Below are 72089 nucleotides of genomic sequence, written 5' to 3' on the forward strand. Positions count from 1 at the left end.
AGAGTTTATCATTTTCTCTTTTGCCTCCCAGCATACTATTGCTGCTGTCTTATTACAGAAAGATGACCAAGGAAATGAGAGACCTATCGCTTTCTTTAGTAGAGCTCTCAGAGATGCACCCCTGAAATATCAGATCATGGAAAAGCAAGCATATGCTTTGGTCAAAGCCATCAAAGACTTTAGGATTTATATCCTATACTCCCATGTTATAGCTTATGTACCAAGTCCCATTGTGAAAGACATACTTACTCAAGAGAACTTAGAGGGCAGAAGAGGAAAATGGATTGCCAACATTTTAGAATTTGACATTGAAATAAAACCTACAAAACTGATAAAAGGGCAAGGTTTGGCCAAATTAATCTCTGAAACAAATTTCCAAGCCTTGGACATCAATCAACTGGACAGTGAACTGGAGTTGGCGACTCCAAATATCAATGTAGCCTTTGAACAATCTCTGTGGTATTCTGATATCTGTTATATATTGCAAAACCTGTGTGCTCCCCCAGGATTGTCCAGAACTAAATGTAGGTTCCTAAAAATGAAAGCTTCAAGATTTTGTGTCATGGATGGCAATTTTCTTTGGAAAAACCATGAGGGTATATTGTTAAACTGCTTAATTGAGAATGAGACTAACAATGTCATGAAAGAATTTCATGTAGGTGATTGTGGTGGACACCTGTATTGGAAGTCCACTGTGGATAAAATACTGAGGGCTGTTTACTATTGGCCCACTTTGTTCTCTGATGTTAAAAATTTCACTACCTCATGCCATAAGTGTCAAATATTTGAGGGAAAGAGAAAGTTACTGCCACTCCCTTTGAGGCCTATTGCAACAGAGAGACCTTTTCAGCAATGGGGCTTGGATTTCATTGGGGAAATTCATCCCTCATCTTCAGGCCAACATAGATGGATCCTCACAGCCACAGACTACTTTACCAAATGGATTGAGGCCATCCCATGTAGACAGGAAAATGATTCAACAACCATTCAGTTTTTGGAGAATAACATATTGTCTAGATTTGGTTGTCCTAATAAGATCATAACAGACAATGCTGCTGCTTTTAGATCCAACAATATGGTGAACTTCTGACACAAATTTCATATTACCTTGGGCCATTCTACTGCATATTATCCCCAAGGAAATGGCCTAGCTTAATCATCAAATAAAAGCCTTGTAAACATCATAAAGAAGGTGTTGGAAGAAAATAAGAAGAATTGGCATAAGAAGCTTGTGAATGCCTTATGGGCAGATAGACTAACAACCAAGAGATCCATTGGGGTCAGCCCATATGAGTTAGTCTATGGATTAGAAGCCAAATTTTCTTCATCACTAGGGGTTCCTGTTATGAAACTACTTCAAGAAAGTCAAGCTGAACCCAATGACATGCAAAGAAGGATCAATCAGATAATATGTTTACAGCAAACTAGAGACCAAGTCTATAGCAGAGTTCAAGTTTTACAAGAAAAGTTAAAGAAAGCTTTTGATAGAAGGACTAAGACTGAAGATTTCAACATTGGTGACAAAGTCCTCAAGTGGGATTCAAGAAGGGAAGATAAAGGAAAACATGGAAAATTTGATTCCCTTTGGAGAGGACCATTTGTCATCCAAGCAGTGCAAGGAAACAACACTTACTTCCTAAAAAATCTGGATGAAACTGACTTAAATGAAGGTCCTGTGAATGGCAGGATGTTGAAGCACTATTTTGACTACTTTCCATGTATATAGCAGGGTCTCCCCTCCTGTACATAATCAATTGTATATATTTTCTTTCGGCATACAAATAGTTCAGTTTGAAAAGTTGCTGTAAATAAGCAGAAAAAAGGCTTTATATTCCAGAAGTTCCACAAGTATGACAGATTCCAATTTTGAAGTACAAAGAGAAACTTTTCAAGCTTTGAAGAGAAGTCACACAGTCAAGGCAGTCTGACCTGCTGTTCTTGGTCTTTCAAAAAGAAAAACCATCCCCATGTGGAGCCACTGTTAGGTACCTATACCAATAGGTTTCATATTTCATGATTGGCAAAAGAAATTCCAAATATGCTCTGCTTTGGTGATGCAAAGATCCCATATTTCCAAGAGAATGCAATATGTGTACATAGCTTGATGTTGACTGAATTTTGGATGGATGGTCCAACAGCCTAATCTGGATCATGCCATGTTTCAATTTCTTGTCATTAGAATAGAGAAAGAAGTCTGTCCAAACTGTTTAATCTTGGCAGGCTAGTAGTTAGGTAGAGAATTAAGGTTCCCAACTACTTAATCTGGGGCCTTGGAAGTAATAAGGCTAGTTGTAGATAGAAAATCAAAAGAAAAATCCAAAGGAAAAGAAAAGGCACATGAGGGTCTGCAAGTCTAAATGCACCCTCCTTGGAGTAACAAAAAATGCTAGGCAGTAGATGGGTAGGTAGATGGGGTTGCAGAAGCATGATTCCTTTATCACTGGCTCAAGCAAAGGAAAAACATGGTGCCAGTGCAGGTCTCCTATTCAGCAGTTTTGAAACTGTACAATGAAGCATGTCTAACTCCCTAATACCCCCCATTATACTCATTACTAACATCCCAATACTACTTATGTTCATGAAAGAAATTCAAAGTTTTTGTGGGTTCTTGTCTCTTTAAGAGCCACATTTCTTGTGTAAAATTCTTTTCATTTTGATCTACTTCCTAAACTAAGTTGATTTCATATAAAAACTTAGTGTTTTACCCCCTCGCCCCCTTCCTCCACTCTTATTAACTCCTAACTTCTTATTATCTAAATCCCTTATACTCCCCTTTTCCCCTACTATTATAAACACTACGGTGTATAAACCCCAAGCAATGTATAAATATTCCCTCCCCCCTGGAAATTATAGCCATATGCCCAACAACAGGGATTAAATTGACCTCTGGTCAGTTTGATAACCTAAGCCCCACCCCCTCTTTCCCTTCACAAACCTTTGAGGTCAGTTACCCACTTCATTTGCAAAAAAACCTTGTAATAAACCCACTATTACCCCTAACCCGCGCTATTCGCCAAATACACCAAAAAACCCACTTTTCTGCTTTCTTCAAATTTTGGTGTGATGCGCATTTTCCACAGAAAATACTTTGAAAAACCCAAATTTTTGTTATATACCAAAGTTCTGCCCAGGCATGCATGTCGAAAAATATATTAAAAAATTTTCTCCGCCTGCTGCCGTATTGTCCTGGCGCCTTAGCGATCTGTCGACCGTCGGATCTGGGTTCTTCCATCCGACGACCCATATTCATATCGGGTCGGCTCCGATGACCGCACTTTACCACCCGAGAAACTGTCAGAGGGTGACGTCAGGCCTCTGCCACGCGTCACCCCCATATTCTCTCGGGCCGCCCTCTGACAAAACCACGACCGTATCCAAAGCGGTCCGAGCAAACCATTTACCGCTTGTGGTTTACCGCCTGCCCACATCACCGCTACGTCACGCCCACGTCAGTTCAACTCGGCGCCCTGTCAGCACCCCCGCCCGCCAGCGCTCCGACATGGCCGCCACCTATGCAATCCCCGTGGACCACTCACAGGCCGCCACGTCACTCGATGACGTCATGGTGATGTCACCCGGCCCTGACCCCACCCGATGACGTCATGCTGACGTCATCCAAAAAAAGCGCCAATAACCCAAAAAGTCCATATTTTAGCCAAAATTAGTGTTTTCTGTCACTTTTGCCAAAAAGACTATTGCTCACCTCTGCATGCAATTTACGACTACCCGTCGCCAACCTGCAGAAATCGACCCGAAGACCGTTGGCGCCCTCAACCCACCTGCATTTGTAACCATTGCCGGCAATTAACCAGGTATTTATCCAAATCGCTCCCTCCGCGCTTGGTTATTTCCATAATTGTCCGAAACTAAGTTAAAAGAGTGAGGAAGCTTGTATTTACCAGCAAATCCCCGGTGGCTAGCCTTAATTTTCAATTGTTGAGTCAAAATTCACCTGCAGAGCCTCGTTTAGCCAAATTTTCACAAAACCCACAGTCAGTCCGCACATTCGTGGACTTAAGAGCTGAGCTGCACAAATTCACCAGGAGAACAGTGGTACTAGTCCCTGCATATGCTCAATTAACTCTCTTTGGAGCACTTTAAACTATTTTCACCACAGTTTACCCCATTTTTCCTTGCAATTTGCCTCACTGTTGCAAAAGTACCCCTCTGTGTTGTTCTGCCCTCTGAAACCAGTTCTAGTACAAGTCATAGTACTACTTAACCATGGAAACACCAGTAGCCCTGAATATTCAACCTCTGAATGCCCCATACAGAGAGCTAGAGTGGAAGGCCCTGGGTGATAGAGATTACCAGATGATAGACTCATTTTCCATGAGTTCCAAATTTAACATTCAACTGCAAAATGAGTTAAAGGCCCAATATCTCAGTGGGGCTGATATTTTAGGAATTTGGGACTCCAATTTGCCCATTTACAATCTCCCTCAAGTCAATGTCCTCCCAGACTTGATAAATCAATGCCGCTCCAGCTATGATCCATGTCAAAGAGTTGTCCTTAGCCCCTCAGGCTCAGTATTGTTCCATATCACCCCTGAGGCCATAAATGAGATGCTGCACTTTCACACTGCAAAGCCACTGACTCCTCTCTCCATCAATGACTTGCTAAAGAAAGGGGGCAAACTGTCCAGTGCTCAGATCATCAAAATTAATCAGCTGTTCGTTCAACCAAGCTCTGAAGTTGTGAGAACCCCTCCTATAGGATATCAATACCTCAATGAGCTGGGCAAGATGCTTGTGGATTTGATCAGTTACATCCTGGGTTATGGGTCATATGAGGATGTTGATGAAACTATTATGGACATGCTGTCCATATGCTCCCCTGGGATGCCTCCTGCTGTGCACTGTGATTTTGCTACATACATTGCCAATAAGATTCATGAACAATTGATGAATCTAGAAAGGGAAAAGGTGTTTAAATACACTAGGTACATCTATCAGTTGTTCTTATTTTATCAACCAGATTCTTTCCCTGTTCCTCTCAAGAAGCTAAATGCCCAGGGAAACCCAAGGTCTGTGGTGTTTTGGTCTTCAGTCTTTCATCATATAACTTATTCACCATACACCTACTGTGAATTCATAGACCTTTTTATCCATCCAGCTATGACCTTGTTATTGGGTGTCCCTCCTCCAAGATTGACAAATGAGATGCAAAGGATACTTCACCTCTCAAAGTCCTACAACATTGGTGATTGGTACTTTTACCAACACCATACAGTAATCAGAATATATGGTTGTGAGTTGAACCCTTATAGGCTGCCAAGATATGTCCCTATGAGACTGTTTGCCTTAGAATATTTTAGGCAGTTTGGAAATGTAGACTTTGTCCATTTCCATAGTAAAAATAAGAAGGTGCAACTAAAATTAAGGAACCATCTAGGCCCATTTCTATACAAAAAAATGGAGGAAGGATGGAAGGAAGCAGATTTGATCATAGAGACCCTCAAATTGCAAACCAGATTCCAATGGGTACCTTATGACCCTAATCATTTCATTTCCCTCAGGAGGGTAAAATACAAATTGGGTGGCTATGCTCACATAAGACTGCCTCATATTGAGAAACATGCCAATTCATTAAGCTGGAAAGAGGGCACTTTAGAAGAGCCAATGACTAGAGAGCAAATGCTACAAAGAGAGGCAAAGAATATTGAGAAAGAGGCTGACTTGGAAACTTGTGGGCAGGTTTCCTCTTCCTATCAAAGGCAACTTGGAGCAGCTGCCTCATCCTCTACAGCCCAGCAGCAAACAGCCGGAACTGCTCAACAGGAATCCAGCAAGGATAAAGGGAAGCAGATGGAGCAGGAACAGCCACCTCCTATAGCAGAACAACAAGCAGAACAGCAAGCAGAAAAGCAAGTAGAACAGCAACAAGAAGTGCAAAAAGAGGGGCAGCCAATACAGCAAGAACAAACAGCTGAAGCCCCAATATCCACTGAGCAACAAGCTCAAGAGAATGTGCCTCCTAGGCAAGAAAAGACAGTGGAGGCCTCAGTGCTACAAACTCCACAGAAAGAAGAAAAGGGAAAGAAGAGGGATAGAGAGCAGGAGACTCCCCTCACCACATCCACAAATCAAGGGGAGAAAAGGCAGAGAATGAATCCCTTTTCTGAAGAAGAGATGCCCATCGGGCAATCATTGGGCATGGGCCCACCAAGCATGGAGGCATCTGCCAGTTCCTTTCAGCAGGAACAAGAAAGAACCCTTGGAGGAGAGGTCAGCTCCTCAAGTCAGCAAAGGAGAGCCGAGACAGGCATCAAGCAACAATTCATTGACATAAAAAAGAGAAATGAGCCACTCAAGCTCCAGATCTACAACCAGTTGCTTAAGATGGCCCCTACAAATCAGCAGAGGCTTATGTCAGCTTATGACATAAATGAGGGAAAAATGACCATGAGTCATTTCATGCCAACCATGGTGCAGCCACAGTCAGCTGCAGACTATATAAGAACCAACCTTGAGATCCTTGCCAAGGACATCCACCATATGGACCAAATAGAACTTCACAAGCAAACAGGTGAGATGGTCTATTCAACACTGGCAGATAAAACCTTATTGGCAAATAGGTTGGAAAACAGCCTGAACAATACAGCTGCCCAACTTGAGTTGGAGAAGGCATCCTCTCAAGCCAAAGACAACAAGATTAGGTCTTTGGAGGATATAATCATAGAGCTTGGGCATGACCCAAAGGATCCAAAAGATATACAAACGCTGCTGAAAATAAGAGATGCAGACCTTGCAGCTCTCAGAAAGATGATTAAAATCCCAGCAACCCTTCACCCTCAAACAGAAGAGGTTGCCCAGCAAAGACAAGACCAAGATGTAGCAACATTGCTAGTAGGACTGCACAAGCAGCTAGTGCAAACACAAGGGAAGCTGGAAGAGACAAAGGCTGCACTGCAGGCAGCCCTACAGCAGAAAGAAGGAGGTCAAACTTCTCAGCCCCCTCCAGAGATCATAAACCTTGAGGAGCTCCCACATACTACTGCTCCTCCCACAGGGCAGACAGCTCAAACAGCTCCGTCAACATCAGCACCAGCACCAACCTCAGAGCAGGCTCCGAGCCTTGATATGCAGAAGTTGATGAGTGAAATGAAGATCCTAGAAGCCCAGATGACAGAGCTAAATGAAGCCAAGGAGAATTTAGCTAAGCTGAATGAAAAATATGACAAGTCTAAACAAAATGTGGCTGAAAAAGGAAGAGAAATAAAAGCTCTTAAGGAGAAGATAAAGGAGCTGGAGAAAGAGCTCACCCTTGACAAAGTGGTGGTTGAGGTTAAGAAAGTTTTATGGGCCAATATTAGCCAGTCAATCACAGATCAATGGCAGTATATAGAGACAATTCATGAGCAAATGGAGCTCATAGCCAAGGCACACAGGGAAGTCCAAAGGGCAAGGGCATCTCTAGGCAATATGCCCGAGATAGCCAATAGAATGATCAACGTGCTCAATAACCGCGCAGGTCCTCAGCTGGCAGCAATTGGGATCCCCAACAGAATTGAAACCATCCTGCTGATAAAGAGGGTCCTTACATTGAGAAGCCTGGTACAAACACTGGATAGAAGAAGCCAGGACATGCAAACAGAAGTAAACAGATTCATGGATAAGTTTGCAGCATTACAGAGCAGAGGCCTTCCTGGCTTGCTGAACAGTGCAGGGAGGCTACTATCACATGAAAATTATGCCAAAAGGGTGAATACATTTGCCACTAACGAGATCACCGCAGGAGCAAGTGCTTCAGAAGAAACAGGACCAGCATGCGGGCAAATTCTCTATGACAGAGTAGAGAACTTATTTTTTATTATGAATGAGATCAAACATTTGTTTGAAGTGCCTCCAAACTTCTACAAGTATACAGAGGCAGATGAAACCTTAGATGCAATTTTGAGGCATCAACTGCCTACACAGGAATGGTGGACCAAAATGATACAGTTGTTACTGTAAACAAAATGCTTTCACCAGGTTTTTTATCAAAAAAATAAGTCATCAGGATCAGGAAGTGTGATGCATACACTATGACTAGAGAAGAGTGGATTGAGCCAACTCAGCAGAAAGATTCGGCCACTAAAGCAATACCGAAAGCTGCAAATGACAGGGCCGAGAAAGCTACAACATGACAAAGCCATAAAGACACATCATTCAGCATTAATACAGAACGCTCAACTGACTCAATGGCCTCGAAAAGGTCAAAAAGACTTCTCACAGCATTGAAGATTATTCATTTTGTATTTAGAGCAGTAATAACTTCCTTATCTGCTATTTTGTAAAGTTGGTGAGTGTATTTAATTTATCAAGTGACTCAGCGGTTTAGATATTTTATGAAACCGATTGTATATATTCCCCCTCGCATAAGCTTGCAGGGGTTGTTGATTTTCTCTTCAAGAGATACTATGCTGTAAATATTCAGAGTTTTACAAAGCTGATGGAATTTCCAAAGTTTTGTGTTGTCTGATGCGTTTCTGGTGTGATTGCTGAATGCTACAGGATTCCTGCGTATTTCATGGAACAATAAGTTTCTTTAACCTATTTCGATATGTTTATCATTTTCTTCATAATCCAGTCATTTTCTATTTCACAAGTTTAATGCTAAAGAAAAAGAATAGTTTCAGGATTTATTCATAGAATACCCTGAGCTCAATCTAAGCCATTATGTATGTTTTACTCAGTTATAGTTATAAAAGTGTAATTCTTAATTGCTGCACTTCCAAACTATACCTTTCACAGTGATTATTGTTCAGGAATTCAAACCTGCTCCTAGTCAATATATCTCTCGCTCACATCATCAACTTAGTGGAAATTTCTTAATTGCCTTCCACTAGTTAAAGACACTTCATCATTGCAATTTCAAATTTGTCTCATGAAATATTTATATGGCCCTGTTGTTTTAATAATCACACTCAACGAATTCAAACAACCTACAACTACAGACTCCATTGCCCAATGGTCTAAAAGTGTCTGAAGATATCACCTTAAGTACTGAAAGACATCATTCAACCAAAATTACAAACCAAACCCTCACCTCATATCTAGCCTAAAATCTTCACAAAACAAAGCTAAAAAACTTAAAGAGAGAGCCCTCTCTGATTATAGGTAAGCTAGGACCTATAATCCAAAGCTTGGTTAGTGGTTACCCCGGCCGTATTCCCTTGGGAGTCATAGGGAACAACCTGGGTGTTAACACAACCGAGCTTTGTATTTCTCCACCTTTCCTTCTACATTTGTCTTCTTCTTGAACACCCATTTGCTCCCAATGGGTTTCCTTCCAGCCAACAACTCCACCAGATCCCAAACCTCATTTTTGTGTAAAGATGCCATTTCATCAACCATGGCCTCTTTACAAAGTTTTCCATCCTATGAGTCTACTACTTCCTTTAAAGTTTTGGGATCATCATCAGTAATAGATAAAGTAAAATTTGAACAGAAAGAAGATGGTCTATACCTTTCTGGCTGCCTTCTTTCTCGAATTGATATTCTCACACCTAGAGTTTGTGGCTCTTCATCTTCTGATTCCTCCTCTGTTGTTGAGTTTGATTCTTCATCCTTAAGCTCAAACTCTATCTTCGCAGGTTGCTTCATGTAGATCTCCTCTTCTAGATACCCATGAGGAAATGTTGTCTTGACATCCATTTGTTCTACCTCAAAATCAAAAGCAGCAACAACAGATAACAATAATCTAATAGAAGCTACCTTGGCAACAGGAGAAAAAATATCACCAAAATCAATTCCCAACACCTGGGAATAACCATTTTCTACCAAACAAGCTTTGTATTTCTCCACCTTTCCTTCTACATTTGTCTTCTTCTTGAACACCCATTTGCTCCCAATGGGTTTCCTTCCAGCCAACAACTCCACCAGATCCAAAACCTTTTTGTGTAAAGATTCCATTTCATCAACCATGGCCTCTTTCCAGAGTTTGCCATCCTATGAATCTACTACTTCCTTCAAAGTTCTAGGATCATCATCAATAATAGATAAAGTAAAATTTGAATAGAAAGCTAATGGTTTATACCTTTCTGGCTACCTTCTTTCTCGAATTGATCTTCTCACACCTAGAGTTTGTGGCTCTTCATCTTCTGATTCCTCCTCTATTGTTGAGTCTGATTATTCCTCCTTAAGCTCAAACTCTATCTTCTTAGGTTCCTTTGGTTGGAATTTATGTTTAATAACATCTGTTACCTCTCTAAACACCACATCTCGAATGTACACAACCTTCCTTGTTACTGGGTTCCAAAGCTTATAACCATTTAAGTCATCCTTATACCCAATAAAGATGCACTTTTCAGATTTACTATCTAACTTGGTTCATTTCTCTTTTGGAACATGTACATATGAATCACATCCAAATACCCTTAGATGTGAGAGAGGGGGTTTCTTACTAGTCCATACCTCTTATGTAGTATTATCCTGTGACACTGACGAAGGTGATCTGTTGACCAGGTAACATGCTGTCTCCGCCGCCTTTGCCCATAATTTCTGTCCTAACACGGCACCACTGAGCATGCCTCTTTCCCTTTCCATCAATGTCTTGTTCATTCTTTCTGCAACTCCATTTTTATCAAGTGTGTATGGAGTAGTATTCTGCCATGCTATATCACACTTCTTACAGAATTCTTCAAATAAACTCTCCACCATTATCTGTCCTCAACACCTTTCGCTTCTTCTCTATCTAGTTTTCCACCAGAGCCTTAAATTCTTTAAACTTGTCAAAGACTTCTGATTTATTCTTAAGGAAATATATCCATGTATTTCTTGAGAAGTCATGTATAAATGATACATAGTACACAGACTTACCCATTGATGCAACCTCCACAGGTCCAAACACATCACTGTGCATAAGTTCTAATATATGTTTCACCCCTTTACCACCAGAGAAGAAACTCACCCGATTCTGCTTCCCATATACACAATTTTCACAAAAATGAAAATCCAAAGATCTATTACTCATACCTTCTACCATACCTTTACCATGAAGTATTCAAAGGCCCTTCTCTCCAATATGTCCAAGCCTTTGATGCCACAACATGGTCTTCTCTCTAGAGACCACTAGATTTTCTGCTCCACTTTCAGGAACCTCATAACTATTGCACCCATCAACAACATTGCTACCTTGTAGCTTGTACAGAGTTCCAATTCGAACTCCCCGAATCAATACCAGTGCCCCCCAAACCATCTTGTAGGTATCCTTCTCAAACAGTATTTTTACACTTGCATCATCCATCTTGCTTACATAAATCAGATTTCTGGCTAGTGTAGGAATATGTAGAACACCCGAAAGTGTCCTAAGCCTTCCACCTTGCAACCTCAACCTTAATTTTCCACGACCAATGATTCTAGTCTTCCTGTCATCCCCCAAAAAGACATCACCACCAGCATATTTCTCATACTCATTGAACCACTCTCTATGGGGAGTGAAGTGAAAGGATGCACCTAAGTCAATCAACCATGCCTCATGATCTACATGTGTAATTGAAGAAGCCAAGTACACATCCCCACATTCATCTAAGGTGGTTTTCACCTCTACAGAAGGAGCATCATTAGATCCCTTTCCTTTGTCAGGAGCTTTAGATTTACAATCCCGTTTGTAGTGCCCTTCCTTTCAACATTTCTAGCACATCACCTTTACATGTTTTCCTAGAGATTTAGATCTCCCACTCGATGACTTATTTTTGTTTCTATTCTGGGACCGTCCTTGTACAAACAAGGCATCACCATTCTTTCTCTCAATATTTTTCCATCTCATCTCCTCTGTCAACAAGGATGAGACTATTTCATCAAATTGCAAGGCAGTTGCATTGCTACCTATTGCAATAACGATACTATCCCATGAATCTAGTAGATAACACAATAAAATGATGCACTTATCCTCATCTGAAATTTTAATATCAACAGACAATAATTGACTTACAACAATATTAAATGCATTCAGATGCTCTGTCACAAATCCCAAGTAAACTAGTTCTTCCTTCATGAAACTAAATTTCTTCAGATTTATCAGTAGTTTCTCTTTCTGCAGAATTCTTAGAACCAACTTAAGATGCACTAAATGTTCTTCTTTACTTTTACTAAAAGTTTGAATATCATCAATATAAACAATAAAAAACTTGCTTGCATACTCCTTCAAGACTTCATTCATTAATCTCGTGAATGTGCTCGGTGCATTACTGAGTCCAAAAGGCATCACTAACCACTCATACAACCCACTATTTGTTTTAAATGCAGTCTTCCACTCATCGCCTTCTCTGATTCTTATTTGATGATATCCACTCTTCAAATCTATTTTAGTAAAGTATTTTGATCCACTCAAACAATCCATTAAATCATCCATACGTGGTAAAGGAAATCTATACCTGATTGTAATCTTGTCGATGGCTCTAGAATATGTGCACATATGCGATTCACCTCCTTTCTTTGGACTAAGTATTGTTGGTACAACATATGGACTAAGACTTTCTCTAATTAGCCCCTTATCCATCATCTCCTGCACTTTTCTTCCAACTTCTGTGTTCTCTTGAGGAGTTAATCGGTATGCTTCTTTATTTGGCAAACTTTCTCCTGGTATTAGGTCAATATGATGACTAATACTCTTGATTGGTGGAAATTCATTTAGCAACTCATCCCCAATAATATCAGAAAAATAATCTAACAATATTTTAACTTCTTCAGGCAAATCATCCAAGTTTGTGGAAATCAAAATTACCTTTGGTCTTTCCACAATAGCAAAATGCAACTCCTAATTCTTCACTACTTCCTACAACAGTTGCTTTCCACTTATCAGCATAATACTATTTCCAGATGTTCCTTTGTCAGCATCATCCTTCAATGGTATAAATGTGTGTTTAGTTCCATCCTTCTCCAGAGTATAAGTATTTCTCCTCCCATCATGAATAGCTTTTCGATCAAATTGTCATAGTCTTACTAACAATACATGGCATACATCCATGGGCATTACATCACATAATATCACATCATTATATGTACCAATTTGTATCTCCACCTTGCATTGTTCAGTCACAATAATCTGATGTCCCTTTTGTAACCATGATATTTTGTAAAGAGTAGGGTGCATGGTCTTTGCTAGTCTGAGCTTGTCCACCATCTCTATAGAAACAAGATTGTTAGTGCTTCCAATGTCAATTATTACTTTGCAACACTTACCTTTGGATTTACAAGTAGTTCTAAACAAATTCTTCCTCTGTGCTGGTTCTCCAATCCTCGGCTCTGCCCTAAGCAAATTCATTCTCAATAACGGTGATTCAACTTCCTCAAGGGGTTCTTCCTTTTCCACAAGTCGAGGTGGTTCTAGCTTCGCCTCAGCCACATTCGCATTCCTCCAACTTGCTGGTTTATTATGAGGACAGTCCCATGACAAATGTCCCCATTCTCCACATGTATAACACCGAACATCTCTTCCTCGCTCTATTCCTCTGGGTAGAAATATTCGTCTGTTAACTTCACCCCTCTGTGGTGGTCTACTACTTGAGCTTCCTACTTCATGCTGATGTTTTTGCCCCCTTGGTCTGGTAGTTCCTCTACCTCTTACTGAGATTTTTCCTCTATTCCTTTAACTCTATTTCCTCAATATCTTTTCTTCTACCTTCAAACTTGCTTGATAGGCATCCTCAATAGTCTTCAGACTTAACAAGCTAATTTCATCTTGTATGTCATACCTTAAGCCATTGATATATCTAGCTACCTTTTCCACATCATCCTCTACATGCCCTAATCTAATACTCAATCTATAAAACTCTTCTATATATTCTTTAACAGACATTCCTTTTTGCCATAAATTTTGCAATTGCTTAAAAAGATTAAAATGATAATTTTTAGGCAAAAACTTGGCTTTTATGTTACTTACCATTTTTTCACATTACTTGATCTTGGACTTCCCTTTCCTCATTCTTGATGTCTGTAACTCATCCCACCAGATAGCTACATGACCCTTCAATCTGGTAACTTCAAACTTCACCATCATCTTCTCCTCAACCTCTTCATAGTCATAGTAAAAGTATAGTAATTTCTAGTCAATTTGGGCCATTCATTAGGTGGATGATCTGACGGTAGAAGTTATATTTAATTTAGGGTTTTTTTCCTTAGAAGGTAACCCCTCACTATATATGAGGGAATTGTATTGCGTCTACGGATATCTATATTCTGAGTAAGGAAAAGGGAGGATATTGAGAGTGAAGAGGGAGTTACAACGGATCTGTTGTAGGTTGTATCTTTTTAGTTTGCTAGATAATATAAGAAAAGAAGGAATGACTATTTCTCTGTGGACGTAGCCCAAACTGGGTGAACCACGTATATCTAATGCGTTTTCTGTGTTTATATTTCTGCAATATTTTATGTGTTCCATTTCTCTGTAATATATAATTTTCTAACATAATAGAGCACCCAATCACTATCTATCCAAGACCCCATGGATTTATTATTATTATTATTATTATTATGTAATTTGACTTAGTAAAAATGTTAAACATTATATTACAACATGTCTACCATATTGGGCTAGAGAGCACCTCTTGGCGCAAAAAGTGTCATTTTTAGGAATCAATTTAGGAAAAGTTTTAGGAGAATTGTTAGAATCACATTAATTGTAAATGGGCACTTGTCACATGAAATAAGTGATCTAAAAAAAATTGGTTTAGGACATAATCTTATTTAAAACTTATTTTCCTCCTCTTGTAGGAGTATTGAGAGATTGTTGTAAGATCTTGTAGATATTATGTAATTTTCTTTTCCTGATTAATAAAATTTGTGTGTTTGAGGAGAGTTTTGTTATCATTATGGTATCATAGCTACAATGAAGGAAGTGGTGTAAAGAGGAGAAGAGGAGATTCCAACTTTGCATGGTTTTGGAAAACTCCATTAAATTGGCCAACTATTAATTGTGCAAAGAGCCACATTCTACAACCTGGTGCGAGGGAAATGTGTAATGTCGCCCATTCTTAATGTGGATTTGAAACATGTACTTTTAAAATTAAAAGAAAAATGTTTATCTAATTAAAAAAACATTGGCCCTAAACAATATATATATATATATATATATATATATATATATATATATATATATATATATATATATATATATATATATATATATATATGATTAATTTAGAATGGTTAAAATCCTCACATGGTAGAAGAGGCAAAATATGAGTATCTATGGTCATGTGCAGGTAATTGATCACATCAATATTACCAAGACGAAAATTGTAGAAGGTTTTCATAAGCCTCGTAGCTCTAAAGGTTCATTTTTATTGGTCCTAGCAAGCACTCCTAAAATGAGTTAAGATGCACCCACTAGACTTCCCCTCTCATTACCCTAGCATGCGCAAAACTATTGTTCAATGGTAAATCACTCGAGGGTCCTCTTAGACTCAACCAATCTAGATCATGTTATAAATACTAAGAGGGGGGGGGGGGTGGAGGGGTTTGAATCAATCTTTCATTTCAATTGCTCTTCAATTGCACACTCATAAAATTTATACGTGGCTTCCCTTCAAGAAATTCACTTGTGTACGTGTTTTTAATGAACAAAAACAATGTATATGCAAGTTACTTAATCTTTCACAATGTTACATAATTATTTGAATCATTATGCATTAACCATGAGAAATATTCAAAGTAAGAGCTGATAAACACAACATCAACACAAAACACATACAAACATCATTTTTTTTAGGTGGAAACCCAATTTGGGAGAAAAGCACCACTGCTGCCATCTCTGTCTTCTTTATTATTATAAATAAAGCACCACTGTTGTCATCTCTGTCTTATTTCTTATTATAAATAAAGTATTCTTACATCTTGCATTGGTGTAGACTCTTACCAGTGCACAGGTTCCTACCTACAGGAGGCTACAACTTCCAAAAATTGTCCAACTCCAACTAGAATGAAGCTACTACTCCATAATCAATTTTAATGTCTCCTACGAGAATGAAGCTTCTAATCCCTCGTCAAGCTTACCAGCTACCACTGGAAGGAAGCTATTACCCCCTCACTAAAGGCTCCAACCCTGAGCACCTTTGTGGACAATGTTTCATAATATTTCACATTGGATCCACCTAACTCAAACACCCATAAAAAACCTGCAAACCATATTTCATCAAATTTTCAAACTAGACCCACACCAACCATTATGATCAGTCACTGAATACAAATGCACCTTTTTAACACAAAAAGGTGAATATTTGAATACCAATTACCCTTATGAAACCCAATCACTCCTAAAAGAAATATTCCAATAACCTCTCTCAAGTTAAGAAAGATTCTTCGGCGAAAATCACATGGAATATCATTTGTCGACGCGTTTCGAATATTCCATGTGATTTTCGCCAAAGAATCTTTCTTAACTTGATATGGATCACAGAAGCCTAAACTCTATTATTGAACCTCTCTCAAATCAATCACTGATTAACCAAGCTAAATCTCATCACTGACCAAGTCAAAACTCTTTATTCATCATTACCAAAAACTGTTAAATAACAGATCGATCTCTTTGCTCAAAACCAAACCAAATAGATGTCATGTTTATGAAAACATCATTGTCAATTATGATCTATGGTATTGCAACAAGAATGTTACAACTCCCAGGGTTACCAACTTTAATTCATGAATATGGGTTTCATACAAACATAAGAGGTTACAATGGTATATGCACAGTAAGCTAAGCTCTACTCAAGCTACTCTAAAGCAGTGAACCAAACCAAGGTGTACATAGACCATTATACCAACTAAATCTACATTTTGCGAGAATGAAAGAAAGTTACATAAAAGGAAGTTCTAATCTACTTGTAGCAATGAAAATGTTGCATGAAGGAAAATTCTAAGCTAGTAAGAAATGGAAATGTTGCATAAAAGTAAATTCTAAGCTACTTGAAAGAAATGGAAATGTTTCATAAGAGTAAATGAAAATCTACTTGTAGAAATGGAAATGCTTGAAATGGAAACCCTAAGCTATTGCATTAAACGTAAAATAGAGAAAGAAAAACATAATCTAACTACATAAAGTAAAGAGCATGAAATCAACTCTAAATCATTGTGCTCAAAAGAGATCATATCCAAGTAACACATTTAATTAAGTGTTTTAAAAATTAACCATATAAACCACCCCTATACCATTTAATTCATGAACTTGTTTACTAGACCTAATTGCAGGAATGAATTGCAGTGGTGAAAAGACAAGTCTTAAGTGGTCTATAGTCTTCCTCAAAATTGCTTTCAAAGCCTATAGGTCATTATATAGGGTTGAAATGCAAATATCAAGCTCAAAGGACAATTTTTGTTGAGTTTGGAGAGTCTATTAGCACTGCTACATGATCAGGACAGGGTGTTATAGGGTGGTTATAGGATTTCCCTGTTTTTCTATAGGATCATATTTGAGAGCACTTTGTGGGCTTAGAAGGTGTTTTGAAGGTGAGAAAAGGTGGGAAAAGGTAGGATAAGCATGTATGATGTCCTTGCCAAGCCTAGTTATCCTTAGGAGCCCATCTTTCACAAGGAAAAATGTGAACATTGGCCTCTAACAAATATGAAATGGGTTTCCTGTAAACAGTTGGCTTGAAGTTGTTGAGTAGGGGAGGAGGGTGTTGATGGTAGGATGATAAGTGAAAATGAAAATGATAAACCCTTCAAATCCATAGTCTTACTTTGATGCAAGAAATATTATGCTTTTTATGTTTGAAAAGACTGCTAAACAAGTGATAAATTGCAAGAAACAAGCATTCAAAAGGAGAGCTAATTTAGGATCTAACTATTGCAGAAGGAGAACAACTATGTTTTTTCTTGCAAACAAAAGGTATAAAGAAATACTTCCCACAAGAGAGATTCTTGATAGACCTATAAAAGAATATTTTCTCATAAGAAAATATTGCTAGAGAACAAGGAAATATTGCTAACTAAGTATAGGAAAGAAATTGAATAATGAAAATACACAAAGGAGAGAGACTAGAGTGCTTGGGTTGGTCCCTAACCCAAGGGGACTCAACTCTCTAAAACACACTTAGATATATGATGACATAATGATTTTCATTGATATCAAAAAATTATCTAGTACATGATAAGAGAATTGAGCATGATTAGTACAAGATCCTAACTCTAGCAGTTTCTATCCTTCTATAAAAGTTTGAATTGTATTGAGCCCTTGGGCTTGTTTATTTATACAAAAATGGTTGAGGGGGAAGCCTCCTAAGAATGAGGGTTTATTCCCTCCAAATCCATATAAAGGTGGATCTAGCTCCCTAAGATCGCCACAATCCTTGAGTGTATCAATTATTCAATAGTTTCTCGATTTGGAGTTGAATAAATTGTAGAAATTAATATAAATTTTCTACTACTAATGAAATTGAACTAAAATCAAGAGACTGTGAATTTCCTCTACAATTATACAGAATGGAAATCATAAATTAGAAACGCATGAAATGATATGCAACCATTAAAACACCACAATAACACAATGATTTACAGGGGAACCCAATTGGGAAAAATTGCTCTGTTGCTTTTCGTCAATTAGATGAGAATGAGAAACTATTACAATGTGCTGCTTCAATCCTGAAGCACACCCTACATTGTAAACTTATTCTCCTGATCATTTTGTTGCTCTGACCAACACTTAGCTAAGTTAATGCTCCATATTGCTCCTATTTCCTTGCGCAATCCCCAAGGAAATTATCTCCTAAAATATAGGAATTGCGTCCTATTTTCTTGCATAATTCCCAAGGAATGATTCACCTACTCAATAGCGAAGCCTATACACTCAAACAGTATATAATTAATAATTTCAATGTGAATTTTCCTCCACTCCATCTAGGCAATTCAAATTTCATTCATGTCGGGGTTATTTTTAGCTGATTAACTAGTCTAACTGAGAGATCACTGAGTTAACAACAATTTTTCTACTCAACTACCCTTAAATTGACTCAACTAGGTACTTGCGCTGAGTTAACTGAGTCAAACTAAACTAGATTTCTAAATTTTAGCAATCACTACATGCACAACTTGACTTGTAGCCTATAACTCAAATTTATTGACTAAACTAGTAGACAAAGCCATGTCACACAAGTTAACTACAATCCAATTCATATTGTAGATGTGGAAAATTGAATTAATAAATTTGAATAAGGCACAAGTGCAATTTAACCTTTCTTTCTACATTTTCTAACACTCCCTCTTAAACACATATTTCATTAAATTTGGAAATATTTTATGACAAGGACAATGACTAGAATTGAGATTTTTGGTTATTTTGAAATTCTAGATCCACCATTTAATTCCAAATTTAATGAAATATTGTTCTTAGCAAGAAGCAGATTTTGAACCACCTATGGAATGCAAATTTTCCTCTTGGAAATGCCTTTGTCCGGATATTTTCATCCTGCTCCTCAGTTGGAATGTACTATAGAATCATAATTCTTCTCTGCACGCAATCTCGCAAGTGATGATACTTGATATCAATGTGCTTGGACTTGTCATGAAATACTAGATCCTCAGAGTGTTTAATCCAACTCTGATTATCACAATAAATCCTTGTCAGATCTGTCTCTTGACTGAAAATACCCACAAGTATTTTCCTCATCCATATGGCCTCACATGTTGCTTGACTTGCAACCATTCATTTAGTCTTTGCTGAGATGAATGCAACGGCCTTTGTTTCCTACTATACAAGGAAATAGTTGTAGACCTAACATTGAAGATAGCACCTGAAGTACTTTGACTGCCTGATGGGACCCTTGACCAATATATATATCAGTGAAGCCTTGAAACTTCACTCCTTTATCCTCCTATACCATAACCCATACTCAGTTGTTCCTTTGAGGTACCTCAACACATACTTTGTTACCATCCAATACAGCTTGGTGGGCTTCACCATGGCTTGACTCAACTGATTAACTACATAACATATGTTGGGCCTTGTGTTCACTGGATATGTCAAGGATCCCACAAGCTATTTATAGATGGTAGCATCTACTACCTCGCTTGAAGAAGAAATTTCCTTCCTTCAGTTTGTAGCTAGAGGTGCGTCCATAGGCTTGTAGTTCTCCATGTGAAATATATAAAGTATTTCAGAGGAATAATTCCCCTGACTAACAAACAACTCACCATCACCCTACCATACTTCTAGTCGAAGGAAGTAATGCATCAAACCCATGTATTTCATATCGAATTCTCTTGCAAGGTCCTCCTTGAAATATTTCATCAACTTGTCATCCCTTATGAGTATATTAAGTCATCAACATACAATACCAAGATAAGAAACGTGCCATCTACCATAATGTGATAGAGATTGACATCTGCTTCACTTTCGGTGAAGCCCAATCCATTGAGATATGTGTCGATATGAGCGTACCATGCTCAGGGTGCCAATTTGAGACCACACAAGCCTCTCCTGAGTCTACACACATGTGTCTCCCTGTCATATGTCTCAAATCCCTTTGGCTTCTCTATGTAAATTTCATCCTCAAAAACACCATTGAGAAAGGCAGTCTTCACATCCATCTAATGGATCTTCCACCCCATCTACTCAACCAATTCTAGAATGGATGTTACTGAGGAATATCTTTCCAATAGTGCCAATGTTTCCTCATAGTCCACTCCCTCTACTTTGAGAGAAATCTTTGGCGACAAATATGGCCTTGTACTTCTCAATGCTCCCATCAGCTACATCCTTCACTTTGTAGATCCATCTAGAACCAGCCACTATTTTGTTCTCTAGTCTGGGCACCACCTCTCATACATTATTCTTCATTATGGAGTTATACTCCTCCACCATAGAATCAAACTGCACTAGTTGAGAGACAACTTCCTCAAATGAGGAAGGTTTTGACTCAATGAGATTTGTCATGAGATCCATATACCCATTGTACCTTTCTAGTGACCTCCTCTACCTGTGTTGACATGTAGGAGATGCCAAATTATCCCATTAACCCTGTACCAATTTTTCAACTTTTCTGGTTCTCTTCCTCCCCTCTTTTGAAGATTTGGGTTGAGTGGGTCCCCCCACTCAGCCTCCTGTCTGCTTCTCCACTTTTGGATGCTCCACAACAACCTGAAGCTCTATGTGGGGATCCTCCTTTGGAGCTAGAAGCTGCTCCTCTTGTGGGATACTCATCTATCACTCTAGAGAGCATCTCATATCCTTCTCCTGATCAAATTTGACATCTCTTCTCAATATTGTCACCCTAAGTGAGGGAAAATGCAGCCAATAATTATGTGGTGTCTTTGTGTATCCTACAAAGACTCCCATCTCAGTTGTAGGCTCAATTTTATTTCTGCTATCCTTGGAGACATGAAAATACACTATAGTTCTGAAAATTTGAAAATAAGATACATCTGGCATTCTCCCAGAGAAAGCGTCTTCAGGTGTGATCATGTGAAGTATTTTGTGAAGGCTCGTATTCTACAAATAAACTACAATTTTGCATGCTTATTCCCATAAATTTAATGGATTCCATTAATCATGCAATATGGCTCCTTCTTCTCCCACTATGCTTTTGTTATTCCTTTTAGCCACTCCATTTTGCTATGGGTTATGGGGTTCTATCAATTCTCTTTTAATCCCCTCATTGGCACAAAAGTCCTTGAAGGTGTGTTGTATTGAAAACACAACACCCACATTTTATTCTATCGTAATAGACACGAGGACCCTTTTGCATGCATTTAGGCTTTGAGTGTTTATTGCTTTAGTTTAGCATAGTCATATTTTTCATTAATTCTTGTTTTATCTTCCCTTATGGTTGTCAAATTTATCCTTAGTTTTACAATTTTAAGTTAATTAAAATATACATTTTTCTAATTTTAATAAACTTGTAATTATTATTTTTTTCTAATTATATTAATTAATAAAACATAGCCCCCGAGACACCAAGATTCATACATTAACCATATTTTAATGAGGTAAGTGGCTTAGCCATTTTTAATAAACATACAAATATAAACTTCGAACCATATGACAAATGGCTTTAATACAAACAAATGAATATAAGTTTCAGTGATATATATTATAAAGTGGTTGAATCATTATGGAGGACCCACATACCACATAACCCTCTATGCTTCCTTATATCGAAGAATCCCTCATATCAAAGTTTTTGTTATGTGTCACCTCTTAAAAATTCTGATATGAAAATTCTTTGATATCCATACCGCTCTGATTTCCGATATGCCAATCACTCTGATATTCATTCTCCACTCTCTGATAATAATATTTCCCTATTGTCAATATCCCAATGTACCTCCTTCTTTGACTGTCCATATTTGCCAAGCTTCAATAAGTCGAACCCGATATGCGTATTAACTATGGTCTAATCGGAATGTCACATCTGAATGTATATCAAAATTTTTTAAATGGTAACAACTGTAATACATCAAATATCAAATCTCTGATGCATACCTAATATATAATTCACCCGATAAATTTATTAAAGGGAGTTGATTACAATATCACATCCGCTCCATATCGGAGCCGCCCAATATCGCAACTATTTCATTTTGTCTCATGTTAAAAGTTTCATTATCTATTTCTCTAATACCTTTTAACATCATCCACTTGGCATTTACATAAAAGGTCGCTCCTATATTTATTAAAATTGCTATTTAAATGTTTTTCGGGTTTTATGTTAGATATTTTGCTTTCAATTCTTATTTAGTTAAGTATAATAATAAAGATCTTCTATGTGATTTTTGTAATAGGGCATAATGTTGTGCTCAGTTCATACTTTTAAAGGCCCCATGACATGTGGAAAATATTGTTCAAAATTAATTCGATTGTTGTAACGAACTCCATAACAAACCATGACCAATAAAAACTAATCAATCCTTCATCTAACAACATAGTCAATTGGTTCATCTAAAGAAAAACACTTTGTTGCAACAATTTCCAAATTCGGCTTGTGATCCAACATAAGAAAACCCTCCAAATTCATTAACTTTGTATTTCTTTAGAGAATCAGCGGAGACTGTTAGCTCTGTAAATCTTATATAAATACCCTTGAATTCAATTCAAAGGGGAGAGAGGTCGTGAGCCACTCAAGGGGGATTATTTATAGTTCAATTTGTGCAATAGCACTACTGTTAAGTACAGAAAGGTTGATTGTAGAGAAAACAGAGGGGTTTTGGCTCTGTTATAATTGCTTAACACTCTTGTAGGAAATGTGATTATGGGTCTAAGCTACTCCAGGAGTACAAATTTGTAATGTAATTTTGGCACTATTTAATGGATTTTCATTCTTGTATACTATAATAGAATGTTAATTTTTGATATTTTTGTCAAAGTTTTATAATAGGTTTTGATTTCTATTCTAAGTAGTAAGTTTCTTTGATCTCTAGCACTATTGTTGAGTCAATTGTGATATGTTGCTAAAGTCTTGTAGGAGCTATCTCCAAGAGGTAGAATGAGATCAAAATCATACATAATTCATTGAGTTATACTTGTGGTGAATGATAACTAGTTATTATTCATTTACAGGTGTATTTTGCTTTTATTTGTATTAATTGAAATGAACTATTTCTTTTGATTAATACAAAATTTATAATGAATTATGTTTGTATATGGACTTACATTAATATCTATTTACTAAAGTAGATTCATTTACATAGTTGTTTTAATCTTTTATGAGTTTACAAATTATTTGGAATTCATAATCGAATATTAATTCTGATTTCATCCATAAACCAATCTTTTCCCCTATGTTAGTTAACCTTGTCTCAGATTAGGAGAGGGTTATCCCACTCTAGTATGAGATAGGTTTTTCATGTTTTAGACTAGTTCTGCATTTACATCTTAGTTTGCATCAAGTCATCTCTTTTTCCACTGGAAAAATCAGTAATTTTCATTAATATTAGAAAATTACATATAGCAGATGCCATGGCATTACTGTGTTGTTCATACAATATTCACCTCGCAAGGTGTTATATCAGAGAGTAGTTACAAAATTGTGCTGGATACATACATATGTCTGGCTGTTACAAGCCTAATATCTATCACAAAAAGGTCCTTTTTGTATACAAAATAGCCATAGTTCAAAACAGAATTCATCATATCAAATTAGCCTCCATTACTGTTAGTTATTGGGACTGTTGTCCCTCTGTTCTCTCTGGTCTATGAATGGCCTGTGGTAATACCGGTGCTCTTCGTTTCCATTCTGCTCCACAATTAGCCATTCGCCTCTGGGAAGTGACGAGGCCTCTTTGGATAATTTGTCAGCAGCGCTGTTATGCTCTCTGTAAATGTGTAAACAAGAGAAATGATTAAATGCTGCTTTGAGAGTGTGAGCATCATGTAATATATTGCTGAGTGTGTGTGTATGACATGTGGTGACATTATTTATCCAGTTAACGACCACCATTGAATCTCCAAATATATTGATATTTGTGAGTTGATGCGATAGAGCAAAGTGTAATAGATTTCGGATGGCAGATAGTTCAGCATAGTTATTTGATCCATTCCCGAATCCCATTTTAGCAAGGTATCGGTGATGTTCGTTAATATGCAGGATGAAGCCCCCTCCGCACCCTGTTTGATTTGCTGCCCCATCGAAGAAGGCCCACGGGGAGTCTCTGTCGATATTGGGCATGGGTTGAATGATTCTGGGCCGAGGTGGAGGCATATCGGGAAGCTCATGATAGGCAGCGATAATGGTGGCTTCTACTCGGCTCCAAGATACCAATCGATCCTCGAAAACAGCTCGATTTCGCGCAAGCCAGGTATACCATATTGCGACGAGGGGGAGATTTAATAGTTTTGCACCCGGATGACTGTGAGTCCAAGCTTCCCATGCGTCCGATAGTTCATGCCCAGACCAGTTCCCGGCAGTGCCCAATTGATTGCGAATGTTGGTCCAAAGGGTGCATATAACAGGGCAGTGTAGAAATATATGCTCTGAGTTTTCTGATGCGGCCTTACAAAATATGCACCAGGATGGTCCATAGATGGATCTACGTGTGAGATAGTCACCTGTGGGGACAATGCCTTTAAGTGCACACCAGAAAAAAAGTCTGGTGCGAGGTGGAGCCTTAAGCTTCCAAATGGTATGCCACCACGGGTGAATTGGATCAGGTATTCTGTGGGAAATGAGAGCTTTGTACCTGAACTTAGGAGCGTATATACCATGATCCGCAGGGCACCAAACAAGTTCATCCGGACCTTGTTTAATGCGAATGTGGGATTCTGATAAAGCCTCAGTATAGTGTTGCCATTCCTGATGCCACTGAAGAGGAAGATCCAGATGCTGGGCCGATTTCCATGCTTGGGAGAAAATGTCAGTGTGCTGTTGATCAGCGATTTGAGCGAAATGCCTAATGTCGCGGGACTGTAGGTGAGTGATAAGATCCGGACTGAGAATGTGTCTGCCCCCACTATTGATCCATGGATCCAAGCCAATCCTGCCCGTTAATCCATCATTGATTCGCCAAGCAAGATTGTCTCGTATGAGGGGAAGGGCATGTATCATAGCCTTCCAGACTGATGAACATCCCTTAGATGACCAAGTAGGTAGTCGAGCCCAATCCAGAATGTTCTGGGGCCAAATATATTTGTGATAGGATACCTGAGTCCATAGATTTTGGCTGGTTAGTAAGGTCCATCCCATCTTGGCGGCCAGTGCCATGGCGAAAACAGGGAGTTCTTTGAGGCCCCATTTAATTGCAGTTTGATCAACCTTTTTAAATCGATCAAACTTTTGTATCGATTTACTTATTTAACCCATATCTTAAAGATCGATGCAAAGGAAATGTAACATGATGTAATATAGGTGTAAATAGATTAATTATTAGTTTAGACTATATTAGTTTTAGATTATATTAGATTTATGTTTAAGGGTAACTGGACCCAGAACCAGTCGGAACCACCATCTTCAATGGAAAAGGAGTTGCTTTAAGTTCCCGACTAGGTGGTCTCCCCTAATGTTGATGGAGGAAATTTTTGCTGATCAACATTTTTGGCGCTCGAAGGAGGGCTTGAGCTAGTTGATTTGTGTGAAGTCTTGTTTTAACATTTTTAACTAGTCATGTCTCCTACATGCATTCCTAGTTTGGGTCACGCTTTTAGCTCGTGCAAGCCTACCAGAGGTGTGTCTCAAAGAAACAAATTGAATCCATATATGAATTTCAATATGACAGTGAGAGTGACATTATTTCTTCTTTAGATCATGTTAATAAATTTATACAAAAATGCAAATGTTTTAACATCACTAAAGACAATGAAATTTTTAGTTTGCTTACTCTCACGCTTCAAGGAAGGATTCAGGAATGGTACAATATGTTACCATGCAAGTGCATTCACTCTTGGAATCACTTCATGAAGGTATATTTTATGCTCATCACAATTATAGTTATGAAAAATTGTGCTCAAAATTTGATAACTTGACAATCTTTGAGGATGAAACTGTTAGCGAATTTTCTGATAGATTTATGTTATTATGCTATAGATTTCATCACGACGATTTAATCCCTAAGCAAGTTTTAACTGAGAAATTTATGTCTGTTTTTCAAGAACATAATGTAAGAACTTACAGTGAACATAAAGAGGAATCACCATCAATAAATCTTGATTCTAAAATTGATATTATTGAACCTTTAAATGAAAGTTATAATCTTCCTCAACCACCAACATTAAGAGAGAATTTTACATTTGAAAGTGATTCTATGGTACCTCCTAATGTTTGTGAAAATAAGTCATGTTTAATACAATCAAATTATATGGAATATCAGGATTTAATGAATAATCATAATGATAATTATTCTTCTGAAAATGATCTAGATCTTATTTCATCGATAGATAACACATTATTAAACCTGAAACCATTTAACGAATTATCAAGTGAAATTCATATTGATGATTTCATTTATGGGTATCATAGCTATTGTATGTGTCAATCACTTGGAATATTTACTAGTTCAAATCTTAAGAATGAATTATATAATGAAATGAAAGGAGTATCTTTAAATGACCAATAACTTATTGATACCAGTTTAGAAACCTCTACACATCCTTTTCACAATATTCAAGATTCTCATAAATCATTGGAAAAGTATGTGATATTTAACACTCATGAGATTTTATCATTTGATTGAATTTCTAAGCACAAACCTTCTTCCTTATGTTATGATTTGGATCATCAACTCTCATTACATTGTTTCGATATGAATTATGAAAATCTTTTATACAATACTTGTTTTGTTGAAGGCTTGTTGAAATCATCAAATGACCCTATTACTCTTTTAGTTAATCGTGGGTTGTTTAGTTTCCCTGATTTTAATGTAAATATAATAAATTCATTTAAAGATCTTCCTGTGTTTTCTCTTCATTATGACGGTCAATATCTCATGAGGGAAAAAGTTTGTTTTTGTAAATTCTTAGAAACAATTGATGTTAATACTTCCCATCTTGTGCAGTTAAATAATAATGACCTTGGTGGATCGTTAAAGGTAATATCTTTAACTCTTTAGATTGTACATATTACAATAATTTCTATTTTCAATCAGAAAATTCTTTTAGCATAAAATTTTCTGATTTTAAATTTCTTCTATTTTCATTTTTAGAAATTAATATGCATAATAACTATGGAATTTCTCTACATAGTTTAATTATTGATATTTTTCTCTTGCTAACATATGCAATGTATATTTCTACAAGGAATACATAACTTGCTTGGTTACATTGGATATATGACTACACCTAGTGATCAGATGCTCAAAATTAGACTTAAAAAATAAGTGTCAGAATCTAGATAAACTTAGCTTGAGATCGAAGAGCTCGTCATTTTGAACCAAGTGGTGTGAAATGAAATAAAATCTGAGCTCATAAGCAGATGTTATAGCAAGTCAAAGTTGAGGTTTGACTTGGAAACATGGCAGGATTGGATGATGTGGCAAGGCCCTTCACCTAATGAGGATGGGCCAAGTGGCAAGCCACCATTCGCCCGTGCATGTCACAAATCGAAATCACAAGTGCATCGGCGTTAAAAATTGGTCCTAGAAAAACCAGGGTGCGATGCGATAATGTAGGTGGAAATACATTCAAAAATCAACTGGAGGTGCGATGTGATGGATCGCAATTGCAGATTGACGAAGGGAAGGTTTACAGAAAATCGGCCCCCCAACATACGCACGTTGCGATGCGATGGATTGTAGATCATAATCACACATTGTAGGAAAAACAAAATTCCTGCATATTCAAAACCATGGTTATCCACCAATTGTGAAATGTGATAGGTTCCGAAATGTGGGATGTTTGTGTTAGGGACAAAGGTCCCCTAGGGTCTTGGGTCAATACCCTAGCAGAGCAGGGGTTATCTATAAAGAAAAGATAGCATTCCACACAACCATGATCCTAATATAAATGAACTACGTGAAGAGAGGTGCACCTAGGGGTCCTTCGTTTGGGTAGATCTAGCCAGGGTCCAAACCCTCTCGGAGTTCCTTTCGATCCTTCAACCTGCAATGCAATCAAATAAAGAAAACATAATAGTACATGGACCAAGAATCAAAAGAAAATCAACTTCATAGCATATTGAAAGGAAGTTAGTTATACGATTGAAACAACTACTCATATGTAAATCATAACATTGATATCATAAGCATGAAGAAGATTAATATCAAGAACAAGAAAAGTGTTTCTTTTATTATAGATAACTAAAATATAGTAAGGAATGATTTCACCTGAGTCTTTCTTTTGTAGGCTCCAAGCGGAACCGTCCTCCGGATTCGTCCAATCTCAAGCCTTCAACAAACTCCTTCCATGACTCACTCCAAGATATCTCAACTAATGGAAAGACATCATAACTCAAGGAATCAAGGGTTTCCTGTAATGGGGGAAGTGCTGGAAGCATAAGCATCTTCAGACCTGGTCAGGGATAATCTTAGCAGAGTGTTTTTTCTCTCTCTTCTCTCCTCCCTTAGGCCTTCCCATTGAAGCCTTTTTATACTTCTCCCAAAGTAGTTTTTTAGTTGGGAATTCGTTGGGAACAGTTGGGCACGAGCACTAATAGTTAATCAACAGGTAAAACCCATGATGTCCAACCAAATTAAAGGAGGTTAAAAATTTTTAAAGTGTTTTAAGACATATATGCAGGTTGGGTATACACAGACCCGCGCACACACACGTTTAGCTCAGGGCAATGTCGCGTATAGGGAGTAAAACATTTTTTTTTAAGTATTCTGACCATGTCTCGAAGGAGGGGTTGCCCTAGGCCATGAGTGCAGCATCACAAACATCAAAAGTGAGATTTGGAGCTATAACAGATGCCCCATAATACATGAGGTCAGAAGGATTACATGATCGCTGAAATGTATTATGTAAGTGCATGGAAAGGAAACCTGTTAAAAACTGAGAAGGACTTCACCAGAGTTCAACCTGCCAAGTCACAAAAGGAGATAAAAAAGAAACACTATCTGAGGAAGGCATACCCATTCTCAGAGAAAGTAAATCATGTCTGCATATCAGGTACAAGTGGATCCACTAAGTATACAAGTATAAAAGACTGTAAAATACACAATGGATCATCTGATCATGATCATATAAGTACATGTCGGAATATCACATATAAGAATGTCAATGATGTCGAAGGATGAAGTGGATCACTAATATCAAAGACTAATCCCAAAAGTACCAAATGAACATGATCGAGTAAGATGGTACTCCACTGCAAACTCAGGTGCCAGCATATAGAATGTTGCCATGAATGACTGCAACATATAAGGTAGAGTGGTATCAACTAGCAGCAATAGGAGAAACTTTCAAGCGATCCAATGAATGCTGAAGCAACCTGAGGTCTTCACTGACCGCCCTGGTACATTTATTCACCATGGAAATAAATGATCTGAAGTCGACCATGTGAGAAATCATTTGATTACTGGTCATTGATGTATACCGTTAACAAACGTGAGACCACTCACCAATAATGATAATGAGCGTCAAGGTACCCAGTACAATCTAACAAGTGTGAATAGATGAGCTGGAGTCAAACACCTGTAAGAATCTATCAATCAGGAGACAATGATGGTTTCCCACTGTCAATAGCGAAGGATCTTCCACTAATGACTGCAAACCCCAAGGTACTACCAAATGGACTCTAGATCTTTGCCCCAGAGCAATGAGTCATAGTCGATATGGAAAGATCCACTAGAAGGAAGGAATTAAGGCATCCTTCATCAATCTAGCATGAATGTAACCCATAGGCCAATAATGTGGAAGGAATCAAACGAAAAATATGTAGTAACCCAACTGAAGCACGTTTCCGGCGTACACAAGATGTGGCTAGCGCATGACAGAAACCCTCTAAACCAACCAATAACGAAAGCTAACACAGAGGCAAGGTATCCACCAATAGGGTCAAATGGAAACCAAGGTACTGCATGAATCCCAATGTGTGATAATGTAAGCTGATGTCGAACACAAGGGAAACCACTCAGTCAAAGACCCATGATAGTGATCGATGTTGAGCACAAGGTGACCTATCAATAATGAAAATAGGGCTAGGGTGCGGCTCTAGGCCTGTCGTTAGAGCAAGATGTCATCATTGATAAGGAAAAGACCTGCTAGCAAGAAGCCAATGCAGACCTTCTCAAACTGGCACGATTAATGGACCAAGATAATTGATGTGATGATAGACAAGATAATGACAACCAAGGATGGCTAACTGAAAAAATGAGTCAAGATACATTGCAGAGAGGTCGACTCAGGCTAAGTTACCTTGTACAAAAGCACAACTCAATGTGACTATGTGGCAACATATAATAACTCTGTATAAGTTCGTCATGTAGGAGGCACGAAAAAACCCTCCATATGATTGGAAGAGATAACCAATCAGGGGAGAACTGACTCAATAACAAGGTTAAGGCATACCTAAGTCAAACTAAATCCTGCCCAAATGGAGGAGACTTTCTTTTGAGTGCTTTGTTTAAGGGCAACACAACTCCCTCTAGCTGCTAACAATAAATGGAAATATTGTCTAGTTCTCACTCTATTTTGGAATATATAATTTTTTTGTCTTTTTCTTTAAGCTGGAAAAAGAATAAAAGAATGCTATAGTATAGTGGGAAGAATGAGTGTCGGTGAGACAGATGATCTAGTTCCCGGGATTTGAACAATGCTATGCTCAATGCAGGGAGGTGAAAACTGGTCAAAGACACTCAAAGGTGTGTTACTTCCATGGGTCAAGGTGTGTTAAGTTTCTAAAGTCAAGGGAATGCAAGTTTGATTTTGTAGTCTTCATAGTCAAAAGTTGGCTTAAACACAAGTCTAGGTGAAGCTGGCTCAAGGCCAAAAGATGCAAATGGTCAAAATGCAATGTAGTCGTACAACTCAACACAAAGGAGCCTCTAGGGTATAAGGCCAGAACGAAGTGGAAAAGAAAATAGGAATGAGTCTTCATCGCATAAGTCATGGCAGGACTACAAAGGACTCCTGAGCCTACTCAAATCGAAGAAACACAGGAAACCAATGTTAGTGAGGAGCTAACTATGATGCCCATGAAAAAGATGGCTCTACCATCGTGTCATGATTTAAAGATCGGCGAGTGAAGATGGTTTACGAACCATAACACGATGGGATAGGCCCTGTGGTAAGTGTATCGACAAATGGAGGCTAGTATGCATAATACAACAACAAAATGGCTTCCCTAACCTATATGCCAGTGATAAAATGATACCTGCCATGATGGGCCAGCAGTTATGGAATCATCTTGAAATTGTTGAAAAAGCGTCCAAAATTTCCTGAAACTCAAACCATTCTCAACATTCCAAGCTCCCAAGTTAAAAGTTACATGAGACAAAACAAAATCAAGTTTTGAAAAAAAATTTCATTTTCAAAGCCAATAAAATAGTTTCTGGACTCACCATTATCACCATTTGATTTGAGAGCAAAGGAGTGGAGCAAAAGGAGCAAACTTTGCCATATGCCAAATTCGAACGTTCAAATCTTCCTAATATCACCAGGTAACCCTTAAACTTGTCTTTCATTCAATTTTGATTGGTTTTATACTTTTTAATTCAAGTTTCGCCATTGAATTATAGTTAAAAATTTTGTCACAACATATACGTGGGTTGAATATGGGCAACCTGTGTATACGTAGGCTCTACACGCGACTATGTATGAAACGGACCCACGTATATGTTGCGAAAACTTAAAAACAAAAATCTAACAGTCCAAATTTGTTTTTTCCTTCAGGATGCCAGTCACTTGGGGGGAAAGAGCTTAGTGGATGATGATTTTATGAATAATCCTAATGCCTTGGATGCCTTAAGAGGATGCAGTTTGCTAAAGTTCTTTAAAATGCCAAACATGAAAGCAAACACTCGCTTGCTCAAAATGCTCATCCACTACTGGAGCATCGAGGATGACTCATTTATGATTGATCAAATGCCACTGAAGATAGAGGTTGAGGATATTTATTCCATTATAGGCCTTTCCCAGAGGGGAGAGGTGGTACATTCCACGGGAAGATCACGAGGCAGTCTGTCTATCTAGGACTACGTGCATATATATTTCTCAGGTCATCTAGAAAAGGTTGGAAGTCAAATTCCAATCAAGCATGTGGAAAGTTTATCATTGAGGATCATCTTGTTCACTATAGCCAGAGTGAATGGATCTACTTCCTTACATCAGGCTTCACGAGTAGCCATGAGCTTGGTGGTAGACTGCCTCACCACAGTATTTGACTGGTGCACTCCTCTTCTTACCAACTTGAAGAGCCAGTTGACTTCTATCAAGAAGGGGTAGATCAAAAACTTCGGGTATGGTACCATTTTGTGCTCTTTCTTCTTTGAGAGAGTCCTAGCACTCCATCCTATAGTATCAGTTTCGATTAGCACCCCAAGGGATCCACGAATGGGTAGGTGGGCTAACTTGATGAAACCTCTAGGAGGTGGGGACGTTCCACGGACTGCTTTCGATGATGACTTCTTCTCCTGGTGGGAGCAACAGGTCATTTCCGTAGATGACTACCCCTATGTTGGGATGGAATTTCAAGGAGATCCTGATCTAGCCTTACCAACGACTGCAACATGGGGTGATATAGGTAACAATTTTTTTTTTTAATTTTATGATTTTTCAAATGTAATAATGAATTTTGAAGAATATTTTTGATAGGATTCAAATTAATAGCATGATCATCATGTTCTAGATATTCGGTCGGTACGACCAGATGGGTTCCCACAGCATAGACGTTGCGGCGAAGGTGCCGAATAGGTGGCTATGGACACAGAGCGACTTCTACACATAGTTCAGTGGCACTTGGTGAGAGTAACTCACCGAGTACTGATGGAGGCTGTAGAGGATCTCTCTTTAGACATGTAGCGTCATGTGGTTGGCATGCCACGAGATTGGGGTCACACTCTTAGGTGTGTGGCCAAAGCAAGAGTTGCATACTTAGCCGCTCATCCGGAGTCGGGGCGTTAGATATATTGGACATGATTATGGGCATTTGAGCCCTAGTTTTTGTATATTATTTTGGACACACTTATGTACACTCGATATATTTTGTGATATATATATATATATATATATATATATATATATATATATATATATATATATATATATATATATATATATATATATTTCCGACTTTTTGATGCTTGATTTCATTGTGATCAATGAATAATGTGTCAGTCTAATGCTTGATTAGCAATAGAATCAGCTAACCAATTATGAGATCTTGGAATGTGTAAATAATTAATGTAAGTAAACTATCTTTGCAACAACCTCACCCTTAAATACTAGCGATATAAACATGGATCCCTTACCCGATAAATGTTATTCAATTGTGACACTATCAATTGTGAATCAAGATAGACTACCAATGAATCGATTTCATAAGAAATTGCTTCAAATAGTAAATTAATGATGGTAATATACTCAACCATATTATTTGAAGTGGGATCAATGCATACTCCCCTTGACACCATCAATTGACTAGTTGGATAGTATATTACCCAAGCTGCAGAAGCGAGGTTTCGAGTGTGCCGACTAGCACCATCAATGAATCCAAAATAGACCGAGCCATCCATCAACACCCACCACAGTAGACCAAAAAGTGTCAATATCAAAACTGCCGATGAAATATGTACAAACATACAAATTGTACAAAGAAACCATTGCCTAGTTGCTACTTAAGCAAAGTACTTCATGAGGTAGAGCTTGTTTCAGGGCTCTGCCAACTTGTTTCCTTCAAAATAGATTAAATCATATGCCCCTTTTTCTAAAACTCGTTTAATTATAAAAGGATCGTACCACATAGTTTTGAACCTACCTACCCCCAAGGCATCTTTATCCTGGTCATACACCAAGACAAGGTCGCCTTTAGAAAAGACTCAAGGATGGACAAATTTATCGTATTAAGTTTTGACCCTTTCTTATGAGCCTCATTGATTGTGGTGACATCTCGACGCTGCTCATCGAGATGTTCCAAATGAAGGAGGTGCTCTTCGGGACAAGAGGTATCTGGAAGGCGCTTAATAGCTAACTTAAGAGATGGAATTTCACATTCAACAGGAAAGATAGCTTCCATCCCATAAACTAATTGAAAAGGTGTAAAACCTGTAGTAGTCTTTATGGAGGTGTGGTATGCCTAAAGACCCAGATATAATATAAGATGCCAATTCAGACATTAGTTGGTTTTGGAAATGACTGCCATGGTTAGTGACAATCTCTCTTGGGATACCAAACCTTGAGATAATCTTATTAAAAAAGAACACCACCACTGTTTCACTATCATTTTTATAAGTGGGAATGGCCTCAGTCCACTTTGTGAAGTAGTCTACGGCCACGATAATATACTTGTGATTTGCAGCTGAAGGCGGATTACAAGTTTTAAAATCAATACCCCACTTAGTAAAATGATCGACAGTGAAAACGGGGAAAAGAGGAGTTGGATGTGCGTGCATCTTCCATGTATAAACTTCAAAGGGGTGATAGCATTTGACTGCTTCAACACAATATTTAAAGAGCGAAGGCCAAAAATAGCCAACATGCAAGATACGCTGGGTTGTAGCAAGCCTTGAAAGATGAACACCACAAGCTCCACTATGGCAATCATTGAGCACTGACTTTGCTTCCTCTAAGGTTAAACAACACCGAAGGATTGAATCAACCCCTCGGTGATATAACGTATCACCAATGATGACATAGTTCTTAGCCGTGTGACGTAATTTTCGACGTTCATCCTTAGAGAAAGTAGAGGGAAACTTCAAAGTCTGGAGACAGACAATGATATCTCCATACCAAGGGTCGAGTGAAGAGATGAGGAATAAATGTTCATTGGGAAAACCTTCCTCATAAAAAGTATCCTCTCCAGAAGGCAGCTCTGAAATTAATTTCACAAAAACCATATATCTCTTAGACTTGGCGGACAAGAACTCGAGATCGAATTCTTGTAAAATGACTATCCATCAATTATATTTACCCCCAATCACTCGCCTACTGAGGACAAATTGAAATGGATTAACCGTTGCTAAGACAAAATTTTTACGTAGTAAGGTATAATGGCGAAGCCGCTGGACATCATGAACAGCTGCCAAGGCCAACTTCTCAATAGGAGAATAGTGAAGCTCAAGACCTATGAACCCTCAGCTCAAATAATAAATCACATGCTCCATGAGAGCATCATCTTTCTGAATGAGAATCATACCTATGGTTGATTCTGCAGTAGTGAGATATAAAAGGAAATCCCTACCATAATCTGGTGGACTCAAAAGTAGGGTAGAGACTAATGCCTTTTTCAAGGCATCGAACGACTACTGCGTAAAGTCGTCCCATACATATGGAACTCCTTTTCATAGCAAATGCATAAAGCCTTTAGTGATCTCGACATAATTTTCTATAAACCTTCTTAAGAAATTATCCTTCCCTTGAATACTTTGAAGTTGCCGAATTGAGGATGGGGGATGCAACTGAATTATTGCCTCTACCTTGAAGGCATCAACTCAAATCCCTTCATTTGACACAATGAACCCTAACAATGGACCAAACGTAACCATGAAAACACACTTATTGGGATTCAACCAGATCTTGTAAAAATGACATCGCTCAAAAACCAATCGAAGGTGCCTGGGATGATCAGTTCTCTTTCGAGAACGAGCAACTAGATCATCCAAGTATGCTTTGATGATATGTTTAATGTTGTGGAAAGTGTATGAAATGCCTGCTGGAAGGTAGCTCTAGCATTTTTGAGACCAAATGTCATCTTTCTGTATGCAAAGGAACCCCAAGGACATATAAAAGTTGGCTTATTCTGATCTTCAGGATGGATAGAGATTTGATTATAACCAGAAAAATCGTCCATGAAGGAGAAAACCTCATTACACGCACACTCATCAATAATCTGATTAGTAGATGGCATGGGGTAATTATCTTTGGGACAATATTTGTTCAAGTCTCTAATGTCAATGCATACTCGAATTGTTCCTTGCTTTTTATCCACAGGGATTGGATTAGAAACCAAATCTGTAAGAGGAACAGGGTATATAAAACCTGCCTTAAGCGACTTCTCTACTTCAGCTTTAATGGCTGCTACTTTTCTGGGATTCACCGGTTGAAGCTTCTGACGAATCAGCTTGTTGTTTTCATACATCTTGATCTCATGTTGAACTATGGATGGATCAATGCCAGGCATTTCTTCATAAGACCAAGCGAATACATCTCGAAACTCCTTAAAAAGGTCGGTGTAAATCTGAATTTCTTCATGGGAACATTTAGCTCCGATGAAGAGATTCTTGATCACGTTAGGGTTCCTAGAGATGTTTATAGATATAATTTTTGAAATCACCGATATATTACCTTTGGCACGAAATTGTGCTGGAGCCAAAGGGTTTGATACTATACAAACATCACTAGTAAAGAGCTTGGCGAACCTAGATTCTACTTCCAGCAACGAAGGAAGAAAATATGAATGTTGGTGTAAGTCTTTCCAAGGTCGATCTACACCCATCATTACTTCTAGGATTGCTTCTTCGGATGGTAAAACCATATCTAAGCAGTCCATAGCGGAGGTAGAATCAAGGGTCCAAGCTGGGGCCACATCACCATCTAGCTCCTCGTCAGAGAAAGGAGTAGGATGGTTGTCTACAGAGTTGACAATAGACTAATATCTAAGATCTGCTCTAGACATAGGAAATTCCATTCCACCAACTTGTCCTTTAGCTAATGTGGTCGTAGGTGAAGGAAAGGTCCAAGGGTTTGAAAAATAACTAGTTTGGAAGAAATCTTCCCATGAATACTACTTGGATGATGAAATGACATTAATTCTAGCGATAGGAGAGGGAAAATCAAATGTACCCATCAATGAAGAATACATCCCTACTCCTAGATTCTCAGTAGGTGGATGAGGGTTATCCACTAAAGGAATAGTAGAATCGGAAGTTGCTCGAGGATTGACTGGAGAATAATCCAATTGATCAACCTTGACGATTTTCCCCTCATGAGGAAAGCAAATGACACAAAACAGAGCTAGAAAAATGGCATCCATTTCATATACCCAGTTCCTTCCTACGAGGAGATTGTAATCTAGGTTAGCATCAATGAATTATACTTCGATATTGATGACCTTCCCCCCAACACATATGGGAAAGACCGGGATAATCCCATGCAGCTTATGAGAATGCCCATCAAATGTAGTGAGGAGGGTAGGTGAAGGTACAGCCAAAGGCGATCCAATGGCCTTCCAACATGACATTGACATGATGCACGTGGAAGCTCCTTCATCAATAACAATATGAAAAATGTTAATTTATCAGTATGTAGACTTTATTTGAAAAGCCATGTGATGAAGGAGTAGCTTTTTGACATTAAGCATATCGAAATTGAGCACTAAAGAGTTGCTTGGATCAACTATCCCTATCACTGAAAGAAAAGCACTTTGTTGAGCCGGACATGACTGGAGAACCTCTAAAGAAGACATAGTGCATGGACTCTGAGCTAGATCCTCAACAATGGAGTAATTCTGGGCAGCCCCAACATTAGGATTGATAGTCATGCGTTTAGCGAAACCTTTCAGTATCCGTGGTATAGTCTCAGAAGGGGGTTGCTCAATATGAAGGGCGGTATTTCTGGGAGTAGTTTTATCCTTCGATGTTTCATTTTCACCGTAATCATGCAACCGAGTGGCCACATGAACCTTAGAACCCATCATGAAAAAATTTGATGATTTCTTCCCTTTCTGGTTTCCCCCTAATGAGGTACCAGGATTTGAACTCGCGCCAGCAAGCATCTGCTGCCCTTGGGGAAAAGGGTTGGTTAACATAGCTTGAGAGCAAGAAGTCCCTTGTGGCCCTAAAAAGCTTTTAGTGTCTTGAATCTTTGGGTAGAGATGAGTTAAATGGTCTCCACTCCATAGCTTGCATGGAAACTTGACTTTCTTTTCAAACTCATTTCCACCACCACCAGCATTATTGCTATGTTTATTTCCGTCAGTCTTCCTATCTTGACTCTTTTTCTTACCTTGTACCTTCTTTTTCCCATTGGTATTTTGATTTCATTTGGGATTGGAAGATTGGATGACATTAATAGAAGAGGGTTGAGAAGACGAAGGATTAGATGATGTGATCTGATTGTTAGGAGCAGTTTGTAAAGACAACTGCTACAGTTGGTTCAACAAGTTCATCACATTTGTGTCTACAGATCGAATGATACCATTCGCATGGGGACCTGGCTTCTACTTGGCTATATCAACCTTAGTCCTAGGAGGATCAGGCAAATTTTTTTGTAGAATCCTAGACTGAGACTAAATCAATTCTAGTTGCTGGGCTCTAAAAATAGCTTGATCCTCAGAATAGACTGCGGACAGAGAGACATACTTAGAGATTTTAGGTTGTAAAGACTTCAAAAACCACTCGAGATGGTATTCTAGAGAAATTTTGGCTTTAATGAGCCTCTTTCTCCATCTCCATTCCTAAATATGATTAGAAATGTGAGTTGCTGTATCTTAACGAAAATTGGCCAGAAGTTCAGTTTCGGCATCATAATGGATGGGCAACTAGAAATGATTTAGGAAAATATTAGCCAAGCTGGTGAAAGATGTAAAGATTCCCCCTGGCAACTCTATATACCACTTGGCCGCATTACCAGTTAAGGTGTGTTGAAAAAGTCTCAACCTAATTGAGTCATCAATAAGGGAGTTTGATGAGCACCACAAATGGAATGTGGTTACATGGTCGCTTGGGTCTTCACTATCGTTCCCCTCAAACTTTGGAATGTCCGAAGGGAGTTTGGTGGGACTGGAGGCCAGGCTGGATTGTATTTGATTGGATCTTTTGTTAATTTCGTGAGATCTAGCAAATTTAAAGTTGCCAGAAATGGAAGCCTAGGAGGACCCTGGGGATGCCACCTAGACTGGACAAGATTCCCAAAGTTATAAAAAGATTGGCCTGGATTTTGAAAGGAACCAGGCTACCTGAAGTAACCAGTAGAACCAGCTGAACCAAAAGGTGAACCTTGTGATCTAGCAAAACTCAGAGTTTGACCAACTCTGGCTGAAAAAACTCCATAACCAACAAAGCTCCCTCCTAAAGGATTATAAGTGGTTGATAACCACTGATAAGTATTCCAAGCAGAAGCTAAGGGAGGAATACTTTGAAATGAACTAACTGTGGAGTATGAATTATTCCCTTGTTGGCCAAAAAGTGGATTCCCAGTTCCACTAACCGCAGGGTTAGTCCAACCTTGAAAGGGGTTACTTCCTTGTCCTATGGAAGAAAAAGGCATAGATCTTATCATCGGGTTGGAATCTGGTATATGATGAATTCCAAAAGGAAAACCCTAGAATGAAGTCGACCCGCCCATCATGGATGTGGAGGCACCAAATGGAACTAACTGAATACCTTGTGAATGGGTGCCAAACGGGAAGAATCCAGAACTAGATACATTGGCTTGGGAATTTCCACTTGTAGAAGGGATGGAGGTAGACCCAACTAAGGATTTGCTAGAAAAAGACCCAAATAAAGATGCAGAGGGGATGAAAGTAGTTCCTCCCGCTTGTACTAATTTTGGAGTCTGCATGGTTGTAGCACTTGTGGTAGAAGCCATGTTTCTAGTGGTGGTCATCGAAGATAAGTGCTTAATATGACCTGGACTTGATGATCTATGCGTCGGAGTCCCAACGTATTGTAATATATCTAGATGGTTGGAAGGTAGAGGAGAATTCAAAGCCGCTAACGACTCTAGGAGTTCTTCTACCTGTATGTTATCTTTCGATTGAAAGAGAACTCGAGAAATAACTAGAGTATTCATCTCTAGTTCTGCGAAAGTACCAGGTCTATCCTGGACACTAATGCCCCCGAGGGGAGGATCAATCCCCGAAGCGTCAGCTGCCATGAGATGAAACCCACCGACAGTATTACCTTTGTGCCTTCTAGGAGAAGGCTCTAAAATTGGTGGTGAAAGACAATGAAGTCTTCGAGATAGGCAATCAGTCAGCCACTTTGAATTTTTTATCAAGATCTAACTAAAGACTCAAGAAAAAATGAAAGCTAGGCCAACTAAGAGCACAAAGTACACACTCAAAAGTCCCTAAAATATGTCAGCCAGTCAAACAACTTTCAAGTATTTCCACTCTGGGTGATGATGACTAGACACCAAAATCAAAGAAAGTGAAGTAAGGGGCCTTCTAAAGATAGTCTAGGATAATGATGGCCTAGTCCTACCAGCGAAGGTAACAAAGGAAGTTACGCTGACCTCCTAACAAAAGCCTGCATCGGTGCAAGCCCCCAAGATTCGCAAGGGTGACCTCCAGTAGTACCATTGAGAGTGATACAATTTTGACCTCAAGTGCCACGGGATTCCCCTCCGCAACCACCTACGTAGATCCCTAGGAGAAGAAACTAGGGTTACCAACTCGTGTCAAGAGCCAGGCGGAATAGTCTCGAGGTAAGATCCAACAAGCAGGAGAGGGGGTAACTCTCCTCCTTATCTTCATAAACCCTCATGCTTAACTCCTAGATCTGGAGCTTTCTTGGTCCTCCTAATGCTATTGGATTTGCACTCACTATTCAGACTCCTATGTTTGACAGTTTTAAATGGCCTTGGAGAGTTTTCTCTTCACACACCTAATTCAAGGCCCTAAAATAAGCTAAAAGTTGTTGATGTGCCTAAACTGACAGTTATGAAAATTTTTTAGTTTATTTTAATTAGCGCTTGTTTTTAAATGGGTTGTTCTTTAAGTCAAGGGATACGTGGCGATGAAACTGATGGTGTTTTGACACAAAAGAAATTAATAAAAACCAAACTATATGCAAATTCACTCGTTTTGTTCTTTTGATGAAAGAAATCTCTACTAGGTTCTAAGGAACTTCTAAGAAAGCAATATTTTTTTTCTTTTCTTTCACTCAAGCTTCACACTCGCAAAAATTAACAAAAATGTGGATGTCCTAAAAGATGCACAAATTTATCCTAATGCAATGAGTACATGCTGATGCAAAACTTAAGAATACTCTAAATCAAAGAAATGAAAGTAACTTGTTTATCAATTCTAATTAGCCACTTAAGATGTTTAGATGGAATATGAGTTTCTAATTCTCATTTTTGTTCAAACACTAAAATAAAATTTCAAGGCAAACAAAAATGCACTTTCACTCGCAAAAAGGAAACGAAATCAAAACAAGGTCAAAGAAAGAAAAAACCAAGTTTTCAAGAAGTTTTCTTCAAAAGAAAAAACAAAAATGACGTTTCAAAAATGCTCTAAATAACACTGAAACTTTATGATCAAAGAATAGGCAAAAAAACACTTTGTAAGTTAACAACACAAAACGGGTGAAAGCTCAACAAAAAGTGTGTTTCAAGATGCTCTTAAAAATAAAAAAATTAGCCAAAAGAGCTTGGTGACAATGATCGCAAGATCAAGAAAGACAATTCTCAAAATTGTCACACAACAACTTTCAAAAAGCAAGAAAAGTAAATGGCCACAAAGATGCAGTTTTGACATGCGAACAAAAAGATCACCAAAACAAGGTTTGCCACAAAGATTGAGACCAATCTTTTTTTCCTAAAAGACCAGAAAAACAAATATTCCCAGAAAGAAATCTTCTGTGCTTAAACAAAAATGATGACGCTTGTCACAAAACAAAACAAGACAAACACTTTCCACAACTGGAGAGAATTTGAAATCATGGACTTGTTGTAAAAGCAAAGACTGACACAGAAAAGTAACTACTCGAGAAAGACTCAGATCAGCAGATAGATCTTCAGAAACAAAAATATTTGAAAAATCTTGAAAATTTTGGGGTATACACGATCGTGTCAATAAATAGTTATGTGTATACACTATTCAGTTCATAGAAACCTGCATATATGTGAGTTCATATGGTGAAACTTCCGTATATAAGCGACTGTAACCTGACCAAGATGCGTATATAAAATGTGACAAGAAAAAATAGAAAAAGGTCTCAAGAAATTGATCAAACTTATAGTTCAAGTTCCTATAGGAACAGAATACTCAGACACAACAAGTAAATAAACATCTGAGCTCTGATTGGTGTTGGGTCCCTATAATACTAGTGATTACCCCATTACTATTGTAGTTATACCCCTTATTAATATTTTTGTGCCACTGAGACTTCCAAAGGTCTCCCACGTATGCGTGATCATGATCATGCTATTCATCTGATTCCAGGAAGTGTTCCTCCAAACATTAGGCCGTACGAATATCCCTGTGTCGAAAAGAGTGAAATTGAACGTATGGATGCAGAAATGCTAGAGGCTGGTATAATTCAACCGAGTCAAAGTTCTTTCTTTGCTCCAGTAGTATTGGTGCACAAGAAGGATGGATCATGGCGCATGTGTTTGGATTATAGGGAGCTCAACAAGCTCACTATTGAAGATAAGTTCCCCATTCCTGTCATTGATGAATTACTGGATGAATTGCATGGATCAATTTACTTCACCAAGTTGGATCTTCGTTCAGGATATCATCAAATCAGAATGAAGACTGAAGACATTCCGAAAAAAACATTTAGAACTCATGAGGGTCATTATGAATTTTTCGTCATGCCTTTTGGCCTTACCAATGCACCTTCAACATTTCAAGGTTTGATGAATTCAATTTTTCAGGATAGATAATAACTACTTCATTGGGTTGGGCTTCAAAAAGAGTGAAGAGAATGTGAACGTGTATCACATAGTGGTGGAAGTTAAGTTGTTGATCATTGTAATTTATGTAGATGATCTTATACTGACAGGTGATGAGAAGCTCATCAAATATTACAGGGAGGACCTTTCAAGAGAGTCTGAGATGAAGGAGATAGGGCTCATGCATTACTTTCTTGGCATGGAGGTATGGCAAGGAGATGGGGATTTGTTTGTATCTCAGGGCAAGTATGCAAACAAGATACTCAGGAGATTCTGCATGGAGAGCAGTAAACCCATGGCTATTCCTCTAAATGGTAACTGGAGAAAGGAGGATTCTACTTTAGGGGAAGTAATGGAAGCTATTGTTTACAGCAAGCTTGTGGGTTCACTCATGTAATTGGGGAACACACGACGAAATATGTGCTATGAAGTTAACTAGCTTAGTCACATGATTGTTAGGCCTACCAAGTTGTATTAGAAAGTGGAAAAGCATGTATTGAGATACCTCATAGGTACTACTTAGTTTGGGTTATGATATAAGGAGACAAAGAGAGTGAAGCTTCAAGGCTTTACTGATGTATATTGGGCAAGGAGCCCATCCAAGAGGAAGAGCACAACAGGAGGGATCGTTAGTATTGGGTCAGTGACAAATTCTTGTTACATCAGGAAACAAAGATCCATTGCACTCAATTTGACAGAGGTAGAGTAGATGGCTACAATTCAGGAAGCATGTGAAGCTATCTGGATGAGGAATATCCTAGTTGCTTTGCTTTGTTAGCAGATGGATCTGACAATTATTTATTGTGATAATCAGAGTTGTGTCAAACTCTCTAAAAATCTAGTCTTCCATGATTGGTCCAAGCATATTGATATCTGGTATCATGATCTAAGGGATTATGTATTGAGGCAGATCATGTTTTTAAATTACATTCCCACAGAGAAGAAATATGCTGACATATTGAAAAAGGAATTGTCAAGATGTAAATTCGAGTTTCACATAGACAAGATTAGGGTAGTTGATAATCACTTTCTTGTTGAGAGGGAGTGTTGAAAAATGGAAACAAGAAATTTCAGTTTAATTTTTCCTTGAATTAAACTATGAATTAAATTTGAATTCTATTCTCCCTGCAACTTAAAATTAGTTAATTAAGTTTATTAAATTTACTTAGGTTAGGAAATTCGAGTTGGAAGTGTTTTTTTCATCATGTGTATGTTCTCCCTACTTTGTAGGATTCTAGTGTGAGTTAATTTTGAGTTGTAAAATAGAAGACAGTTTCATGAGTCAGTTCTATTAAATTAGTTCTCAAACTAATTAAGAGAACTAATAATGAGTTAACAGTCAGTGGTGACACTAATGAACTCCACTAGTGCTACTCTAGTTAACTGAATATTTACTCATCAGAAACTCATGCATGTCGATTCTGAGAAAGACCCAGTTGAGACTAGAGTGCAGGCACAATCTACTATTTGGTTTAGATTTTTCTGAGTTGCACTGATAGTGCATGCATTCTGGAATTAATCCTTGAGGGATTGGGAAATTTTTAGAGGCTTTATTTTCCTTTAAATACAAACCATCCTTCATAGCAATTACACATTGGAATAGAGACTTGGAGAGCTTGTGAAGAGGCTAAGATCTAGCCTTGAGCTTTCTTATGAGTTGTAGATTGAATTTTTTGAGTGATGGGATTGTTCTAGATAGAAAGAATTGTAATTTCATCTTGATTTTTCGAATTAGTACAAAATAGATAGTGGGGTTTTGAGTTGAGGATTTCCAAGGATATTTATTGTGTTAAGTGCCTTTGATTATCTTCCTCTGTTGATTATTGTTAGCTCGATATTGATGGGCTTCCATTATAAAGAGTAGATGTATATTCTTGTATCTTTCTTTAGCAAATTGCATTAGCTTGTGGATCTACAGGATTTTCTACAAGAACTAGGAAATCAACAGGATACTCCCAAGAATCAATAGAGACCATTAAATCCTTAAGAACTCCCTCAGGTTCCATTGTGGTACTGTTTGCAAGTTGCAACACTATTATAGTCTTTCTCAAAGATCCTTGGAGGTTTGGTTTGAGCATGGTTTCCTTATTCATCACATTGATGGCAACCACAAGATCAATCAAGGTGTGGGGAACAACGATGCCATCAATGTGCACATCTACCGCAAGACTTCTAGGGTCTATATACTTTTGGAAAATCACTCTCCCCAACATTAGATCAGACAATTGACCAATGACATTGATGGTAGGGGTGTCTCTCTTTCTCCCCCATGATGTTTGAAGCATTTCTCTTTTATAAGATTATTGTAGATAGGAAAATCCTTGATAGCTTGGAGGAGTGGGATTTTAACACACAAGTTTTTCAATTCTCCCAGAATTTCAGTCTCTTATGGGTGTGCTAGTTAGGATGGATCAATATTTCAGATAAAGGAGGTGGATTGGCTTTAGGAACACTCTCTTCCTTTTCTTCTTCAAACTCCTCAGTGGAGATGGAGGTTCGTTATCTGGTAGCGCTCTTCCAGACCTCGAGTTAATTTATTGAATCTCCATAACATATGTAGGGTAGGATGTATTTCCACTATAGACCTGTTGTGCCTTCTTATTTTTCGGGTTCAGATTTGGTTAAGCAGACATATGAGGTTTCTTAGGTGGAGCAAGATGAATGAGTTGTGGTTGAGATGTAGATGGAGGTAGTAAATTAGGAGGTTGGTTGAATTGAGGCCTCCAACCTTGTGATGGGGTATTCCATTGAGGATGTGTAGAAACATATTGCTGAAATGGTTGATTGGCAAGTTGGGGAGGATACTAAGGTGCATAATACCAAGGATAAGGTGTGGACCAAGAAGGATGAGCAGGAGAATACCAAGGGGGAAGAGGTGCATTCTGATTGGGATGGTAATAGGAATAGGATGCAACTTGCATCCCCTACTCGTATGGTTGAGGTCCTTGAGACCTCCTTTGATTAATGTAATATATTTGTTCCGTCCCACCTTCTACCCCTTGGTATATAGATTTAAATATAGACAAATAAGGACACTTCTCTATGGAATGGTTTTCCTCACAAACTGAGCAAGCCTATATAACATTTAATGGACATTCATTTCTGGGGTTCCTTCTAGTGCATTTAGGGAAAAAGATAACTAAGGCCCTCTTTAATTCCTCTTGTTTCCTATTGATATGCATGGTGTCCATTTGTAGAGAAAAGGTGGGAAACATTTCACTTTTACAGTCCTCCAACATGTTTCCAATTTCATTCCTCATAAATGTGGTGGAGGAAGAGGAACTAGCCAAATCTCGACTATCCCTACCCTTCTTTCTAATAACCCTAGAATGGCTTTTGAGTACTGTCTTGATGTGCTCATAGGGTAGATGATAGATGTCTCCTCCAGATAGCATGTTTAGGGTTTCCATTATGTCCTCCCTAATTCCTCTAACAAGGACTAACTTGAGTGATTCCAGATCAAGGGTGAATTTGGCCCCTTTACAACTAAGTTGGAATGTTTCCTCATAGTCTTCCACGGATTCATCAGGTCCTATGGTCATTCTAAAGATTTCATCTTTGGTGTCTTTAGACCTACAATAGTCCTTGTACTTTTTGTCAAATGATTGCTTCATTTGAGCCGATGTAGTGAAGTTATCACAAAGTAGACCCATCAACCAGCACAAGGCTGCATCCTTAAGGGTGGATGGGAACAAGTTCAACTTTTGTTCATCAGAGGTGTAATCATAAGTTATACAGGAAATAATAAACTAAAATAAAAAGTATCAAGGTCCTCTGAGGTTAGGTGATAGAAGTGAGGAAGGGATGAAGGCCTTATATTTTTCATCCTAGCATATCCATTAGTCTCTCTAATGGGAAAATCACCCTCGTTTTTTTTCAGTCATGGTGTGGGTATGTGGAATGGTTTCTTCTTCTTCCTCCTCAATAGGTGCTTCAAAGATATCAGGTTCTTCACCTAAGGGGTCCTCTAACTCCCCTATAGTTAGAAAGGGAACTTCACAGTCATCGAAGAAGAGTGAAGGTTGACTGTTGGATGGTGTGGGAGTATTTGGAAAGAATTTCCCTCAACTAGGTCACTTGATCATTAGGGTTCCAAACCATTCTTTTATTGAATTGAAAGAATAATGTAAAGGCTAGATCTAGTGTAGAGAAAGTGTTGGGTCCCTATAATACTAGTGATTACCCCATTACTATTGTAGTTATACCCCTTATTTATATTGTTGTGCCCCTATTACCCCCATATTGTTATTTCTGTGCCCCATAAAATCCCTCTATTGTTATTTTTGTGGCTTTATATTATTATTGTTAGGTCGACTGGATTATATTGTGACTCCTTAGACTCCTATATATAGAAAGGAGGTTTTGTCATTTGTATCATCCAAGAATTGTTCATTTATGTAATGTAAAGGAGGTTGAACCTTCGAAGAGGCTGAATTATAAGGCGTTGATCTATCTTTTCTTGAGCTGGTTTCATAACATTTGGTATCGGAGCTTTGGATTCTAGGGTTTCGCTACTCCAAACAGGTCATCGTGGAATTTTCGCTATAACTTGTTTTCTATGACGTTTCAGAAGTCGCACAAAAAACCCATTTGAGAAGAAATCGCGCTGAACCTTGGGTCCAAATTTCAGAGCTTTTCGCGTGATATTTATGGAGATATGATCTGAGGAAGTTGGTCTTTTTGCAGACTCCTGAATTACATTCGAAACAGGTGACCTGGGGAAAATCGTCATAACTCTCTCTTTGGGGATCGAATTGAAATTGCGTAAGAAGGTACAGCAAGAGAATGGACTATAGTTTCTTGTGTGTATGTTTCAGATTCAAAGGTTGAAACAGTGACTCGTGGCATGTCGTACAAGTTTTCTCTACTGAACCAGTCTAAAAGCAAGTCACTGTGGTAGCTTTCACATAACTCTTCCTTGGAGAATCCAATTTGGCTCAAACTTGTGGCATTGGAAAGAGGACGCATAAGGCTACTACAGGTAGCAATTTCATAACTGGATGATCCGAAATTACAGAGACACATCAGATTCAATATCAGGCTTCTATAAAGTGAAAAAAAAGGTGTGTAGTTTTTTTTTTTTTAATTTTTGTGTAAGCTTGGTTTAACGGAATTCAAAGGGCATAGTAAAGCATTATTATCGGTAACTGATGCTCCGAGGAAAGAAAATGCAAACACCTAGTAAGGAACCTAAAAGCTCTAGCATGACTCATGAAGAAGAGGAAGAAATGCTACATGATATATCAAAGTTACAAGAACAAGTGCAACAAATGTCACGCTCACAAAAGCTAACAGAAGCTAAGATAAGTGGCCTGGAATCTAAGATAAATGGCATGGAATCTAAGATAAAGGGCGTGGAAGCTAAGATTGATGATTCGAAGACAGATTTGAAGAGAGACATGGCAGATTTGAAGATAGATTTGAAGACAGACATGGAAGAATTGAAGAAGTTGCTACAAGAAAGGGTCACTAATGGTGAAAAGGTAGTAAAGGAAACTCATGATAAGAACAAAAGAAATCTTAATCATGATTCCATAGACGCTAACGTTGGATCGAAGAATCACAATATTCCAAAAATCGATATGAGGAAGTTTGATGGCAAGGATGCCGCCACATGGATATTACAGATGGAGCAATTCTTCGATCTCAATAATGTGCAAAACGCACAAAAGGTACGTATGGGAACTGTATATTTGGAACCAAATCAGTTTATATGGTATCAATGGCTTTGCTCTCGTAAACAATTTATCACTTGGGCAATTTTACGGAAGAATTGAAAGCACATTATGAAGATACAAAAAGAAACACTTTTTTTAGCCAATTGATAAGTCTCAAACAAAAGGGTTCAATAATGGAGCACATTGAGGAGTTCCAAAAATTGAACATAAGGGTAAAAGATATTCCAGAGGAGCATAGGATTGACGTGTTCATAGGGTCTTTAAAGGATAATATCCAACATGATGTTCGCCTTTGGGAACCTGATCCATTAGAGAAGGCACTCAGGTTAGTAAGAAAAATGGAAAGCAAAATTATGGCAACCAGGAAGCATACCACTCACAACTATAAAGATGGAAGTGTTGTTTCCCCTAGTCTTCCACAACCTATAAGGTTGACACCACAACAATTGGAAGAAAAAAGAGCAAAAGGGCTTTGTTACAGTTGTGATAGAAAATACACTAAAGGTCATAAGTGTGTTGAGAAGAAATTATTCTACATAGATTGTGAAGAGGAAGAAGAAAAGGAGCAAGAAAGGTCAAAAGAAGAAGATATACTCTAGGAACAAATCCTAGATGAAGAACAAATAAATCCGACCATATCTTGTAATGCATTGGCGGGAATTACCACTCCTCAAACCATCAAGATAGAAGGACAAATCAAGAAGAAAAAGGTAATAATGTTGATTGATTCAGGAAGCACCCACAATTTTATTCATTGTAGGGTAGCAAAAGAATTGAATTGCTTCCTATATCCAGCACCAGAGTGTCAAGTAATGATTGCAAATGGAGGAACAATAAATTTCTCTGGAAAGTGCCATAATATCAAGCTATCCATGGGAGAATATGTATTGACTAGCTCAATGCTTTCCATTCCAATGGGAGGTGCTGATGTTGTACTAGGAGTCCAATGGCTACAATCCTTGGGTACAATAGATTTTAATTTTCAAGAACGTTTCATCAAATTTTCTACAGAAGGAAAGGAAGTTGAATTAAGGGGTATTGCAGGGAAACCAGGAAAGATAATCAGCTCTAATGGCATGACAAAGCTTCTAAAAAAGGAGCAAAGAGGTGTAATTGCACAATTATGTTCGCTAGATGTTTCCACATTGGAATCATCTATTTCTCCAGATCTCCAAAAAGTCCTGGACAATCATTCCAAGGTATTTGAGACTCCAAAAGGTCTCCCACCTATGCGTGATCATGATCATGCTATTCATCTGATTCCAGGAAGTGTTCCTCCAAACATCAGGCCGTACAGATATCCCTATGTCCAAAAAAGTGAAATTGAACGTATGGTTGCAGAAATGCTAGAGGCTGGTATAATTCAACCGAGTCAAAGTTCTTTCTCAGCTCCAGCAGTATTGGTGAATAAGAAGGATGGATCATGGCGCATGTGTCCAGATTATAGGGAGCTCAACAAGCTCACTATTAAAGATAAGTTTCCCATTCCTGTTATTGATGAATTACTGGATGAATTGCATGGATCAATTTACTTCACCAAGTTGGATCTTCGTTCGGGATATCATCAAATCAGAATGAAGATTGAAGACATTTCGAAAACGGCATTTAGAACTCATGAGGGTCATTATGAATTTTTGGTCATGCCTTTTGGCCTTACCAATGCACCTTCAACATTTCAAGGTTTGAGGAATTCAATTTTCAAACCATTCCTTAGAAAATTCGTGTTAGTATTTGTTGATGATATACTAATCTACAACAAGTCTTGGAAGGATCATGTTGAACATGTTGACAGGGTGCTACAACTATTCGAGGAGAAACAATTATATGCAAAAAGATCCAAATGTTTCTTTGGAGTCCAAGAGGTGGAATATTTGGGTCATATTGTATCTCATGAAGGAGTTAAGGTAGACCCTAGCAAAATTAAAGCCATTAAGGAATGGAAAATCCCCACATCCATAAAGCATCTGCGAGGATTTCTTGGGTTTACAGGGTATTATCGCAAGTTTTTTAAGAATTATGGGAGAATAGCAGCACCTCTTGTTAGAGTCGGTCTAGTTTTCCCTCCGTCAGAGATCAAAGCTCTTTTTTGCATTTCATGTTTAGGTGTCCCATCAGTTTCGATTAGTTTCATTTCGTTAGGCATGCCGTAACTCTGACGGAATGGTTTGTGTTACTCATTCCCCTCATGCTTGGCACTGCTGGTTCAGGTCTATTCATAAAAACAAGTCTTCAAAGGTCATGTACAGTCCCGTTTCAAATTTCTGGGTCATAACAATGATTCTTGGTCATTAGGTCTTGGATTGAGTCAGTCTTGTTTTGCAAAGTCTAAGAAGACAAGCAGGCCAGAGGGATGTCCTCGATAGGTGGTTACTTCAATAATTGTCATCATTATACATATAAATTAGGACTTCTCTTCAAAACTCTGCTTTGAAGATAAGTCGTCATCTCATTTTTGTAAAAATATTCAAAAATGTCAGTTCTTGAAATGTCTAAGCACAGCCTTGGTCTCCTTTTCCAGATCATATCACAGTTATCCCTGCAAAGAATCGCAAAGAAAATCATCAGTTCAACCAAATTTAAGGAGGAAACCAAACATATCAGAAGTCTATTAATCCTGAAAAAGTGTCAATGACAAAACATTACAAAATGGGTCATGGACCAAGCAAAAATTAAAGTGAGTCTTTATAAAGATATTCCATGACCTTTTAAACTCATTTCACATGCCAAGAGGGAAAAACATCATTCCAAAGCGGGTTAGCGAATTTGTGAGAAAATTGAAGCGGTTCCAGAGAGCGCGGCGCATTGAGCTGGGTGCGCGACGTATTATAGGCGCGCAACACATCAGACAACAAAACCCAGTGTTAAATTGTAAGCATGCGGCGTGTTGGGCGAAGTGAGTAGCGCACTGGGGTTTAAACCCAGAATTTGCATGAATTCACCTCCTCTTTGCATCAATTTGTCAGGTAGGCCCTCATCCACTGCACTTGCATTGTATTTGATGATGAATGTGGTGGGTTCATTGATAATGACCGTTGAGACAAGATTTTGAAAGCCTCCCTTTGCCAATATGAAGAATTGTTGTAGGTTTTGAAAACAATTTTGTGACCAAGATTTGTTCTTTTCCCAATTTCCCTTTATTCCTCATTTCATAAAATCCACTTATTAATCCTACATTACAATCAATAAACCCCTAATCCCTTATCCCTATATAAAACAAACAAAACTCTTTAACCCTATTCAATATCCCAAACCCTAAAACCCTATTCTCATATATAGATTTCCCCTCCACTCCCTAATTAACTTTTATTTCCAAACTCCCTAATTCCCTAATGTTTACCCCTTTCCTAATACTCCCTTATGTATTTGTTTTTTCCCTTTGGTCACAACATTTAAAAAAAAAGAAAAAGCAAAAGAACAGTCTACAAGCAATTGAGCACACAATTTACACATGAGCACATATATATATATATATATATATATATATATATATATATATATATATATATATATATATAGATATATATATATATATCTAGCTATCTTGTCTTCAAAAACATGTCAGAGACCGAGTCAGACTAGGAGCAGGATTATGATAATGATTCTACACCGGAGGTAAATGTGCCAAGGAGGTATCACAAAGGTGGCAAAAGTGGTCAGCATGTCAGGGAGGAGCCTACTTCTTTGGCTCAATTGCAAGCTTGTCCACTTGCAATGAATTGTTTTCCGTATCAATCATGTTTCGAATACTGTGAGCTGATCTCACAAATCCAGCATCATCGGGAACTAGTCTGTTTATTTGTTCTACATTTACAGGATGGTCATGTAAACCTTGCCGGAGTGAATTTCACCTTGTCACCAGAGACTATTGCTCACGCCACTGGGATACCAAATGTAGGGGAGGAATGGAGTAAACGCCAGCTGTTAGACCGATTCTACTATGAGCCATATATCAAGCCTGGGTATATGAGATACTTGAGTGCAGTTTTTCCTTTCAGATTCCTGAGGGATGAGTATGCACCATTGATGAAACTCATCATTCGATATTTTAGTTACGAGGGCAGATTCTCACGTCTCTATGCGTACCATGTCCGTTTGTTGATACATTTCACAAGGGTACGTATGATGAACATTCCATTTTTCATGTGTCGCAACATAGAGAGGATGGTGCCTTTAGTACAAAGGAAGAGCCCAGCACATCAGCATAAGAGCATTTATCATTATGCGTTGATCAAAATCATAGTGATGCATCAGTTGGCACAGCAGGGCATTACTTGGGAAGATTTCATCTCCCGTGATTACTTTGCAGCATTACAGCCACCTCCCGAGATAGTTCATGATGAGGGAGCACCTTCACACCAGCCAGGCATTCCCGAGACTGAGCATATAAGTGCTCCTGCATATGTGACATACCAGCGAGGCCACAGGGCCTTATTTGCATCTACACGACGAGTACTATCTCCACCCGGGGTGGAAGGGGTCTCGTTGACTTCATCATCACAGCGAGTGTTATCTTCACCTCGTGTGGAAGGGGCCTCGCTTTTGACAGTAGCACCGCAGGTATAGGATAAGGGCAAGAAGCCCAAGCATGAGGAGAGGCCTTCAGGTGAGCCATCAGGTTTTGTTACTATTCATGATGTTGAGACAGCTTCAGAATCAGAGGAGACCCAATATATCAGGATTATCAAAGAGCAAGGAACGGACATTCGAGCTTTGCAAATCCAGCTGGAGATGGAAAAGTCAAATATTAGGTATCTAGAGCAACAGAATAAGCAACTTGAGGACCAGCACGTGATCATAGATCTACAGAACATCCGTGAGAATCGCCAAGCCGCCCAACATAGAGAAATTGAGTTGACCTCGCTCGAGCAACAGGTAAATGAGGATCGAGAGGCTAATCTCGAGAGGGTCAACATCTACTTGGAGGAGCGGCTGAAAAAGGCCAGTAGAGACAATGCATTATTAAAACACATGGCTATGCATTACAAGGCCCGGAACCTAGTTTGCAAGGCGCGAATTAGGAGTCTTAAGGCAAAATTGAAGAAAGCGGTCAAAAAACAAAAAGGACAAAAGGATCTTGATCGTCTTCGGATTTTGGCCGAAGCCTCTTTGGCTGAGCATGGTACTTGATTGGGGACCCCCAGCCCAAATTTCAACAAGTTTGGAAAATTTTTTGTCAATTTTGAAATTTTTGTTTAAAAAACAGGTTTTTTGGCTCAACGCGTAGCGCGCCACGCGTGACCCATAAGATTGGGATGTCCAAATCGCAAATGGCTTGCATTTTTGGATTTATCCTGATGGAATATACATGCTCAGCTATTGCCAAGGAATTTCATCAAGGTTTGGGTCCCCAAAAGGTCAAAAAACATGCAAAAAATGACCTCACTGCCCCTTTTTGGACACACAGGAAGCAGTCTTGGGAGAATGAACTTTGGGTGGGGAAAATAGACACCAAATTGGAAAATTCTACTTGGGTTGGAACGTAGACATCCAGACCTTTCCAACGCGCTATCGTGAGCTCAATTTGGATGCCGGGAAGTGCCCCAAAAGCAGGTGGAAAGGCACGCGGCGCATAGGGCTCAGGCGCACGGCGCACAGGGTTTTTCAGCACAGTTTTCACCTTTCAGCTCAGAAACTCGTCCAGTCTTCACCAGTTTCACCCCTTCAGATGATATTTTACCAAACATGATGTAATTTGATGTATGTGAGGTAACATGGCACTTATTTATCTCCTTCTAGATGGTTCATTCACAAATTACCAAGAAATTAATGTAATGAATCAGTTTCCTTCTTTTTAGAGGTAGGTTGTTTTGGGCAACTAGATTCTTGCTCCATGTTTAGAATTGGTTGAAACAGCTCCTAGGATGATGAGCTCGACCCCCAGAGGCAAGGGAATGAGTTAGCTTGCCTATATTATGTATTTTCATAGTCATTTTCAGGGTTGGACTCTTGGGGAAAAGGTTTTGAGACTCTATTGTATATTTTACTTCAGCATTTTGGCAAAGGAAAGACCAGGGTTTTGCAGCACTGTTTGGAATTCATGTGGCTTTATGTCTTGATGGTGTGCTTCTTTCAGTACTTGTAAGTTGTTATGTGTATCATTTTCCTTCTCTCATCTTCTGCAATTGAACAAATGAAGTGTTAAGGTAGAATTCATAATCTGTAATGCTCTGCCTTTAAGTTTGTTTGATCTCCTATGTTTTCATCTGTTTAAGGAGAACTCTTGAGGTTTCCTTGCTCTCCTTAGCTCCTCACCTATCTGATCTACTCACCTCATTAGCTTTTAAGACATCAAACAATTGCCTACCTTGCTCTAATCAGACCCCTGCAGAAACTGTGTCTCATCCCCGCACCCAAAATTGCATTTCCCTTTGATTCAACAAAAACCCCAAAAAATCACCTTTAAACCTCTGCACTTAATACGTAGCCTAAGATTAGTTACAATTTCAGTCATCTCGAGCCTTATTGATTATATTTTTCTGAGATTGACCCGGAGAGAGCCCTCTCCTGTCCTCGTAGGGCTAGCTACGAGGCTGAGCGTGGTTTGATGTTGCCTTGACTTTTGCCTTCCTCAGCCTGGGGCAACTTCGAGCATTAACATAGTGGCGACCATACTGGGGAACGATTAGAATGGTTTTCCTGTTGATGTCATTTCTCTCATAAGCTACAGACGGAGCCTGAAGATTAGCCAGGTAGCCTTCGAAACGCTTTTGCTTTGCATTAGCGCAAGTAGATCAAAGCTACTTCAGTCAATCTTCGGTTTAGCTTTTGACCATGACATTTGAAACACCCCAGTACATTTGCAAACTCTGAGCTTTTGGATGATAAGTTGAGAGTTTTCACAGGCTGACTAGCTGTTTTGTTTCTTGATATTTTGAAAATAACAAGCTGGCTTCAGATCCTAGTCTCATATTTAAATCTCATTCATGTGCGGCTATCTTTAAGTATTTTGAAGAAATTGATTTTGACAAGAGGTTTGAACTATTGCTGTTTAAAACTAAATCTGAAAGTGCACTTGATTCTCTAGTTCCCAATCTTGATTTTGCTGCTGTCCTTGAAATTGAGAGAAACAATAAAGTGGTTGAAAATTTTATCCTACGACAACTTCAGACAGATATTCAAGCTGCAAATCTGATTGATTTTCTAGAAGCTGCATCTGCCAACATTGGATCTACTATCACGGCTTCTGCCTCGCACGAGCAGACCAAACCCCCTTTCATCTCCATTTCTCCCATAATTACATATCCAGAATCTATAGTCAATTCCCCTTCTTCATCACACGTGGTTTCTCCTCCACATACACCCCTACATACCGCACATACTTCAGCTACACCCACTCCTCCAACTACCCCTAGACCAAATCCTCCAAAAGCAATGGCAGCCTGGTTTGCACCCCTCGCTTGGCCTCAAGTTTTGAATGACATGCCTGCAGATTATCAAAGTAAAATTCCTTTGTTTGATGGCATACCTCAGAATATCACAGCTCAACATCATGTGGATCAAATGGCGGATTTCTTTGATCTTCATGAAATCGATGAAGAAAATGTGACTATGAGGTTATTCGTGCAGACTTTTGGTGGAGAGGTAAGGAAATGGTTTAGAAATCTACCAGCCAGAAGTATTCCTACATTAGATGATCTCAAAAGACAATTTCTAGAACGCTGGGAAGTGAAGAAAGATCCGCTGCAAATCAATGCCGAATATACTAAGCTTAAAAGGAATGCTGGAGAGTCCGTTCAAGACTATTGTATCAGATTCAATGCAGTATACAACGCAATTCCGGATGATTTAAAACCAACCAGAAAATTAGCGCTGCTCAAGTTCCCTGATGGTTTTGATCCAGACATGGCATATCAACTAAGGGAGAGAGATCCGGCCACCTTAGAAGATATGCAGAAAATTGCAGTCAGTGTCGAAGCAAATTTGAATGATAAGAGAGCTAGAATGAAAGCTGAAAGGAAGGTTACTATAAAGGAAGAAGCTTCTACATCAGACCAAGTTCTTCGCAAGGTAGAAAAGATGATTGAAAGGTTAGCTATTGACAAGCCCGAAACCCAGATTCAGAATCCTAATTTTCGTGGTCAGCAACAGCCACAATTTAGGATCAAACAACGTGAGCAGCGAACACAAGACACATCATCACAACAGCAGCAAGTGAAGGCACCTCTCCTGCAGAATTTTGTTGGTCCTGAGTCAGATGATGATGATCAGGTAGTTGGAGAAGAAAATCATTTTTTTACTACTGACGATATGCCCATATTTATCACTGAAGATGATGAAAAGACAACAAGATCAACAGTTCAAAATGATGCAGATTTTATCTTAGCAAATGAGATCGCTTTGGAGGAAGAGTCAGATGAGTATCAGAGAGGTTATATGCATGCATTATCCGCTCAGAAGCGCCAATTATCACTAAGAGGCAGAAATGTTCCCATAAATCCCATCCAAAAGAGAAAAGAAGTTCCAGCATCTAAAGAGGAAACATCAGCTGCATCAAAGAAAGGTAAAGGGAGTGCTGACCCTATGACCAGCAAGCCTATTCCAGCAAATGAAAAGGTAAATCATATCAGCATACCAAAGGATAAACCTGAAAAGAAAGATGTTCTAGCCAAAGAAGTGGACAAGACTTCTTCTTTTAATTGGGAGAATGAAGTTTCTAAATTGAAGGTGTCTATTCCATTAACTGAGCTCATGAAGAACAACAGCTATAGAGAACAAGTCTCCAAAATTCTGAATTTTGACCCAATGTCTGATATGGTCAATGTTGAGGATGATCAGCCGGAATTGATATTTGGACCAGCATTAAGTGGTGAGTCGGAAGTACCTCCTTTTTATATAAGTTTAAGGCTGCATGAGTTTGTATTGCATAATGCTATGTTTGAAATTGGCGCTTCCCACAACCTTATGTCAAAGGCCATCATGGAAAAGTTGGGTTTGGATATCACCAGGAAATATCATGATCTCTACTCCTTTGATTCCAGCAGGGTGAGATGTATTGGGTTAATTAAAGATTTGGTTGTAATTTTGGATCAGATCCCTGCCAAGAATGTCTTGATGGACGTTGTTGTGGCCGACATTCCTCCTCGCTTTGGTATGCTCCTTTCTCGATCTTGGGGGGCAAAATTGCAAGGAACAATTCAGCTTGATTTCTCTTATGCAACGATTCCCGTGCTTGGCCAAATGAGAAAGTTGTACCGGGAACAGAAAATGAAATATATGATCACCAGCAAGGAGAAACCAATCAATCATCCTATCAGTTATGTACATACAGATCTTGAATCTTTCGTTTTGTATTCAGATAGTTTAAATGATATTGATAGTCAGTTAGTTGTAATAAATGATATCCCAGAAATAGCAGAGGATTTTAGAGAAGTCCTAAGGAAAGAATGTTAGGAACAACAGAGCATCACCGAGCAATCAGCTGAAAGTAATGGACAACAAACAGAAAAATCACAGCAGACAACCTTTCAGCACTTGGCAGAAGAGGAAGACGGTTTATGGACCATGGATTTTGATGGAGCAGTAGGTAGTGATGGTGCTGAGATTGGTATTTGGGTACGTAGTCCTTTTTCTGTCTTAGACAAAGTACCTAGTAATGTCCAGGTATGTTCTTATAAACTTGCTTTTGATTGTTCAAATAATGAAGCCGAATATGAAGCTTTGATTGCTGACCTGAAAATTTTAAGAAAGCTAAATGCTAAGAGGATTGCCGCGTACGGTGACTCTGAATTAGTGATCAAGCAAGTTAAAGGCGAATATCAAACAAAACACCCTCGGATGCGGGCATACCGGAATGCTGTTTTAGATATATTGAAAGTATTTTCAGATTATACATTGACGTGTGTGCCTCGTGTCCAAAATAGCATTGCAGATGCACTTGCTAAGGCAGCCAGCAATCTGAAAATTCCTATGAACTCAAGTAATAAGTTTGAAATCCATGTGAAGCACTGTCCTGCTGTCCCGAATAATCAAAGACATTCGCAAGTTTTCTAAAATGATGAGGAGATTAATGATTTTCTGCAAAATAAAGGTGAGTTTGAAAATGTTTTAATGGATGCAAAACATGATGATGGTAGCAATGAGTTGTAAATAAATCAGATGGAAGTGTTGCAGCTCAAAGATAATGTAATTCCTAAAGGTTTGATACCTTTAGAGGAGCTTTTTGATCATGATGATGTAGCCCGCAAACCAACATTGCAGCCAACAGAAAAAGGAGTTGAAGAGGTAAATATTGGATCGGCTTAGGATCCTAAGACGGTAAAGTTATCCAAATCATTGACACCAAAGGTAAAGGAAGAGTATATCAGATTGTTGTCTTCATTTGCAAATGTTTTTGCATGGGATTATTCCGATCTGAAAACATATGATACTAATATCATTCAGCATACTATTCCAATCAAACCAAATCAGAAGCCATTCTGTCAAAAGTTGAGGAGGATTAATCCTAAGCTGCTACCATCAATTGAAAAAGAGGTGAACAGGTTATATAAGTCAGGAATCATTGTGCCTATCAGATTTTTTGATTGGATATCAAATTTGGTGCCTGTAAGAAAGAAAATAGGTGAGATCTGTTTATGTATTGACTTCAGAAATTTGAATAAGGTGTCCTTAAAAGATAATTATCCATTGCCAAAGATGGATCATATATTGCAACGAGTAGTTGGAGCATCAAGGATGTCATTACTCGACGGGTATTCCGGATATAATCAAATTTTGGTCCATGAAGATGATCGAGATAAAACAGCATTCACCACTCCGTGGGGAACCTTCCATTATGCCAAAATGCCTTTTGGTTTAAAGAATGCAGGCGCTACGTTTCAGCGCGCAATGGACATGGCCTTCGCTAACAAAAAAGATGTATTTTTGGTTGTTTACCTTGATGATTTAACTGTATTTCCAAAGACTGATGAGGAACATTTATATCATCTGAAAATTGTTTTTCAAAAGTGCAGAAAATATGGCATTTCGCTGAATCCAAAAAAGAGCCTTTTCGCCATGAGTGAAGGCAAGCTCTTGGGCCACATCATATCAAAAGACGGCATTCGTGTGGACCCCGCACGTGTTGAAGCCATTCAGCAGCTTGAAAAGCCTCGGAACAAATAAGAAATACAATCATTCAATGGTAAACTTAATTTTCTGCGTCGCTTCATTCCAAATCTAGCTGAGCATCTTAGAGAAATCACGAATATGCTGAAAAAGGACAGTCAGATAAAGTGGACCGAGGAGGTCGTGAAATCATTCAATTTGGTAAAATTAGCTCTTTCTTTAGCCCCTACTTTGATTAGCCCGGACTACACACATGACTTCATTTTGTTTTCATTTTCTTCTGAGCACACTTTGGCAGCCATATTAATGCAGAAAAGAGAAGGAGTTGAAAGACCCATTGCCTTTTTCATTCGGATTATAAGAGACGGAGCATTGAAATACAATATCATCGAGAAACAAGCACTTGCGCTTGTAAAAGCTTTGAAATACTTCCGTGTATATATACTGCATTCCCACATAATAGCATACGTTCCTAGTGCAACAATTAAAGACGTTTTGGTACAGGCAGACCCAGAGGGAAGACGAGGTAAGTGGATTGCTGGATTGTTAGAATATGATGTGGAGATTAAACCAACCAAGCTGATCAAAGGACAAGGACTTGCAAAACTAATGGCTGAAACAAATCTGCAAGTTCTAGACATAAATTTGATTGCTGCCATGACCGATGAAGATGAAAAGAGTATGCCAGTTCAGGTATCTAATATGTTTCTTTGTTCTCCTTGGTATGCTGATATTTTATATGTACTTCAGAATTTGTCTTCACCTCCCGGAATGCCTAGAAATAAGAGTAGAACGTTGAAATTGAAAGCTGCCAAATTCTGCATTATATTGGAAAGACCCTGGTGGAATGTTATTGAACTGTTTGGTAGAGGAGGAAGCTCAAAGAGTTGTGAAGGACTTTCATGAAGGAGATTGTGGGGGCCATTTGTTTTGGAAAACCACAGCAAATAAGATTCTAAAGGCGGGATATTATTGGCCTTCGCTGTTTTCAGATGTGTTTAAGGCTGTCAAGAATTGTCATGAATGCCAAATTTTTGAAGGAAAGCAGAAACTACAACCCTTGCCTCTCAAAACTATTGAAGTTAGTGAGCCTTTTCAGCAGTGGGGATTGGATTTCATCGAGGAAATTCATCTGGCCTCATCATGACAGCATAGATGGATATTGACTGCCATGGACTATTTTACAAAATGGATTGAAGCTGTTGCTACTCGACAGGCCATGGATGCGGTAATCATTTCTTTTCTTGAAACCAATATTTTGTCCCATTTTGGATGTCCTAGTAAGCTAATCACAGATAATGTAGCAGCATTCAAATCAAAGAGAATGGTGGAATTTTTCTATAAATAAAATATCAGCCTAGGACACTCAACTGCATATCATCCTCAAGGCAATGGATTGGCTGAATCATCTAATAAACCTTTGGTTAATATCATAAAGAAATTGCTGGAAATTAATAAAAAGAACTGGCACAAGAAATTGGTGAATGCTTTGTGGGCTGATAGGGTGAGTCAGAAAAAGTCTATTGGCATGTCTCCTTTCGAGTTGGTATATGGCACACACATGGTTTTTCCTACTTAACTTGCTGTCCCAGTAGTCAAATTGCTTCAGGAAACTGGTAGTGAAGAAGATCCCATGCAAAGGAGGATTAATCAGATGATTCATTTGCAGCAGACACGGGAGGAGGTATTGCAAAATACTTTCAAATTGTAGGAGCGCATCAAAACGATTTATGATAGGAAGGCAAAAACAGACACTTTTCAGCTAGATGAGGTAGTTTTGAGATGGGATTCCCAGAATGAAGACAAAGGAAAACACGGCAAATTTGAAAACTTATGGAAGGGTCCTTATAAGATTGCAACATATCGTGGCCAAAACGCTTTCCTTCTCAAAGAAATGAATGGAGATGAATGTCCTGGAGGGCTGATTAATGGTCGGTTGTTAAAGAGATACTACTTCTGAGTATTTTCTGCTCATTTCATCATCATTGTACATATCGTTTTACTTCTGTTTTATTGCACATGTATACTAACTTCTCATCTTCAGTCTGGGGCCCGCAGTGAAGGTTATAATTTTGAAAATAGAGGTTAGTTGGTTTAAGTTTGTCAAGTCAGTTGTATGAGTCTTTTTAGTTTGGAATCTGTTTTGGTCAAATTGGTTTTTGATTTTTCCGTTCAATTCTCAAAATTTTGTGTTGGAATAATGAATCCATCGCCCAATGGATGAAGGCACTTTCTAGATCTTGCAGAGATCTGTGGTTCTTGGCATCTCCAAGGAGCTACCATGCCCATTGGAGCCAATGTTAGAGTCGGTCTAGCTTTCCCTCCCTCAGAGATCAAAGCTTTTTTTTGCATTTCATGTTTCGGTGTCCCATCAGTTTCGATTAGTTGCATTTCGTTAGGCATGCCATAACTCTGACAGAATGGTTTGTGTTGCTCATTCCCCTCGTGCTTGGCATTGCTGGTTTAGGTCTATTCATAAAAACAAATTTTCAAAGGTCATGTACAGTCCTGTTTCAAATTTCTGGGTCATAACAATGATTCTTGGTCATTAGGTCTTGGGTTGAGTCAGTCTTGTTTTGCAAAGTCTAAGAAGACCAGCAGGCCAGAGGGATGTCCTCGATAGGTGGTTACTTTAATAATTTTCATCATTATACAGATAAATTAGGACTTCTCTTCAAAACTCTGTTTTGAAGATAAGTCGTCATCTCATTTTTGTAAAAATATTCAAAAATTTCAGTTCTTGAAACGTCCAAGCGCAGACTTGGTCTCCTTTGCCAGATCATATCACAACTATCCCTGCAAAGAATCGCAAAGAAAATCATCAGTTCAACCAAATTTAAGGAGGATACCAAACAGCTCAGAAGTCTATTAATCCTAAAAAAGTGTCAATGAAAAAACATTACAAAATGGGTCATGGACCAAGCAAAAATTAAAGTGAGTCTTTATAAAGATATTCCATGACCTTTTAAACTCATTTTGCATGACAAGAGGGAAAAACATCATTCCAAAGCGGGTTAGCGGATTTGTGAGAAAATTGAAGCGGTTCCAGAGTGTGCGGTGTATCAGAGGCGCGCGGCACATCAGACAACAAAACCCAGTGTTAAATTGCAAGCGCACAGTGCATCAGAAGCACGCGGTGTGTTGGTCGAAGTGTGCGGCGCACTGGGGTTTAAACCCAGAATTTGCATGAATTCACCTCCTCTTTGCATCAATTTGTCAGGTAGGCCCTCATCCACTATACTTGCATTGTATTTGATGATGAATGTGGTGGGTTCATGGATAATGACCGTTGAGACAAGATTTTGAAAGCCTCCCTTTCCAATATGAAGAATTGTTGTAGGTTTTGAAAACAATTTTGTGACCAAGATTTGTTCTTTTCCCAATTTCCCTTTATTCCTCATTTCATAAAATCCACTTATTAATCCTACATTACAATCAATAAACCCCTAATCCCTTATCCCTATATAAAACAAACAAAACTCTTTAACCCTATTCAATATCCCAAACCCTAAAACCCTATTCTCATATATAGATTTTCCCTCCACTCCCTAATTAACTTTTATTTCCAAACTCCCTAATTCCCTAATGTTTACCCCTTTCCTAATACTCCCTTATGTATTTGTTTTTTCCCTTTGGTCACAACATTTTTTTTTTTTAAAAGCAAAAGAACAGTCTACAAGCAATTGAGCACACAGTTTACACATCAGCATATATATATATTCCAGCTATCTTGTCTTCAAAAACATGTCAGAGACCGAGTCAGACTATGAGCAGGATTATGATAGTGATTCTACACCAGAGGTAAATCTGCCAAGGAGGTATCACAAAGGTGGAAAAAGTGGTCAGCATGTCAGGGAGGAGCCTACTTCTTTGGCTCAATTGCAAGCTTGTCCACTTGCAATGAATTGTTTTCGTATCAATCATGTTTCGAATACTGTGAGCTGATCTCACAAATCCAACATCATCGGGAACTAGTCCGTTTATTTGTTCTACATTTACAGGATGGTCATGTAAACCTTGCCAGAGTGAATTTCACCTTGTCACCCGAGACTATTGCTCAGGTCACTGGGATACAAAATGTAGGGGAGGAATGGAGTAAACGCCAGCTGTTAGACAGATTCTACTATGAGCCATATATCAAGCCCGGGTATATGAGACACTTGAGTGCAGGTTTTCCTTTCAGATTCCTGAGGGATGAGTATGCACCATTGATGAAACTCATCATTCGATATTTCAGTTGCGAGGGCAGATTCTCACATCTCTATGCGTACCATGTCCATTTGTTGATGCATTTCACAAGGGTACGTATGATGAAGATTATGTTTTTCATGTGTCACAACATAGAGAGATGGTGCCTTTAGTACAAAGGAAGAGCCCAACACATCAGCATAAGAGCATCTATCATTATGCGTTGATCAAAATCATAGTGATGCATCAGTTGGCACAGCAAGGCATTACTTGGGAAGATTTCATCTCCTGTGATTACTTTGTAGCATTACAACCACCTCCCGAGATAGTTCATGATGAGGGAGCACCTTCACACCAGCCAGGCATTCCTGAGACTGAGCATATAAGTTCTCCTCTATATGTGACATACCAGCGAGGCCACAGGGCCTTATTTGCATCTACACGACGAGTACTATCTCCACCAGGAGTGGAAGGGGTCTCGTTGACTTCATCAGCACAGCGAGTGTTATCTTCACCTCGTGTGGAAGGGGCCTCGCTTCCGACAGCAGCACCGCAGGTACAGGATAAGGGCAAGAATCCCAAGCATGAGGAGAGGCCTTCAAGTGAGCCATCAGGTTTTGTTACTATTCATGATGATGAGACAACTTCAGAATCAGAGGAGACTCAATATATCAGGATTATCAAAGAGCAAGGAACAGACATTCGAGCTTTGAAAATCTAGCTAGAGATGGCAAATTCAAATATCACGTATATAGAGCAATGGAATAAGCAGCTTGAGGACCAACACGTGATCATAGAGCTACAGAACATCTGTGAGGATCGCCAAGCTGCCCAACATAGAGAAATTGAGTTCACCTCTCTGGAGCAACAGGTATATGAGGATCGAGAGGCTAATCTAGAGAGGGTCAACATCTACTTGGAGGAGCGGCTGAAAAAGGCCAGTAGAGACAATGCATTATTAAAACACATGGCTATGCATTACAAGGCCCGGAACCTAGTTTGCAAGTCGCGAATTAGGAGTCTTAAGGCAAAATTGAAGAAAGCGGTCAAAAAGAAAAAAAGACAAAAGGAGCTTGATCATCTTCGGATTTTGGCCGAAGCCTCATTGGTTGAGCATGGTACTTGATTGGGGACCCACAGCCCAAATTTCAACAAGTTTGGAAAAATTTTTGTCAATTTTGAAATTTTTGGTTAAAAAACAGGTTTTTTGGCTCAACGCGTAGCGCGCCGCGCGCGACCCATAAGATTGGGAGGTCCAAATCACAAATGGCTTGCATTTTTGGATTTTTCATGATGAGATATACATTCTCAGCTATTGCCAAGGCATTTCATCAAGGTTCGGGTCCCCAAAAGGTAAAAAAAATGCAAAAAATGACCTCACTGCCCCTTTTTGGACACACAGGAAGCAGTCTTGGGAGAATGAACTTTTGGAGGGGAAAATTGACACCAAATTGGCAAATTCCACTTGGGTTGGACATTAGACATCTAGGCCTTTCCAACAAGCTATCGTGAGCTCAATTTGGATGCCAGGAAGTTCCCCAAAAGCAGGTGGAAAGGCGTGTGGCGCATAGGGCTCAAGAGCGCGACGCACAGGGTTTTTCAGCACAGTTTTCACCTTTCAGCTCAGAAACTCAGCCAGTCTTCACCAGTTTCACCCCTTGAGATGATATTTGACAAAAAATGATGTAATTTGATGTATGTGAGGTAACATGGCACTTATTTATCTCCTTCTAGATGGTTCATTCACAAATTACCAAGAAATTAATGTAATGAATCAGTTTCCTTCTTTTTAGAGGTAGGTTGTTTTGGGCAACTAGATTCTTGCTCCATGTTTAGAATTGGTTGAAACAGCTCCTAGGATGATGAGCTCGACCCCTAGAGGTAAGGGAATGAGTTAGCTTACCTATATTATGTATTTTCTTAGTCATTTTCAGGGTTGGACTCTTGGGGAAAAGGTTTTGAGACTCTATTGTATATTTTACTTCAGCATTTTGGCAAAGGAAAGACCAGGGTTTTGCAGCACTGTTTGGAATTCATGTGGCTTTATGTCTTGATGGTGTGCTTCTTTCAGTACTTGTAAGTTGTTATGTGTATCATTGTCCTTCTCTCATCTTCTGTAATTGAACAAATGAAGTGTTAAGGTAGAATTCATAATCTGTAATGCTCTGCCTTTAAGTTTGTTTGATCTCCTATGTTTTCACCTGTTTAAGGAGAACTCTTGAGGTTTCCTTGCTCTCCTTAGCTCCTCACCTATCTGATCTACTCACCTCATTAGCTTTTAAGGCATCAAACAATTTCCTACCTTGCTCTAATCAGACCTCTGCAGAAACTGTGTCTCATCCCCGCACCCAAAATTTCATTTCCCTTTGATTCAACAAAAACCCCAAAAAATCACCTTTAAACCTCTGCACTTAATACCTAGCCTAATATTAGTTACAATTTCAGTCATCTCGAGTCTTATTGATTATATTTTTCCAAGATTGACCCAGAGAGAGCCCTCTCCTGTCCTCGTAGGGCTAGCTAGGAGGCTGAGCGTGGTTTGATGTTGCCTTGAGTTTTGCCTTCCTCAGCCTGGGGAAACTTCGAGCGTTAACACCTCTAACAACATTATTGAAGAAAGAAAATTTTTCATGGACTCTGGAAGCAACAAAGGCCTTTGAACATCTTAAAGAGGCAATGTGCCAAGCACCGGTCTTAGCTACACCGGACTTCACAAAAACCTTTATTGTGGAATGTGATGCTTCAGGAAATGGAATTGGTGTTGTTCTAATGCAAGATGAAAGACCCATTGCTTTTGAAAGTCGTCCAATCAAGGGAAAGTTTTTAAGCAAAGCTATTTATGAGAAGGAAATGTTGGCAATACTCCATGCACTTAAGAAATGACAACCCTACCTAATGGGAAGACACTTCAAGGTAAAAACGAATCATGATAGCCTTAAATACTTTTTAGAACAAAGATTATCCTCTGAAGAGCAACAAAAGTGGGTTACAAAGATGTTGGGTTATGAATTTGAAATCATCTACAAAAAAGGGAAGCAAAATGTAGTGGTAGATGCACTCTCAAGAAAGGATGAGGATATAGAAGCATTGCTGTGTGCCATTTCTATTATCCAACCAGATTGGATAAACGAAGCAAGGGAGGAATGGAAGAATGATGAAGAAGTGTGGGCACTTATTCGAAAGCTACAACAAGATTCCAGTACTTCTGATACATTTAGCTGGCAAAATGATTCGTTATGGTACAAACATCGCTTATACCTCCGTAAGAATTCCCAGTTAAAACAAAAGATTCTTATGGAATTGCACACTTCTCCCTTAGGAGGGCACTCAGGATTTTTGAAAATGTACCACAGGGTTAAGAAGGAATTTTTTTGGGATGGCCTTAAATCAGATATTCAAAAGTTTGTGGCGGAATGTTTGGTTTGACAGCAAAATAAAGTTGAAACAATTAAGACACCAAGTCTATTACAACCTTTATCCATTCCAAGCCAACGTTGGGAGGAGGTTTCAATGGATTTTATCACAGGTTTACCCAAGTCTAAGGGAAAGAGTGTCATCATGGTGGTAGTTGGTGGGATCCAGTATTGTAGCAATAATGCTACAACTCCTGGGGCCTCCTATCTCTAATTTTATCAACCCGGTAGTTCGTACAAACTTGGAAGCGACGGTGCTGTATGCACAAGTACTAGATCTTGTCGCAGCTGTCACTTGGTCAGCTGGCACAAGTCCACTAGGGCTCAAGCCAACTTCTATATGCTCTCAGAAGAAGCTTGCTAAATGATGGACGAAGGCTATCTTAAAGGAAATTAATCTATTTTGCAAAAATGAACTGAAAGCCAATCTAAACATGGAAACCCTAGTAAACCCTAATCTAACTAGCTTAACCTCTAGGATGCAATGGGTGGAGTGCAAGTGTCTGGAAATGATGCCATTACTTCTAATGATGTGGAATGCATGAACTTAAACTACTTTGATTGAAAAGAACATGTTTTTGGATTTTTGCTTAATTGGTTGGAGTGATGATGATTTTGTTTCTTATTAGGGTTTGGTTGTGCAGAGGTGGTGTGAAAGGAAGGAAAGCTTGGGAAAGGTCAGGGGGGCTAGGAGAGGTCCCAGGGGATCCTTAGCATCAGTCTACAGAAGTCTACAACGTTTGGATGCTCGGCAACCAAGTTTGCAGGCTCCTACAGGATGTCTGCAGGGGATCCTACAGGAAACTCAGGGAATTCTACAGGAAGTCTGCTAACTTCTACAGGATGTGCTGTGAGTGGAAGTTTTGGGTGATGGTGAAGGGATGGAATGGTTTGGGTGGATAGGTGAGGTGGAGATGAAACTTGTGATGGCTCAGGGGTAGAGGAACAAGATGGAGAGAGAGTGCACGGAGTTGGTTGGTGGATAGAAGGATGGCAGCAACGAAAGGTCAAGAAGATGAAGCTACGTGGCAATGGATGAGTTGGAGGGTAAACGAGCTGGACAGAGGCCGAGTAGGTGGGTTGAGGAGAGGTCAAGAAGAAGAAGAAGGAAGTGGAATGATATGGAGCAGTGTAAATGAAACAAATGACTTATGTCTTGCACCAAAAACGAGAATTCATTAACCTATGATACCTGTGCCATTAAACCTATGAACAACAATGTAAAACCGAGAAAAGAAGCCGTGCATGGAATGAAAAATGTAGAAGTATGGTTCAATATCAAAAGTGCATGGATGGATCTTCAATGGAAATGACTATGTTGCAGCTTGCATGGAAGTAAAAGACTGCGTTTCTTTTTGGTGGTTGATATGGACTGCACCCCAATCCCTAAACAGAGATGGCAGTGATCTCTAACAACCTTTTTCTTGGAGCTCCTATGTATTACAAACCTCCTATCCGAATCTAAACAACTGAAAGCAAAGTAACCTTAAGCTAATCCTACTTAATCACACAAAAACTAAATCAGCAGACTGTAAATTCGAGTTGCATGTCAAAGTAAAGAAACAAAGTGCTGGAACGAAAGGCAAATAACACTACAAAACAGAGGAGGTCTATTGCTCTCAGGTTGGGCCCTAACCTGAGAGCTATAGCTCCCTTAAAAACTCAGAATTAGATCCAAATCTGCTTGCCTTTATTCATAATCAAAAGTCTAATGTCATGCCAAACCTGGCTTACAAAATAACAAAAACCGAGCTGTAACTCGTGCTCAGAGATTACAATAGTAATTCCAAAAGTTCAAAAAGCTTCTAACAAAGGCTACGGCCTCCATATTTATACAAAATGAGGATCAAGCTGGCTGCCTCCATTCGTGGAGCTTGGCTGTCCAACTGAGAGTCAAACTGCTGTAAAACTGCTGATCTTGTAGAACGTGTTGGATGCCTTTGAGCTCGGTGGGGAGAGCTGTTAGAGCTCGGAGTTAAGGTGAAAAGCACGAGGGAAGTCATTTAAAGCTGTAGACAACCTCCCTATAAACATGCAATGCCACCTTTGCTATCTCCTTGTCTCCTTTTGCGTGGTCTTTTGCTCTCTTTAATGCCAAGAACCTGAAATCATCATGTATTAGTCACATAGATATAATGCCTGCCCTTCTTCCTACAAACAACACGAATATACTAAGAAATGAATGCATAAGTGGTAAAATGTGAATGGTTGAGCAAGGTAAGTAGGCCAATATGAGCCCAAATTGTACCAAAAATTGGGGTTCATCATCACCCCCCAGCTAAACTATTTTCTCATCCTTGAGCAACTTTGCTCTGGCTCCTCGTCTTTGGCCGAGAACTAGAGCCCGGAGCATGCTCTTCCTTTCCTATTTTTGGTGGCCCTTCCTTCTCTACCCCTGGTGGTGACGCGGGTGGTGCTTCTTCCCCCTTTTCCATTTCCTTGAGCCGGGCTTCGGAAGGCGATTGGACTATTTTTCGTGTCCAGGAAGTTATTTTTGGGCTTCCCCTCTCGGGGGTGGCTGATGTTTTAGAGGGGGTTCTTGCACTGGGTGAAGTAGGGACATCCCCTAAAATGGTTTGGCTGCTGGGTGGAGGCTGTGGCTTGCCCATGTTTATCCTCTTACTTCTCCTGGCTTCAGATGGTAGAGGGGTCTCCCTCTCTCTCTTCTCCTTCGGCTTTGGAGGTGTACTGAGGGCGGCCAGCGTAGCTGCTGCCTCCTTTTCGAGAATACCAGCCTTCTCTTCCTTGCGTTTTGCTTTCTCAGAGCTCCTTGTAGAGGGCCCCTTCTTTTTAGATTTCGGGCTTCCTGTAGAAGACCCTGCTTTGCCCACTTCCGGGCCTTCTGTAGAAGATCCTTTCTTTACCAATTTTGGGCTTCCTGTAGAAGACCCGGTTTTAGCCACTCTCAGGCTTCCTGTAGAAGCCCCTGCTTTGGTAATTTTCGGGCTTCCTGTAGAAGACCCTTTCTCTGTCTTCAGGCTTCCTGTAGAAGCCTGTTTCTCAATGATTTTCGGGCTTCCTGTAGAAGCCCCTTTTTCCAATTTCGGGCTTCATGTAGAAGCCTTTGTCTCTGTTTTCGGGCTTCCTGTAGAAGCCTGTTTCTGCTTTCCTGTAGACACGGGTGTCACCACCTTTTCTTGCTTATCTGCCTGAGTTTTGCTTTTTGCTTTGGTTGTAGGTGCTGATGAGGTACTTGGGCTGACGTGGACCACCTCAGCTTTGTCCATTCTGCTCTTCAGCCTCTTTTCTCTTACTGACAAGATGGGTGTGCCACCTTTTTCTTTGTCATCTTTTTCCTCATGCTTCTTCTTCTGTTCTTTCTTCTGCACTGTGGTCGGGGTCTTCTGGCCTTTCTCTCTCTTTCCCTCGGCCATTGCTTCTTGTTCCTCACTGCTGGAGGAACCCGTTTCTTCAATCAACATTTTAATGTCTCCATCTCTAGTCAAATTCCAGAATGATTCCCATGAGAGGGGAACCTTATATGAATGCATCGCATCCTCCACAAGAAGCTTTATCAGCCCATGGTGGGCTATCTGATCTGGTATGCCCTCTTTTAGCTTTGTGGCACACTCCATTAGAGACTGCAACAGGAAATAAGGGATGCTCAGTTTTTGTTCTACAGGAAGATCAATCCGGTGCCTTAATTCAGTGAGCAACCGAAAGTGATATGCATACACGATGCTAAAACGGCCTTCACAAGTTATATATTTCATGATTTGCAAACTGACTTCATTCCATGGTGGCAGCAAGCTGGTTCTTCGCACCCCATTTTTGTCCTCTGAGAATTCCTCCTCAGGTGGAAAGAATTCCTTCTTAGCTTGCTGGCTCAACTTTCTTTCTTCCTTATCCCATGGCAAACCCATCGGAAGTTCAGTGATCCGACTGATATATTGCGGGGTGAGCTTGAGGCTTAGACCTCTGAAATTCACTGTGGCCAGTGTCTTGGATTTTGGCTTCAGAGCCTGCAAAAATTCTTTGGCCACTTCATCATCATAACCCTGCAGCTTATCACAAAAAGATATCCATTGTGCTCGTGTGAAGAGCTCTACCACCCCCTGGTTTTCCCTTAATTTGGCTGAATCAGTGGGTTCTCGTCTAATAAACCCACCCGGCATGATAACACAGTTTTGTTAACCAGAGGTGGTGATTGTGGAAGAGGTTTTGGTTTACTGAGATAGAGCGTCGGATATCATGCACATAACCCACAAACTTATCCTTGAGGAACTTTAACACAATTTAATTACTCGACATCCTATAGAATGACAGTATAGGCACATCAGACAACAATTTCACCGTTTTTTTTCTATGACCGGACTGTGGACGACAACCTTGCCACCTTTAATAACCAGTTGCATGAAGAGTTCAGGGTTACCTCTTTAATTGGCCACCTTTTTACGTGAGGCACCCGCTTCCCTGTAGAAGACTGCGTTCCTGTAGGATGACAGAGTTCCTGTAGAATGCAGTGTTCCTGTAGAATGACAACGATCCTGTAGAATGCAGCGTGCGGATTTCGGGAGAGACTGCAGTCGGTCTGCGCCTTGAGCGTGCTTCTCAATTGCTCTGATAGCCAAAAGCTCGGCGTATCACACTACAGAAGGATCAGGATAGCCGCTCGAGTTCAAACCGATGGGTGATAAATGCATGAATGCAATCGAGCCGATTAGATTTCAAATTCGGCGAAATCCGTGGCGCGGGGGTGAGCTGTCC

The 72089-nt window shown here is 39.1% G+C and overlaps 1 protein-coding gene across 1 annotated transcript; it reads right to left on the reverse strand.

Moving 5' to 3' along the window:
• Positions 1 to 24068: 24068 nt before the first annotated feature.
• On the reverse strand, positions 24069 to 25613 carry LOC149175254 (uncharacterized). Its single transcript, XM_089421090.1, has one exon. It carries the CDS (start codon positions 25611 to 25613, stop codon positions 24069 to 24071), a length of 1545 nt encoding a protein of 514 aa, XP_089277216.1.
• Positions 25614 to 72089: the final 46476 nt, after the last annotated feature.

This window comes from Pinus tabuliformis, chromosome 4_1 (genome assembly GCF_031772625.1).
Source record: "Pinus tabuliformis cultivar Carrire ecotype Pingquan chromosome 4_1, CPIR1, whole genome shotgun sequence".
Taxonomy (NCBI): Eukaryota; Viridiplantae; Streptophyta; class Pinopsida; order Pinales; family Pinaceae; genus Pinus; species Pinus tabuliformis.

Coding starts and splice junctions, on each gene's coding strand:
- LOC149175254 (XM_089421090.1), bottom strand. CDS start 25,613: ATGGCACTGGCCGCCAAGATGGGATGGACCTTACTAACCAGCCAAAAT.